The following is a 69,827-nucleotide window of genomic DNA, read 5'->3' as shown; positions in this document are numbered from 1 at the left end:
ATGTACAGAATTAACTAGTGTTTTTTTTAAAGATTTTATTTGTTTTTTAAAGATTTTATCTTGTTTGTTTATTTTTTAAAGATTTTATTTATTTGAGAGAGAGTGTCAGCGCCATTGTAAGCGGGGAGCGGCAGAGGGAGAGAGAGAATCTCAAGTGGACTCCAAACTAGTGCAGAGGCCTGAGCCGAAATCAAGAGTCAAACGCTTAACCCACTGAGCCACCCAGGCACCCCAGAATTAACTAGTTCTTCTCATAGATGTGCCTGCCAGTTATGCTATTGGGGGAAGAGTAAATTTAACTAGAGTCTAAAATACCAGATTGTAGTGTTTTAAAATACCTGTTGAGCTTCTGGTACTGCTATTCACATTGTGATAAACTGAAACTTTTATGGGACAGAGGAATTAATTTTTTAAATACCATCTTAGGCTTGTACATTTTAACAAATAATTATTTCTTGTCATAGTCTTAAAATGAAATATTAAAATAAATTACAAACCCAGAGGCTCTGCTCTTCTCCCGTTGTTCCCAGGGCCAGCACTTAGAAGATGCTCTCACTTGTTAACAGCACTAACTATGGGGGTACCTGGGTGGCTCAGTTGGCTAGGCATCTGCCTTTGGCTTTGGCCTGGGATCAGGGTCTTGGGATCGAGCCCTGCATCATGCTCCTTGCTCAGCGGGGAGCCTGCTTCTCCCTCTCCCTCTGCCTGCTGCTCTCCCTGCTTGTGCTCTCTCCTTCTCAAATAAATGAATAAAATCTTTAAAAAAAAAAACAAAACCCAACAACACTGACTATGAACTTTGCTTGAAAGATAACAGCCAAAATGTATTAAAGAGAACTATCTTTTTCCTCAAAAGTTTCTCAAATGTAAAACTGGTGATTACTTTATAAATGAATTTTAAGCAGTGATTATGTGAGAATTTATAGAAAATGAATACTGTTTTGTTTTGTTTTAGCCTTGTTTGCAGTCCCTAAAAATTACAAGCTTGTAGCTGCACCGTTGTTTGAATTGTATGACAATGCACCAGGATATGGACCCATCATTTCTAGTCTCCCTCAGCTTCTGAGCAGGTATGGAAAGTTGAACTTTTGTGGCTGATTCATCTAAATTGCTTGATTTAAAATATTCTGAGCTGCTTGAGAAGGGATAGTTATGAATTTTGGTCTTTAAGGAAACTAAGACTGTAGATCGATTCTTAGTTCATGTACAAGCCATAGATTAAATATGACTGACTAAAATTAGTATCCCCAGACTCCAAGTTGCAGCATGACATTCTGGTATTTGGGTGAGTGCTCTTCCCCACATCTGATATCTTTGTCACTAAGTCTGAAGTCTTTATTAAAAGAAGAGATGGTAAAATGGCAGTCAGCACTGTATAATAAAATTGAGGGGAATTATCTATATGAAAATGTGGAGAATTGAATCTCTTGGTGTAATATGTTCTCTTTCCTCTTTGAAATGTGTTATGTTTAGGTCTACTGTACATGGAGTTTGGTTTTTTGTTTTGTTTTTTGCAGATAGAGGTATAAGAAATGCATTTTTAAAAAAAGTTGACATACTGGTTGAGGTCCTTAGAGTCTTCTGTAGATAGGAGTCACAGAGCAATGTGGTGGCTAAGAATATAGATGCTATGGGTAGCGTTTGGATTTGAATTCCACCTTTAATAACTTCCTGGCAAGCGATTATACCTATTTGCTTATTTCTTCACCTGTGAATCAGGGTAGTAGTCCCCACTTCATAGAATTGTGAGGAGCAAGTAAAAAAATGCATGTAAACTGCTTAGGACAGTGCCAGGCACCTGGTAAATGCTTAAAAAATGTGAGTTCAAAAACCGTCCCAGTAGTGATTTTGGCCTTCTGTGAAAACTTGTTGAGTATGAAATTGATTCTTTCCATTTTGTTACACTAATCAAACTATCTTTTGCTCCTCTTCTTTGGTCTGCTGATGGGTTAAAAGTGGAAGTATGAGATTTGAAAAAGAGTCATAGAAAACATTTATTTGGACACCACTTATCAGGTATCAGGAACTATGCTGAGTGGCATAATACAATAAAGCATAAAAATTTTCCTTATCTCAAGGAACTTGTTAGTGGATAATTAATCAAATGTACAACTGATAAATTTTTTTAATTGTAAGTATTCAACAGGACTAGTATTTAATGTCTAAGACGAGACAGGTGAGAGAAAAGGATGTTTTGATGTAGAAAATGCCAAAAATGTCAAGGGAGGGTAGAAGTGTCCAAGTTTTCTCTATCATCTAAGATAAAAAAACTTTGTGAATAATGCTCTTTTTAATAAAGATATTGTTCTTTCTAAAATTCAGGTTCAATTTTATATACAACTGAATTCCTGCACAGTGGAGAAGTAAAAGAAGCCGTCTCTGTGAGCACAGCTATACACAGTGTAGAATAAACATGGTAGAAAAGTTGTTTTTTGTTTTTTATCTCTTTCCCAATCCCTAAATTGCTACCTACTTCTGTTGTTTGAATAGTAAAGTTACTATGAAGAACTAGATAGTGGCGTAAACAAATGTGATAATGTTTAATTTACTTTTTGGTTCTACGCATACTTTTTTGTACAACATTAAAGAATATGAACTTCTTTCTATTTGTATTTTTTTTTTTAATTTTCACATTAAACGTGTAAAATTCTTACAGGTGAGGACAGTTTTTTTTCCCCCTGCTCCTAGGCTGGTGATGTTAAGAGACAATGTCAGGTTTAGGTCAGTTGAGTATATGGGACCCTTGTTCCGATGCCGTTTTAGGGGATATACTCCAAGACTGTGTTCTAGATTTTTATGATGAGAAACTTCCATTACTTTTGGGAACTAGATTTGCTTGATGGAGTCCCAAGGTGCAACTCCTGAACCAAATAATACACTTGGAGTTGTACTACAGCAGAGCTCCCAGTATATTACTAACTGGTACATTTCATGCTGATACATTCAGACCTTTGTTCATAAGCAACAAACCTTAAACATACGGGAAGCCATTAAAATTGGCTGGATTAGGGAAACTCATGGGAATTGATATAAAAGAGACCTACTGAGAGCTGACTGAGACTTTTTTCCTTCATATAATGGGGTTATTATTTGTGTTGTGAAATTATGTGTTTTAGTTATTCTTAGGGCCATGGTAAAATGGCGATATGTGAAGGAAGTTTTTTAAAAGTGGGTCCGTTAGGTTTTGAACTCTTGTATTACAAAGTTAGTTTTTTCAGTTATATCCATAGAAATGAAAATTTGGTTTTAGCAAGTGACAAGCCTTTTCAAAAATATTTTGTAATAATTTGAATCAACTGAAATCTAAAGACAGGATAGGGGATAGATTTTGTCAGCCTATGGGAAAAATACCAAATTTTAAAGGTTCTTTAAAATAACACTGCTAAATTAGGATCAGGTTTTGGGGAATAAAAAATGATTCTTAGGGCAAAGGAGTGTGCTGGCTGTGTCATTGCTTAACGGTCCAAGTATGTTGTGCGTGCCTTTTAACACAGTGTGTTGACTGTAGGCTTGGATGAAAAGGAGATCTTGTAAAATGCAGCTACTTAAAGAAGAGAGATTGCTGTAGTTTTTAAGAGACAGACAGAAGTGAACTTTTGATTAGTTCCTACATCTTTATGATACCGATCACAGGCCTTGTCTCCTGAATATTGGTGAGTTGAAAGGCATATTGTGAATTCTTCTCTATTTAGTCTTGAGAAAATCAGACCAAAAACAACTGTATCAATAAAGGTTCAAGTTTATTTAGCTGAGGTCCCATCAAGCCTTTACAAGGTTGGGTCAAGTAGTGATTGTGATTGTGCTCATGCTTAGTAGGCGAGCAACAGGCTCTAGGACCAAAAATAATTCGTGATTTCCTTTGAAAAAGCCACTAATTCTATGGATAGTCCTCTTCCTTCAAGGGCTAATAGTCCCGCCCCTGTGATTTACATTAGCATATTTATAACTTACTATAATTTTACTGGTGAGTTCACTGATTAGTTGAGCCTTATCAGGATTGGGGAAGGCAGAAATGGAAACAGCTTGATCCAGCCCACCCTCTAGGGTTGCTTCTGGCATCCAAGTGAAAGGCTGTAGTAACCACATTTCATATGCACTAGCGCTTGCCACTTGGGGAGGGTGCAAAGAGGTGGACTTTTTCTTAGTGTTATTATAAAATGCTGTATAAGTTGAAGAGATCTGATTTGAAGCTACTCATGTCCTTTGTAACATAAGCTTTGACCTAGAAATTCTTTCTTGATCACTACTTTGCAGTATAAGTGCTTGAGTCAGTCATCTATATGTTGGGGCCTTGATTTAAGCTGGCTGGGTTATTAACCTTAGAATGTAAAAAGATCTGGTTTTGAATGTAGAATTGGCAACACACAAACACAGATTTTTTTAAACTGTCTTTGAACTGGTCAGCTACAGTTACATCTTAATACTCTCATGTTTTAGGTTTCCTGATGGAAATAGACCTAGGGAAATTTATATCTGATACATTCTTAAAACATTAGAAGAGGGTACAAGGGAATGTTTAACACTAAGCTCTTTTGATATAAATGCTTAACATACTAAAAGAACTAAGTCTTAAATTGTGCATTCTAATTCTCTACATATTAGAGAATAATTTTAAAATGAGCTCTGGGGACTGATTTGTATTTTTGAATGCCTCTTATGTTCCAGGTTTGTTTATAAATGAGAGTCCTCTTTTGCACTGTATAAGTATAATAAATGTCATGTTATTTTCCCTGAATAATCCAAGTAGTGCATAGGCTATATAAATCTAATTGGCAGTGGAAAATATTTAGTAGGTTGGGGGATAAAACAGTTTTACTCAAATATTTTCAGTCATATTTAGAATTGACATCCCTTGAAGAAAAGTGAAATTTGTTTTTTTTTTCCCTAAGTGATGAAGACTGTTAAAATTTCTTAATAAGTAGATAATACTTAAAATGGCATTATGATAATTCTGTTTATGAATATACTTTTAACAGCAGATCAGGGAGATTTCTTATTTTTTCTCATTGTCTTAGCTTATATGGTTCAGTTATTATTTTATTACGGGTTCCATTAAGTTAGCATTTATTGGCATATAAAACATAGCCAAATTAGCCAGTCTGTTTTCTTCCATGCTTAATTAAAGTGAGAGGTAGAGGTCCTCTAAATTCAACAGGCCAGCAAGCAAGCAACTTAGAATTTTTTTTCTTAAATGATGTGACTCTTAAGCTCTCAGGTTTTTAATGACTTTATTTTTTAAGTACTTGCTCAGTCACTTGAGTTGAAATGCTTGGAGTAGCTTTTCCACGTCAGAGTTTCTCAAACTTCATGTTTTTCCTGGTTCATAGTGTGGGGACAGTACGTGCCGCCCACTAAGGCTGCTTCAGAGGGTGTGCGGTTTTTTATGTTGCTTCGCCAGAGAAGCCTTAGTGGTTTTTGACTGTACTACGAGTCCGCTTCCGTAGCAGAGGTTTGATTTCCTATAATTATTCCACTTGTTCTGCATCACTTATTATTTGGGTTAAACTGGATTCATTTCAAGTAGTTTGCCTTTGTTGTTCAGATGTGATGAGAAACATAATACTGTAATTTGACTTGAGCCATAAAACACATTTTAATATTAGCTGGTATTTATCAAGCTTGTTTTTATGAAAAAAACTGACTGAAACCTAAGTGAGTCTTAATGAAGCCAGTTTAGGTGTAACTTGTATCTTAGTGATGGATTGTACCATAGGACTAGAGAACTGGGAAAATGTATTAAATGTTCTCTGTTGAGGGAAAGATCAGTGCATTTAAAAACTTAAAAGTTTGGTTACTGTGTTTACATCATAGCGTATTAGCATCATTTATGGTTTGGCTTTGAGAATTTTTATGGCATTACACTTCTAGAAAATGTATAAAAGAAACTGTTTGAAGTTTTGGTTATATTTTTATATTTGTAAAGTTTGATTAAAATGGTCACTGTTCTTTTTAAATTTTATTTTATTGTTCATTTCAATTAAAAAAATAAAACAGAATGACTCTGATTGTGTGTGGCTGCTAACCTTAGTGTGCCATTAGAAGTCCTGCACGGTTCTTTTTCAGTGTTGTTGGCCAGGGGCGATTAGGTAAGAGACAACTTGACAGAATAGCGAGGGTCTAAAGAACTGGGACATTGATGTTGCCCTCTCCTGGCACTTCCTCATTGTGTGTTAGCAGTGACCTTAGGCAGATCTACTTTCCTGCATTATGAAGCGGTCCCTGGATTTGGAACCCGAAGACTGGGATTTAGAAGTTGCCACACAATTTTGCTGTGTTGTATCATTGGGGGACTCAGTTTCCTCATCTATAAATCTATGTGTTGGTTCCTTTAGGTTTTTTTCCCTCAAACTTGCCTGGAAGTCATGATGTTCTGTGACACCGTGCTTGCTGCTTATGTAATACTGTGTAATGTAATTTCAGCATCTTAAATAGAAACAGTGTACCCAAAAGATGAGAACACCTGTGTCATAAGATCACAGCCTTGAGGTTTTTATATCTGAACAAAAGTTGAACAAAACCTGATAAAGTTATTGTAAAGTTTCTCTGAAAATTTTACTGCTTGTATATTGCATGTACCAAAAAGCTATGAAAAATTATGAAAGAAAAGCTAAAAATTGAAGTATATGCATTAACTTACTTTTTCCCCTACAACTTGAGTTGGTTATTGTTTCCTCCTCTGCTAGATTTAGTAGTGGAACGCACTGGTCCAGCCAGTGAAACATCAGAGTTCTGTGGGAGTACGCTTAAGGTTATTGGTTAGATAAGGTAGTTCAGTTTCTAGGATGTTGAGAACCTTCAACAACAACAAAACTACTCATACTCAGCCTTACTCAAAGAATGGTGAAAATCAAATGAAGTCATTAATATGAAAGGATTTCAGATATTTAAAAAGTGAATAGCAGTAAAGTATCTAGGTGTGACTCAATCTACACAAGCTGGTTTGTCGGAATTGATACTTTTAAAAAATTTACTTTAAATCAACCCAATTCAGAGCCACCATCCTATAAAGAAGGCAGAAAATTCAGTCTCTCGGTCATTATTGGGAGACTGTGGGGCCAACTCAAAGTCTCCAAGGAATCCAGAAAGCATAAATGGTACTCTGAAGTGAGGGTGGGAATGCAGAGAGCTCTAGCTTGTCGTGGACTCTCGGATACTTACTTTTCTTGTCTAAGCTGGACCAGCCCCTTAATGTCTTGTGTGTTGCCTTCCTGCCACACTTGGGCCTTAGAACTCCGCTGAGAAAGGTAGTCCCTATACCTATGTCCAGCCTTCCTGGGCACACCACGTATTCATTCCTCTGTGTCTTGCCTCCTCTCTGGGCCCTCTTATGGAGTAGGATACAGTGCAAAGAACCAGAAACACTAATTGATCTTAGAGGGTGGGTTCTGACATTGCTAAAAAAAAAAAAATCCTTCAGAGGGGCACCTGGGTGCCTCAGTCGGTTAAGCATCAACTCTTGATCTCAGCTCAGGCCTCAATCTCAGAGTTGTGAGTTCAAGCCCTTGTTGGGTTCCACGCTGGGTATAGAGCCTACTAAAAAAAGTGTGTGTGTAAGTAACCACATGTTCCTCCCTCACCACCAAGCCAAATTGTTTGTTCCATCACAGGCCATTAAATAGGATGTTTCTAAAAATTCCAAAGTGGATGGTAATAACTTTGAGAGATCTTTGTTTTCTAATTAATAAACTTTTAGAATATTAGGCATGAAAGAAACTCGAAAATGGTTTAGTCCTCTTGAAAATTTGTAAGAGTCAACAAATACTTAGCACCTACTCTGGAGCAGGCACAGTTCTAGGCCTTGGAGATACAATGAGGAATAAGACCCCCAGGCTCACACTTTTTTTTTTTTTTTTGGTAGCACTTTTTTTTTCTTTTGGTCACAGCTTTATTAAAGTGTACAGTGAAATGATTTTTAGTATATTCAGAGTTGTGGAGCCGACAGCACAATTTAAAAAAATAATCCATATTTTGCTTTTATCCCCCCGTTCCCTCATCCACCAAGCAACCATAATTTTGCTTTCTGGGTCTGTATATGTATTTGGCCATTCTGGATATTTCATATAAATGGAACCACAATGTGAGGCCTTTTGTGTCTGGCTGCTTTCACTCAGCATGTTCAAGTTTCCTCCATGTTGTAGCATGTGTCAGTACTTCATCTTCATGGCTCAGTAATAGTCCATTGTATGGGTTATACCTTATTTATCCATCACTTGAGGGACATTGGCTTGTTTCCACCCTTGGCTATTTATTATGAATAATAATTTTGTATAAAATTTGTACAAATTTTGTGTAGAGTTCTGTTTTCATTTTTCTTGGGTATATGCCTAGCTAGGGGTGGAATTGCTAGGTCAAATGGTCACCCGGTGTGCTGAACTTTTTGAAGAACTTTCCAAAGAAGCTGCACTATTTTATATGCCTACCTGGTGTATGAGGGAACACATTTTCATTTCCTGCCAAATCAGGTCCATTTTAGATTTTGCTCGAGGCTCTTAGTAAACAACAGAAACTCAAGATAACCGTACTGGCGAGAAATTAAAGACTTGATTAATATTCTTTGAGGGTCAAACCTTTTACTCCCTAAGCAGCATCTCTTTGGACCACAGGGGAAGCTGGTAGGCCCACAGGGGTGCTCAGGCGTAGTAACCAGCTTAAGCGGGAGCGGGGAGGGGGGCTTAAGGAAACCGGGGGCCGAGTGTCGGGGTCCCCGCGCCCTGCGGACCCGCCACGCTGCCTAGGCTCGACGCCCGCCGTCGGCCCCAAGTGACGCTTCTGCTCGACCGGCCGGGGGCCCTGTGCGTCCGCGGGCCCCGCCGAGTTGGGCTGTCGGCGAACGGTCATGCTGGGTGCGGGGCCCCAAAGCCTGCGAACCGGGCCTTCGCCCGCCAGGCGGCGGCGCGACTGCTGGGGGCGGGGGACGGAGGCCGCGCCCCCGCGCCCGTCCCGCCCGCGCCCCGCTGGGGGCAGCGGCCGCCCCGGAAGCCCGCCGATGCGCTCTTCCGCGCCGGCAGGGCAGCAGCGGGGAGCAGCGCGGGTGCGAGCGGCGCGAGCGGTTCGAGGCTGGCCCGGCCTCGCCTCGGCGCGGCGGCGGCGGCGGCGACGCCAGAGCCCGAGGGCGCCGTTCGCGAGGCCGCCGCGGGAGCCCGGCCACAGCGCGGGGAGGCCTGGGGCCTGGAGGCCGCCGCTGCCGCCATGCCGCTGCTCTTCCTGGAGCGCTTCCCCTGGCCCAGCCTCCGCACCTACACGGGCCTCAGCGGCCTGGCCCTGCTCGGCACCATCGTCAGCGCCTACCGCGCCCTCAGCCAGCCCGAGGCCGGGCCCGGGGAGCCGGAGTCGCCAACGGCCCCGGTGCAGACGGAGCCGGCCGTGCCCGCCCGGCCCAGCGCCGGCGGCCCCCGGGCCCGCGATGTGGCCCAGTACCTGCTCTCAGACAGCCTGTTCGTGTGGGTGAGAGAGGCTGCCCGGGCCGCCGCGGGGGAGCGGGCCGGGAGGCGGGGGCCGCCATGTCACCCATTATGTGCGGGGGGCGTGGCTGGGCCGGGGTCGCCTCCCCGGGGCCCCCGGGTGCGGGGCCTCGGGGGCGGGGTCCGCCCGCGAGCGCGCCGCCGGACGGGAGGCTGAGGGGCTGGGGTGGCCGGGGGGCGCCGAGAGAGCGGCGGGGCCGAGAGCGGCGGCGACTTGAGGAAGGGGCTCCGGGAGGCGCGGAGGGCGCGAGGGCATGCGGGGGGGTGTGGGGTGGGGGTGTCCGAGGGACCCCGGGAAGGAAACTCGAGGACCCCCGGGAGCCGGTTACTCCGGCGGTTCAGTGAATTGTGGAGGGAAGTTGAAGCTTTTCTGGCTCGGTCGGCACGGGAATGTTGTTAGCGGGCTGCCAGTGAGGAGGGGGGGCAGAGACGAATCCTGGGTTGGCTAGGGGAGAGTTTGACGCATCTGGGTGTGTTGGGACATTTCTGCGAGGAGCCTGGCTCTCTCCCATAACTTTCTTTCTTTCTCTCTTTCTCTCTTTCTTTCTTTCTTTCTTTCTTTCTTTCTTTCTTTCTTTCTTTCTTTTTCTCCTTTTTTTTTTCCGTTTAGTATATGATTGCCTGTTTCGGTCAAACACATACAAACCGTGCTTCCTTTCCTGTTGCCTTTACCTGGTGATTCATGACGGCTTCCTTTGATGTCTGAGGGCAGTAAAACATTCGGAGTCAAGACCTGGCTCATCGTTTTCACTCAAGATTTTCTCCTTTTAGTGATCCAATTTAAAACGACGTTTTCACTTTGTCTGCCAGTGCCAGATAAGCAGCACCTACAAGGCATAAGTGCTGGTTTCGCTTGTTAGGACAGATAATTTCAGGCTGGGCAGATCAACAGTATTTTGGCTAAAGAACTTTGCTTCCACCTTGGCCTTGAATGCCGTGCATGTACATGCACGCGCGCATGCACACACACACACGCACACACACGCGCACACACACAGAATGATCAGAAAAGTTGCTCCAGGATTTAGGTCTGTCATTTGGGTTTACTGTGGTGTCTTGGGGCTTGTCTTCTCCTACAGTTCCCATTTGGGGTTAAGAGTAGGCTGTAAATGACTAAGATTAATATTCCAAGGATAGAGAATGATATACAACTCATTTGTTATAATTAGTCCCACTGTGCTTCATCAGGAAGCTGTGCGATTTATGAACTCGGTGGGCTGTGGATTAAGTCTCCTGGTCCTTCTGATGAAGAGATTAGTAGAAGGCAGTGAAGGGTGAAGCTTTATTCTTTCACTGCTGTGTACTCGACCTTGGTACTGTGTAAACAGTAGGGAAGAAGGGAGAAGAGAAAGAACTCCGCTCACCTCTCTTTTGTCTTATCCCCGACCTATTTTTTCATTTGAGTTAGGAGGTAAACAAAGTGATGTGAAGTGGTTCTGCCAAATGTTAAGATTATAATGTATTCTTTGATACAAGACCTAAATAAGCCTTTGAGACAGAACCACTATAGGATACAACAGCTATTAGTACTTAGTGATCTTCCCCCCCCCAGGAGTTTTTTGTTTTTGTTTTTACCAAACTCATGTTCAAATTCCAAGGTTAACCCCTCTTCATAAAACACTTCACGAAGCCTGTTGATTTCCTACGAAAATTATTTCTTTTAAGAAAATTTCCATTTTCCCCCAGCTTTTTCATTAGAGGTCTTACCTAAAGCAGCTTTCTCATTTCTTCCCGATCTGTTGATGGTTTTCCTTTTTCAGTTGATCATCTTAACGGTTTTTCTAACATCTTTCCTCATGGTTTTCCCACTTCCATGCTGGCCTGCCTTGGTTTCTCAGACCCTCCACGTGTGCGCTGTAGGCTTCCCTCAGCACCCGCGGCATAGTTTCTGCTTCAGTAGCTGAGCAGGAGCCAGGGTCTCAAAAGCCTCCTTCCTTAGCCTGACAGCGTGATTGAGTGAGTATATGGTGGGGCCTTGGTCAAAATGGATCCCTTTGGCACCCTGCCCGAAGACATTCAGATTCAATTTTTTAAAAATCAAGCAAGACAAAACAGAAACTGATCTTTCTGCCAGTTTGCAAATCCTGCTAGCTGTTATTTGGCATATTGGAATCTCTAAAACTTATCTCTGTAGAGCACAATTTAAATTAATATGGGTCTGATAGAGTCTCAGGAGGTTTTGATTAACAAACTCAATTCAGAACCTTTCAGAGGTACCATTTGGGGCACTCTGGAGGGCATAGCTGTGAACCCTTTCCCCCACCCTTAAAGCAGTCCATATACAAATAAAGCAAAATTTGGTAAGTGATAATAGATACAAAAAAAAAAAATATGGCAGAGTCTGGAGGAAAGAGACAGTGATGCCTAGGGGAAGGATGCTTGGAAGATGGTATTTGAACCCAGCCTTGGGAGGTAAGAAGGATCTCAGCAATCAGCATGGTGTATTACAGAGAAAACAGCGTGTGAAGCTCGGATGGTGTATGGAAGGTAGTGCAGGGCCTGTGCAGAGCGGCCCGTAAACCGGACTCTTAAATTACACCTCTTCTGGGTCCCATGATTAAGAGTGAGTTTGGGAAGGTAAAGGGGAGGCCCAAGAATCACAGGAGGTGAGGGAAGTAACCAACCCCTATAAAGGTGTATTTCTCAAAATGGCAACCTAGTACTTGAAAAATGTATTTTCTTAGATTGTATCGGGGATCAATTCAAGGGGAAGGGCAGAGCCTTGGTATCTTCATTTCGATAAATGTCCCAGGTGGTTGAGAAATAGATTAGGGAGGATAGGAGGTGGGGTGAGGGTCAGATTATGTAAAGCTTGCCAGTCATTCTAAGGAGTATGGACATTATTTTGTGGGCCATAGGGTGTAAGTGGGAGTGGAGGAGAGGAGGGGTTGTCATGATAAGGTGGTTTTCTCAAGGGTGACCTGCGGGAGCAGTGGTGAGGATTTACGTAGGTCGGGAAGAGGCCAGGAGATGTTGTGAGTTAGACCTCCCCCAGGGAGGTCTCTTCAGGTGGCCCTCTGGGGTGGGTGTTGAGAACAGGTTCAAGGGGGTCTCACACTAGGAAATCCCCAGGTTCGATGTGATCACTTGTTTCTTCATGTCTTTCTAGAACTTTCATTCTAAAATTTCATTCAAGATTAGGTTTTGTTACTCATTTCTAGGCTTATTTTACACTTGTCGGGTGACCCTTCTGTTAAAGAACCTCTTGATCCGCTCCATATTGTTTTGAATTATACAGGTGTATTTGACTTTTCCACTTCTTAATTCGTATTATTTTCATTACTGTCTCCTTTCTGGTTTTTTATTTTCCTTTTTTACAGATTTGCTTCTAAAATTGTAAGAGCAGGACATGGTAAAATGGAGAAATGGGAATACAAAATAAGTGTTAAGGTTCTGACATAGTTATATGCAAATTAGGTAATTTAAATAGAAGTCTCTAGGGGGAAAAAATCACCAAAAACAAAAATTGTGAAAAGTGAACTGACCATTTAAAGCAGGGATGGGCAAACTGGTGGCCTGTTTGGCCTGGCCTGTTTTGTACAGTCTGTTTAGCTAACAATGGTTTTTATATTTTTCAAGTGTTTTTTTAAGGGGAAGGCTATGTGACAGCATGTGGCCTACTGAGCCTAAAATATTTATTATCTGCTAGCCCGTTAGAGAAAAAGTCACTGACTCGTGCTTTAAAGAGTCTATCTTAATATAATTACAAAACTTCAGGATTGAAAATAATTTACAGGTTTGAGTCTTTATGAGTTGAATATTCCAGTGAAGTTTAGAGAAAAATATTAGCTTTAGAAATGTTGGGGCAGCTAAAGAGAAAGTGTAAATTTACACTTCTAAATAATAGGATATAAGCCTAGATAAACAACTTAAAAACATAGGAAAGATACTCTGGGTGACGAGGAAAGAGACAATTGGATTGTTTGTTACGTGCATGCTGAGTGCTTTGTATACATAAACTCACTTATTTCCCCTGATACTGTGAAAAGAGGAACACTGTCATCCATGTGATAAGGGGGAGTATGCATCTTTGCATTTTATTTTGTTTTATTTTTTATTTTTTTAAGATTTACTCATTTATTTGAGAGAGAGAGAGAGCGAGGGAGCACAAGTTTGAGAGAGCAGGGTTGGGGGTGCAGAGGGAGAGTCTTTAGCCAATTCCACACTGAGCGTGGAGCCCAACTCGGGGCTCGATCTCGTGACCCTGAGATCATGACCTGAGCCGAAACCCAAGAGTTGGACACTGAACCAACTGCACCACCCAGGTGCCCCTTTACTGCATTTTATACTTGTCGCAGGGAGCCTGCAGAGAGAGAACACATTCCAATTGTTCGTACAGGGAAGAGACAGACAATGGTGTGTGGGGAGGAGGTGGTGGCTAGTGCTGGTGTTAAGTAGGAGACTGAGAAATAGCCATATCGATCCTGTTCTTGAGGCAGTTCCTGGTGCTTCCACCACATTTCATCACAGGCTCATAAATAACACATTGGTGGCCAGCGTTTTACAGGATCAAAAATACCTCCAGGGTTACACCGTGATAAATGTGGCTAAGATATTCAAGAGAGTTATCTGCTCTCTTCTGTTATCCTCTCAGGCCAAACTGTCTTATAATTTAGTTTTTATTGTTCTCAAGTAGCGCAGTAGAACCCTTCTGGGAGGGAAATTTTCTTATGGGGCCTTAGAGGGAATTACTTTAAGCCTGATTAAGTAGGCGTTCCTTGGGTCACTACTATCTGATGTTTTCTGTTATAGGCCGCTCAGGGACAAACAAAACTTTTTATTTTGTGTAGGCTAATGCAAAGGAAAGGTGTTTGGTGGGGTCTTAAAAAATATTATTTAAGGTTTTTACATTGCCATAGATATGAGAAACTTTTCTGAAGCCTTTTAATACAGTAGAAATACCATGTAACAGGATCACTCAGGCCACCCAGTTTGGGTTTGCTAGTTACCAGTCTCCCATCATGGTGAGAAAGATAAATGTGGAATTTCAGAACTGGTCAGAAAGTTTAATAGACTCTAAATATTAGAAAAATTAATTAAAAAATAAATAATGCGTGATCACAGTACGGAAGTCAAAAGGGACACAAGTGAAGTACTGTGAAAAGTAAATCTTCTGCCTCCCTTTTCCAGAAGTGGCCATCACCACTTTCTTTCTTTCTTTTTTTTTTTTTTTCTTAAAGATTTTATTTATTCATCTGAGGGACAGTGAGAGAGAGCGCATGAGCAGGGGCAGAGGGAGAGGGAGAAGCAGGCTCCCCTGCTGAGCAGGGGGCCACCTTGGGGCTCGATCCCAGAACTGTGGGATCATGATCTGAGCCGAAGGCAGACACTTAACTGGCTGAGCCACCCAGGCGCCGCCCCCATTACCATTTTCTTGTAATTATTGCTAGTGTGAAGTAGAAGACCAAGAAACAGCCAGGCTGATAAGTCCTCGACACTGTTCACATCTATGATTATACAAGTGTGTCTGTGTGTACATATGCATGTGCTGTCTCTTTTCCATACAGGGTAGCATGGTAATGGTGTTTCTACACCTTCCTTTTTTTTTTTAGTGAACAATTAACCTTGAAGGTTCCATACAACGCTGGTAAATAGAGAGCTGCTGAGTTAGTTTTCCTGGCTTCATTGTATTCCACTGAATGGCTGTTTGGCAGTTCATTGAATTTGTCTCCCTGACGGATGTTAAATTGTTTTCTGCTTTTCTGCTATTAGTGAACAGTGCTCCAGTGAACCATTATCTTTGCATTTAAGTCTGGATTCTGCCTGCAAGGAAAAACTAGCTAGTTGCATAGAACAGATAAAATGAAATTAGTGCTTCTAGCGTGGTCTGTGTGGATAAAGTGGTGGTTCAGGCCAGGCACACTGGAGGTGAGCCTTGTTTTGATTATTGGAGGTGAGAAGGTTTGTCCTGATTCTGTGAATTTACATCTGGGCTAAAGTGTTGCTTCTGTAAGAATATTACTGGTTGACCTAGTGGGATCTGATTTGGGATTTGCTTTAATGTATTCATTTATTTAGTTTTTTAGAACGAAACATTTTATTTCAGTTAGAAAACACCACTGATCTCATCCCCAGTAGAAAGAAATATCCATTTATTTATCTTCCTCTCCTATTCAGAGGCCCAGGAACAAATGATTTTATACAGTGTGAAATTTAGCAAATGTTCACACATAGAACCATGATAAAAAAAAATTTTTTTTAAAGATTTTATTTATTCATTTGACAGAGAGCACAAGCAGAGGGAGTGGCAGGCAGAGGGAGAGGGAGAAGCAGACTCCCCCACTGAGTAGGGAGCCCCATGTGGGACTCCATCCCAGGGCCCTGGGATCATGACCTGAGCCAAAGGCAGACGCTTAACTGACTGAGCCACCCAGGTGCCCCCCAGTTTTTTTTTTTCTGTACAGGTGTTTTTGTTTTTGTTATTTAATTGAAGTATAGTTGATGGGATTTGTTTTTAAGTGAGGAATGCTACAATTATGTTTCTTTCCATATTTGTAATTTTTCAAGGCTTTATCAGTTTTAAAGTTGAGAATTTATCATATATTAAGTCATTTTTCTATAAATAGACATAGAATAAGTAGTTATTAATAATCATTAAGGTGTTTTTAAAAACACTTTATTCATCATCTTAAAATAATTTTTAGTTGCTTCCAATTCTGTGTAGCTCTAGTTTTCATATAAAGTTCACAAAAGGTTAGCTCTTTCTTTTTACATAAATTCCCTTTTTAATATCAGTATATTTTCTCAAGCTTTTTTCCCCCTTCTTATCCTTGCTAATTTTTAAATCTTCTATTGAAATTAAAATAAGAAATGATTATCTATGAGTGATGGGATTATGACAGACTTTCACTTTTAAAAAAATACGAATTTTTTAAACTGTATATTTTAACTTTAAGAAATGTAACTGAGAAATAGTAAATAATACTTTACTTTTTGTTTTGTAACCCAAGATATATGAGAATGTGCTTTTGGATAGAGCAATGATTAAGCCACCCCAAATTTACTTTCTTCTCCTACATTGACTGCTCTCCCAGCAGCCTGCTCGGTATGTGGTTAGGTGCTTATCAAGTTCTGTGTCCAGTAGATTCTAAAAGCTCTTTGAATGCGGGATCTAGAGCTCCCTCATTTCTCTTAACCTCCCACATGCCTTGGACAAGTAGGTGCTTTATTTCTTTATTTCCTATGCCTACATGCAAAACCAGCAAGAATTCTTTTTTTAAATTGTGTTGTAATTAGGCTGGAGGATACTTGGCTGACTTAAAAAATTCTGTTCAGGGGCACCTGGCTGGCTCAGTCGATAGAAAATGCAACTCTTGATCTCAGGGTTGTGAGGTCCAGCCCCATGTTGGGGTTAGAGTTTACTTTAAAAAAAAAAAAAAAGAAAGAAAATCTGCTCAGCTAGGAGACGTGGCATGAAGGGTTGTGGTTGTGGTTTTGTCTGATGAAGTTTTTCTTGATTAACATGACTAAAGTTCCCATTGGCTGGTTTAGAACAGTGAGAATGAACGTTCTCCACATATTTCATCTCCTTAAAAATTAGTATTCTAAGCTAGTTTTTGGACCGTTTTGAATAGCGCTGTTCGACAGGGAGTCACAAGTTAAGGATATAGAATGTTTTGGATAACTAATTTGGGTTTTTTCCTGATTATTTGCAGGATTTAATTACCAGAGCAGTTTCAGCCGAACTATTTTTTTTTAATTCTTTAAAAATATATCACACATTGTCTTGTCCCATTAGGCAGAATACGACTAAACATAATTTAGTCTTTTTGTAATGAATCGGAGCTGCCATTATATATGTTCTCCCAAAGAGGTGGGTGCTGTGAAATACAAAGGGGGACCTGAAGAGATAGATCTTAAGGAGCTTGTTTTCTTGTCTTACTTCGTCTGTCATCTTTTTTTTTTTTTTTTTTCCCCCCGTCCACAATATCATTTGCTTCTTGTAAAAGTACAGGGAAGAATGACCCGGGAAGAAGAATATGGCCACCTTCCAGTCAAGTTAGTGAATCAAAGCTTGAGGCAGTCTTTACATTGAGTTGGGGTTCATTTCCATTTGCTCTGAATAAAAGTCATGTTTACTGTCTTTATCAAGGTCCTTTTGGCTTTTGGGGTCATGCAGAGTTTTAAAAATCATTCGTGGATCAGTGGTAAGATGTGCCCTACTAGCTTCTCGGTCAAGGGCAGTGCACTCTTTCATTCTGTGAGCGTTAAAATTTGTTGTTTAGGTGTCTGGATACCCATCTCATGATTATCTAAGAAAAGAGAAGATTTCCCACCTCCTGTTGAAGAAGGCCTTGGTTTTGCATTGGTGGCTCTAGGTTGCCCTCCAGTTCTCAGATACACCTGCCAGTTTGCTCAGTTCCATTCCCCTCTGATGCCCCAGAACCTTTACTTGAAGGCCAAGAATGAGCATGGAGAACATTTATCTTTTGTCTGGCAGATTGTCCCGTGTAGTACATATATGTATATACACATATCCCTATATATATTTAGGGGTTCTCCATTTTTTATGGGCTTGTGGCTTTTGACCATCAACCCTCTCCTCCTCACCTGTTTGTTTGGCGGAGCAGAGTAGGATATCTGGATGCTGGATTTTAGTTGGTGATAACTTCAACTTCTAGAAAAGTTTTCTTCAAGGCTATCAAAATCTTAATGTAGGAAATGATACACCTAAGAGATACCTACGGCTTACAAGGTGCACACAGTTTTGTACGTTCAGTGCAAAGTTTACGTACAGTTCAGTAAAGGCTGAAGGGGAAAGTGGCCTGCTGGATGGTACATATTGGGACGGGGCTCTGAACTAACTGGTAAGCTGGTGCCTCTCCTTCCCTCCTCATCTCTACTCCCACCACCCATAAAAGTGTGCCCCTTCAAATATTACTTATGTTGTATTGGTAGGGAACTGGAGAGGTTCAGCCCTTAGAAATGATTGTTGAATTCCTCATACAAAATTTTTAGAGCTGCTTTTATTTTTCAAGAGGAGGAAGTAAACTTACTTTCTTTGGTTTGCATACAGGTTCTGGTAAATACTGCATGCTGTGTTTTGATGTTGGTGGCTAAGCTAATCCAGTGTATCGTGTTTGGCCCTCTTCGAGTGAGCGAGAGGCAGGTAAGTCCGAACAGCAAGGATGGATTCTAGTGACCAGATTATTATTTTTTTTTCAACTTTGTGTTTCGTATAGTTTTAAACTTACAGAAAGGTTGCATGAATACTCTGGAGAGCTTCCATACACCGTTATCCAGTTCACAGTTGTCAACATTCTGTCATTTGTTTTCACATTTGCCTTTTATTTATATTATACATATGTTTTCTGATCCTTTTGAGAGTAAGTTGTGGACGTCATACCCCTGTACCTCCAAATACTTCAGTATGTCTTTCCCAAGAGCAAGGACATTTTCTTACGTAACCGTAGCACAGTGATCCAAATCAGGAAACTTAGCATTGATAAAATACTTTATGGAATCCACAGTCCATATTCAGTGTAGCCAAGTTGTCCCAATATGGTTCTTTATAGCTGTTTCCCCCATGACGTTCATGAATGTAGTTTTTAAAGAAGCATAGATTTGTTTTAGTTTGAATAATGATAAACATCACACTTTAAAATGTAGGTTCTTGTCCAAAGGAATTACCAATATAGATTCTTTTCCAAAGGACGTACCGAGATTTAAATTTCTCTCTTTGGACAAGTAAATTAAGATTCGTCATTCCACAAGCAGAAAATTAGGTGACTTGTTTTTGTTTCAGGTGGGAGAGTCTGACCTTGGAACATTACTCCCAGAAGGTACACCTGTCTGAGCAGGAGACACTTTTATTTTTTTATTTTTATTTTTTTAAAGATTTTATTTATTTATTTGACAGAGATAGAGACAGCCAGCGAGAGAGGGAACACAAGCAGGGGGAGTGGGAGAGGAAGAAACAGGCTCTCAGCAGAGGAGCCTGATGTGGGGCTCGATCCCAGATCGCCTGGATCACGCCCTGAGCCGAAGGCAGACGCTTAACCGCTGTGCCACCCAGGCGCCCCAAGGAGACACTTTTAATAAAGAATGTACCACAAGCATACTGTGCAGATGGACAGTCCCCCAAGGATTTTAGCGTAGAATGTAGAATGGTATGTTTAAAAATAAGAATTTAGAACTGGCCTTAAAACAACAACATACAAACAACTAGATTTCACTTTATCTTATCCCAGCGATGAGACACAGGGCCCTGCCCCCCTGAACTTACGTTGGCCTCACGCCTTACATACCTTTGCAACCCAAGCCCCCTGTTATCAGATCAGCTGAGGTCCTTGTTCAGAGCTAAACCGAGGTTACTGTGTGGCTGAGCCTTGGATGCTGTTATGAGCAGGACTGTTTATTCTCCCAGAGAGTTTTCATTAGTGAGTATTCGGTACTTTCTCCAAAATATCAACTCCAGAGGTCTCCCAGGTAGCATCTGTGGAAGGTCGTTTTGGGGTAGAAATCAAAAGCTCCTTTTGATCTTTCTTTCTTTGTGAAGAAAAACTTCTGGCTTGCAGGCCAGAAATTGATCAGGCCAGGCTAGCCATCTCCATGCTGGTGGATTGAGTGGGCACCAGTGGGCCTTAATCTACTGTTTTTGTTTTTCTGAAATGTTAAATATTGGCTCAAAATTTTCAGAAAACATCACCTTGGAACATTACAGAGATTTTTATGATACCCAGAGGTAACAGGCACATCTGTTATCCTACTTCGCATTTTTCAGTATAGATCACAGCTTTCATTTGTTTTATTTATTAATTTAAAACTTGTTATTCGAGTATAGTTGACACACAGTGTTAGATTAGTTTCAGCTACACGACACAATGATTCCAATCTCTATACATGTGCTGTGCTCACCACCGTGATGACTTTTTTTTGGCTAAGTGTCATCCAGTGGCATTTATCAAGCGCTAGTTTGAGTGAGAACTCTGCAGAGCTGACATGGGTTTGCTCTGTGGGTGATTCAAAGAAGTTCAAGAAATAAAGCCATGCTCTAGGCCAAGACATTGAATACTGAAAGTGGGATAAAAATGAAACTGTTCCATGGAGGTTTAGAGCAAGGAATTTTTTTTTTTAAAGTATATAATGCCTACTATGGCACATGTCCAGGCAGCATATGTATATTAGCTTAGGTAGTTTCTCCACCAGTCGTGGGAGTGGATACCAGGCTCCTAAGGCCCATCTTAGAGATGGCGAGACCAAAGCACAGGAACGTTAAGTGACTTGTCGCAAGTCGCACAGCAAATACATGGTGGGGTGAATATTCAAGACCCACAAGATGGCCCAAGATGTGCTGGGTTCACCTTGTACTTCACTTGTCCCAGATTTGGAAACAGGCCTCACCGAAGATTCCTAGTTCCATTTGTTCTTTGTGCAAATGGTGTATAGTCAGGACAGTGCGTAAAAGTTCTCAAAATAATAATCTTATCTTTTAGTAGTCCTTCATTTGTTACACATTTAGGCTCAGTTATTTCTGTTTCTATTTAGTTTTGCTTTTTTTTCTTTTAATTCTTTGAATTTGTGTAACATTATATGGTTCAGAACTATTTCTGAGAATATACTTAGGAGTCCTGTTTCATTCTTACCTCATTACTCAGTTCCCACCCCTCCCACAGATGGCTCGATCGGGTGTTTTAGGGCCTAGACTCCCCTCCTTGACCTTTTTTCTTCAGGGTAGTGAAGATTTTAAAAACTGGGTATCCTCCATGTAGGCAGAGCACTCTCGCACTGGCCCTGGGAGAGTGTTTATACAGCTTCTTTGCAAACCAGGTGAGTGGCACCTACTAGAAACCATAAACACGTTCGTAACGTTCGATTCAATAACGCTGGAGAAATAGAAACTTTGGCAGAGATATTCATTGCAACATTTTCCGAATGGAGACAAAAACAATTTCATTGTCCATCTGTAACCACATTAAAATGGTATATTCACGGACTATTCCCTGGTACTGGTAAGCTTCTCACAATATGAGAAGTGAAATAAAGCAGTGTACAAAAATTAAGGTTTTGCACATTAGAAAGAAGTCAAGAAAAACGCTAAGGCATCATTTTTGTTTTACTTTTCTTACCGATTATAGGCTGGTGAGTGAGCATGTGTTATTTTTTAGTCTGAAGGTTGTCTAAAAAAAAAAGCCTAATCTTTTCTGTTGTTTACGAATCCGAAGAGCAGAAGTACTAAAAATGATACTTGTAGCCATCACCATTTTTACAATTTTGTGTTGAAAGTATTTATATTATTCTTAATTACAAGGTACTGGACTAATATCACTCCCCTTTTGATGGCTAAAATTTTATAACTGACTGAAGGTTACAATCCAGAGTCTACACGTGGCTTTCTAGGTGCCTTACCTTTATTCTTTAGAGAGTTTATTTTTTTTCTTTACCTTCTAATGTCTTGCCGCCAAATGTTAGAAAGCTGAACGTAGAATATATTTTCTCCAGAGCAGCCGGTTTTTGTTGTGTTAACTTCTCTTAAATAGGTTAGATGTAATACTAACCTTTATAAATGTTTGTCTTTTCAGCACCTCAAAGACAAGTTCTGGAATTTTATTTTCTACAAGTTCATTTTCATTTTTGGTGTGCTGAATGTGCAGACGGTGGAAGAGGTGGTCATGTGGTGCCTCTGGTTTGCTGGACTTGTATTTCTACATCTGATGGTTCAGCTCTGCAAGGACCGATTTGAATACGTGAGTTTTTAGCCAAGCTCTCTGCTTGCTCAGTCACACGTTTGCAAGGTTTGAATCGTGTTAAGATGAAGGAGCCGTAACGGGCACGTCCTGGGTAGGTCTCCAGGGCAAGGCTCCTAGATCAGGTAGCCACCGCCCATTTCTTGAGGAACTTTCTGCAGCGGCCAAAGAAGGCAGGATCAGTGTCTGTGCCAGAGGTTCCCTCCCCTCCCCACTAGCAGATTGCGTTACAGCGCGCGTGGGGTCAGTTCACCTGCACAAACTGTTCTGATCACAGCGCGAGGAAAGCTTAATGTACACACTGAATAAAAGCGGCTGTCTTCCAGATATTTGCTGTTCTGGTCTCCTTCCGTTTTTTCCCTCTGATTCTTGGTGCCTTCTTTTGGACTAGTCTACACTGTTTCCACCCCTGGGCAAGGACTGAATTAACCCTCTTGTCTCCCTGGGTCCTGAGAGAAGTGAATCCTTCTCTGTCTGGGTACAGGGTCTGCCTCTTGGCTTCAGGTCAGAGCTGTGGGGGGAGCCCTCACTCTTTAGTGCCCCCGGACGAATGTCATGGGTCCTGGGGAAATGCGCACCTACAGTTCTGCCCCTCGGTTACACCGCTCCGGGGCCTTGTGTGCTCCTCGTTTCACCTGGTGCTTGGGGACAGGTGGTTCCTGCACCTCCGTGTGAGTTCATCTCGGTCGGAAAGCTGTTGAGGGTCAAGAGCAGGAGTGCCCAACCTCCCCTGCTCAGACTCCCAGCCCCAGGCCTCTGTCACCCACTGCCGCCTCTCCTTGTATACTGTTAACGTAGCTTTGTGATAGGGACACTCCACACCTGGATGACATTTCCGTTGTCCCAGCCCTCAACACTGTAGGAATGTTCTCCAAGTGAATTTTCAGGAGGAGAGAGAGGGAGAGCAAGATGGAGAAAGAAACACAGCAGAACATGGTGGGGTCCGGATTGCTGTTGAACGTTGAAGGAGAGAGTTACATGGCTTTGGAAAATTGCTTGGAGAGAGGCTTAGCATCCCCCCGGTGGTAGGGCATCCTTGAGAATTTGAGTTGAAAATATGATGGATGTTGTTAATATTCCGTAAATTAAGTGATAAAAATCTCTAAATATCCGCTCGCGCTCATAGGCTGGTTGGAGAATTTTGACCATCTGGCGATGGGGTGCATTTCTGTGCTTGGCCTTTGGCGGTGTTGCTAAGCCCGGATTCCTGAGCAAAGGCACCAAGACTAACCTTGAGCTTCTCAGGGAAGCTGAACACTGCCGTGAAGAGGAATGAGCTTCCTTCTCCTGTTTTGTGTGTTTCAGCTTTCCTTTTCTCCCACCACACCCATGAGTAGCCACGGGCGAGTTCTGTCCCTGCTGGTGGCAATGCTGCTTTCTTGCTGTGGATTAGCGGTCGTCTGTTGTGTCACAGGCTACACCCATGGGGTGCACACGCTGGCTTTCATGGCAGCGGAGGTAAGACGTGCGCGCGGCTCTTGGTTCTGATCACACTCCTGTATATTTCCAAGTCACCCATGCAGTGACAGAGGGATGTTAGGTCTTTTGTTTTAACAAGCACATTTTGAATTCCTTGCTTTTGTGTTGGGTACTGGTATTGAAGGGAAAAATGTATGATTTCCTGTAATCCTTGCTACAACATAATAAAAGGTAATTCTTTTTGCCAGCATTTATATAGTGCTTACTGTATGCTGAGGATTGCTCTAAATACCTGATATATATTGACTCATTTTATTATTCATGTTTATAAATGGGGACTGGTGTAGAGGGTGCGGTGAATTATTTAAGCTTTCAGAGCGAGCAGTGGCACAATCCAAAAACTGGGTTTTCTATTTAGATAGGGTGTAAATTAAGATTTTATAGAAAAATATAAATATGTAAGCCATATTCTTTATTTTGGAAGACTAATCTGAGATATTCTTGTATATTTTAAGTTTACTTTTTGAACCTTTCTGAAAATACCAATTTTGGTTCAATAGAAATAAACATTTTTTTGTATGTCCTTATTTTCAGTTGCTATCTTTGCTGTTATCCTCAGGCCAAAGGCAAAATATTTTTATCTTTACAATAATTGCTACTATTAAGGAAAAAAATGAAATAATCATTAAAGTTAATTAACTGATATCAAAACACTAAGTTTGAACTACTATTTGGGAATTTGTTAGAATTGGGTTAAAATGTATTGGGGTGCCTGGCTGGGTCAGTCAGTAGAGTGTGTGACTTCTGATCTGGGGGTTGTGAATTCGAGCCCCACGTTGAGGGTAAGGGTTTATTTTAAAAAATTTAAAAAATTTTTTAAAATTTTGCTTAATAGCATTGATTTCAGAATATGTTGCAGTAGTGTAAGTAAAATTAGGAAAGGAACGTTTAAGTATTTAGTAAAACATTCGCAGTTCTAAATGAATCCTGTCTGTGTATATTTCTCTTGAAAAAATCTGTAAAAATTTTTTTGCACTGATTTGTTAGTTTGCTTTAGATATGTTTTATAATAAATCCCCATTTGCACGATAGTCTCGTTTTTCTGCTTTTTACTTTTAATTAATATTAAGCCAAACTTTGGAAAAGGTATATCTAAAAATAAAGATATTTAAATTAGGCCTACTGGATCATACCATAGTACATATTTTCATTTTAGCTCATTACTGTTTTTTAAGATAATAATGTTACAGATTTTATATTTTGAACTTAATCATATTTTTATATTTATAATGTTTCTCTAAGTAAAATATTTTCCATTTATAAATTGGGATTTCCAAATCTCAATGTAAGAGATCTATTCGTAGTTTAAGAGGAGATTTTTAAAATATCAATTTCTATAATGTAAAATACTATGAAGGGCTTAGTTTATTCTTTGTTTCCTTCATTCTTTTTGGTTTTGTGTACAAGGGGAGTGTACAAAGCGTCACGCAGAAAGCAGGTACTCGTCTTGGTTGGGGGTACCTGAACTATACTTTGAGTGTAGGATGACCAAGTATTCAAACACCCTTTGAGGTAATCAGTGGTGGTGACTTCCTGCCGTACAGAACAGAAGGGATTGTCAGAAGACTAGAATGAACGTCAGCATTGTAGAAGGCAGCCCCGGGAGATGGCCAGGGGTAATCAGTTGTCACCTATTAACAGAAAAAGAAAGTTGTTTTCTAGGTCACGAAAATATTCTGTGGAAATTTGAAGCAGATAAAACATAGTTGGCGAGCTTAAACAACCTGCTTTTTTTCCTTTCAGTTTTGTTGTGATGTAATTGACTACAGCCTAGCATAAGTTTAAGGTGCACAGCCTAATGATGAACTGACGTAGATTGTGAAGTGATTATCACAGTACGTTTCCTTAACGCCCATCATCTCATTACAGATACAGAAAAAGGAAGAAGAGGGTTTTTTCCCTGTGATGAGAACTTTTAGGGTCTACCCTCTCTGCAACTTTCAGATATCAGCCATGTTAACTACGGTCATTAGTTGGACGTGACATCCCCAGTCCTTATTTATCTTGTAACTGGGAGTTCGTACCTTCCGACCACATTCATCCCATTCCCCCGCCACACCCCCCCCTTGAATAACCTGTGTTTTAATTGAACTGAGAAATGCTTGCCTCTTATCTTTTTGTAAAAGTAAGTTTGGCCTGCGTAATTCCAAATTTTACTAAAGAAAAAATACATCTTTCTTTATAGTCTCTTCTTGTGACAGTGAGGACTGCTCATGTGATTTTACGGTGAGTAGAAATTTGGGAGGGAGGCGATTGAGGTCTACTCACTCCTACAGTTGATTTTAAGATGTCACGTGTATAAAATCTATAAACACGTGACTATACGGCATCATGTTGAAGCCCAAGTAAACTGCAACAGTAAGTTACTAAAATGACATTTTCTGTGTTCACTGCAGATACGTAATTCACCTCTGGGACCTCAACCACGAAGGGACGTGGGAAGGAAAAGGAACCTATGTCTATTACACAGATTTTGTCATGGAGCTCACTCTCTTGTCCCTGGACCTCATGCACCATATTCACATGTTGGTAAGCTTCCTCAGAAGGAGCTGTAACAGAGAGCTAAGTGTTTTAGAATCAGGAACCCTGGTTAGTCCATAAGAAGTGAAACATTTGTAGATAAACCTCTGGGTATAGAATAATGGCGTGCACTTCGGCTGGAGCCCAGCTCAAGGAGGAATTTACTGTTCTCCTAGGACAGTCCGTGAACTCCACTGACCAAGTCACTGGTCATTCTTCTACCATGAAATTAAAGGGATTCCGTATGCTCCCCCAAGTTTCCATGGCTTCTGATACGTAGCAGTTACTTTGTAGGGGGTAACGGGAACTCTTGCAGTGTTAGCTACTTCGTGAATTCATAAATTTCCTGCTTTATAATTAAAGAGAAGGCATTCGTACTTAAATCTCCTACTTCATTGTTCACATTTTACTTTGCTGTGCAAGAAATTACAATGTTGAAAATCTGCTTCCATGGTTAGCACTTCAGTGATCTAGTAATGGTGAGAATCAACATATTTGGTGGGCTGCTGATTTATACTATAAGCCTATTAAAGATGCATTTAAAAATTTCTGGGTTAGGGGTGCCTGGGAGGCGCAGTCAGTTAAGTGTCTGACTCTTGGTTTTGGCTCAGGTAGTGAGATCGAGCCCCAAGTCAGGTTTCACACTCTGCATGGAGTCTGCTTAAAACTCCCTTTCCCTCTCCCTGTGCCCTTCCCCCCCCCAAATAAATAAACTTTATTTTTACTTATTTATGTATTTGTTTACATAAATAAATCTTTAAAAAAAGGACTGGTTTAGACACAGGACATTTCTAAGTCTGCTTTTTGAAAATAACTTTGAAAACATATTTAAAAAGAACACGTATAGCTTTTGTTTAAAGCTCCCCCAAATGCCCAGGGATAACTGTTAATGTTTGTATTTATTGCTGCTTTTTATATTCAAATACATACAGTCATAAATCGAGATTGTATTTTGGACATACAGTTTAGTTTTGCTTTTTTTTTTGGCTAATGTATTACCTGTATTGTCCTATGCCAGCCACAGTTCTTCTGAACCATCGTAATGCCTTCAGGATAGGAACTCCGTCATATAGATGTATGATGATGTAATAACCAACCCTCAGAATGGGTATTTCGATTGTATTCAGTTGTTTGCTATTTTCACATCTTTAATTTTTTTATCACATTAGTTTTTCAAGATAGTTTTATCTGGCTTTTTTCACTTAAATATTTTCTCAGGTAATTAATCTTTAAAAATGTTATACATAAATGTAGTATATATTAATATATACCTTTATTTTATAATAAGTATAATTAATGATTATATACGATTACATTATATGAACTTACAACCTAACTATTTCCCTCCTGGGCATTTTGCTCATATCCTGGTTTTCTTTTTTATAATTGCATGGATGGATGTCTTTGGGCACAAAGCGTCTCAATTTCTGACTAGTCCCTGAGAAAAGATAGCCGGTGATGGAATGACTAGGCCAAGGAGTGTGTACTGTTTATGGCAGCGAGATGAATACGTGCGTTTGCTCGGTGAAAGATCTTCACCTTTACCACCGATAAGAGCTTCCGTTGCACACCTCAGCCTTGTCACTAGCAAGTTCACATTCGTTCTCACCGTGTGTTTTGCTCTCTCCTTCCTGCGAAGTTGTTTGGCAACATCTGGCTGTCCATGGCCAGCCTGGTCATCTTCATGCAGCTGCGCTACCTGTTCCATGAAGTGCAGCGTCGCATCCGCCGGCACAAGAACTACTTGCGCGTGGTGGGCAACATGGAGGCCCGGTGAGTGAGCGCACGCCCGTGAGGCCCTGCTGGCCTCGGCGTAGATCTTTCATAACAGAGCCCTGGTGATACGAGAACCGCTTTCGTTAGCTGTTAACAGAAGGGCGAAGAGAGTAGGTGGAGGCTCTGGAGGACTGCCGGGTGTGAATCCTCACCTGTGTGAGGATTTGCTGTGTCGTTTGGGGGGCACCTTAATTAAATCTCTGTGCCCCAGTTGCTTGGGCTCTAGGGGTGATAGCAGAGCCTTCGTCCTGGCACTGTTGGGAGGAGTCAGTGGGGTCATGCAGGTAACATGCCTAGAACAGTATGGGTATGTAATGGCTGCTCAAGAAATACTGGGTGGTTCTTAGTATGCCATTATTTTTATCATCATCATCATCATCATTAAGCGGAAGCTTCCTTGGGCTTCTGTGCTCTGTTTTGTGAAGTGGGTCTCACTTATTCCTTCCACATGCGTGTTTACACACATACGCGCTCTTAACCTCACTGAAGGAGGGACTGACTCACTTGCCACCCTGCAGGTGTGAGATCAGTGGGTATCCTTTTAGTGTCCTGGGGAACAGTTTAGCTCTCTAGGGGTGGGTCTTAACTCCTCTTGTTTGCCCAGAAATGTTCCCTCGAGTCTTTTTTAGCTAATGTGTTATGTTGAAGGAACTAACAGCTGTTGTTGAGACAGAGTTCGTTTCTTGTATACGTTTCTTGCTCTTTGATGGGCTATGAAGAGAAGGCAGGTGTAATGTTTTTGATGGTTGGGATGTTTAACTGAACCAGAGTCCAGTGTAACTGCTGTCGGAGGGGGAAGTTTATGACGTGGCACGCAGCGTACGTGTGTGGGATTGACAGAGGTGGCTGCCGGCTGCGTTCATGTCTTACAGGTTTGCGGTTGCAACGCCAGAGGAGCTGGCTGTCAACAACGACGACTGTGCCATCTGCTGGGACTCCATGCAGGCCGCGAGGAAACTGCCCTGCGGACATCTTTTCCACAAGTAGGGACTGGTGTTCTGTCCAGGGCATGGGGGTGCTTTTCGTGCCGGGGCTCCAGACCAGTCCTAGCAGGGGAGTGGGGACCTTACCTCAGACTGGCCGTGGAGCTGGTAGTGAGTGCTGTGGGAAGCTTTGGGCGGTCCTCCTCCATTCCTCAGCCTCTTCTCTATACGGAGGACCGGAGGACCATTCCCCACTCGCAGCCTGCCATCTTACCTTCTTGCTCTGCTGTCTTCATAATCCTTGCCGGTGTCAGCCCCGAAGTAGAACAGATATGCCTGTAAGATTTAAAAGAAGGGAATGGGGGGAATCCTTGCTTTCAAACGGCTTATGCGCTCATTGGGACAAGAGACTATAATTTTCCATTTTGCACATGTGCAAAAGCAGCAGAGAAACAACATGCCAGGAAGGTGGGGACTGCCCCAGGACCACTGAACAGTACAGAAAAACTGTGGCTATGTTGTCAAGGGGAACAAAGCAGCATTTTCAGAAAATCTTTTTTTTTTAAGATTTTATTTTTTTATTAGAGCACACACGTGCGCACACGAGTGGGGGGAAGGGACAGTGGGAGAGGGAGAAGTAGACTCTGAGCAGAGAGCCCAATGCAGGACTCGATCCCAGGACCTGGGGATCATGACCTGAGCTGAAGGCAGACGCTTCACTGACTGAGCCACCAGGGTGCCCTGGATTGGATGTTTTTTTGATGTTGAGGTTATCACTGCGGTTATCTTTGGCCTTTTGCATCTGTGATCATTTTTGCACATTGAGAAAGTTTTCATTTTTATATCTTTAATCTTCCTTTTCTCATTTTGTATTTCCAAATTGCTTTTCTTTTCCTTTTCTTAATATTAGAAGGGCTTTGAAGCTTGAGCATTAGTGGTTAAACACATATATTTTATGTAATTTGAATTTTTTTTCATTTAAACACTTTTTTAAAAATTTAAATTTTAGTTAACATCCAGTGCAATATTAGTTCCGGGAGTAGAATTCAGTGATTCGTCACTTACATACAACACCCAGTGTCATCCCAAGTGCCCTCCTTAAGGCCCATCCCCCACCTCCCTCCATCAGCCCTCAGTTTGTTCTCTAATCAATAAGAGTTTCTTATGGTTCGTTTCCCTCTCTTTTTTTCTTTTCCTCCTTCCCATATGTTCATGTTTTCTTTCTTAAATTCCACATGAGTGAGATCATATGGTATTTCTCTGACTGACTTATTTCACTTAGCATAATAGCTCCATCCACGTCGTTGCAAATGGCAAGATTTCATTTTTTTGATGGCTGAGTAATATTCCATTGTATATATACACCACATCTTCTTTATCCATTCATCAGTGGATGGACATTTGGGTTCTGTCCATAGTTTGGCTATTGTCGATAATGCTGCTGTAAACTTTGAGGTGCGTGTACCCCTTCAAATCTGTATTTTTGTATCCTTTGGGTAGTAATTCAGTTGCTGGATCGTACAGTAGTTCTATTTTTAACTTTTTGAGGAACCTCCAAACTGTTCTCCAGGGTGGCTGCACCAGTTTGCATTCCCACGAACAGTTCCCCTTTCTCCGCATCTTCGCCAACATCTGTTGTTTCTTGTATTGTTAATTTTGGCCATTCTTACAGGTTATGAGGTGGTATCCCATGGGGGTTTTGATCTGCATTTCCCTGACGCTAAGTGAGGTTGAGCATCTTTTCATGTGTCTGTCAGCCATCTGGATGTCTTCTTTGGAAAACTGTCTATTCATGTCTTCTGCCCATTTCTTAACTGGGTTATTTCTTTTTGGGGTGTTGAGTTTGATAAGTTCTTCATAGATTTTGGATACTAACCCTTTATCAGATATGTCGTTTAAAAATATCTTCTTCCATTCCGTAGGCTGCCTTTTGGTTTTGTGATTGTTTCCTTCACTGTGCAGAAGCTTTTTATCTTGATGAAGTCCCAGCAGTTCACTTTTGCTTTTGTTTCCCTTGCCTTCGGTGATGTGTCTAGGAAGAAGTTACTATGGCCAAGGTCAAAGAGGTTGCTGTCTGTGTTCTTTAGGATTTTCATGGTTTCCTGTCTCACATTTAGGTCTCTCATCTATTTTGAATTCATTTTTGTCCAGTTTCATTCTTTTGCATGTTGCTGTCCGGTTTTCCCAACACCATTTGTTGAAAAGGCTGTCTTTTTTTCCATTTGATATTCTTTTTTTTTTTTTTTTAAAGATTTTATTTACTTATGTGACAGAGAGACAGCCAGCGAGAGAGGGAACACAGCAGGGGAGTGGGAGAGGAAGAAGCAGGCTCCCAGCGGAGGAGCCCGATGTGGGACTCGATCCCGGAACGCCGGGACCACGCCCTGAGCCGAAGGCAGACGCTTAACGACTGCGCTACCCGGGCGCCCCTCCATTTGATATTCTTTCCTGCTTTGTTGAAGATTGGTTGGCCGTATAGTCGTGGGTCCATTTATGGAGAACACATATTGATAGAATTTTTTATGTGCTGGATGTTCTTTTGGGGTCTGGAGATAAAACAGAAACCACAGATATGGTCTTTGCTTTCATGCAGCTTGTGGCTTAATGGAGGAGATGAACATAAATTAGCCGTCACATTTCTGAATGTATAAATATAAATTGAGCTAAGTACTCTAAAGGAAAGGAACGTAGTCCTTGAGAACTTGTAGCAAAGGAATCTGACTCAAGCCTGGAGGAAGTGACTCTTGGTGATGAGTGGGAGTTGAGTCAGCAAAAGCAGAGTGATCCTGTAGCAGGAGGGAATGGGGTGTGTGGAAGGAACTGGAAGAGAACTAGTCTGACTAGGACTTAGAGCATAAGAGGGGAGTGGTGTTTGCTGAGGCAGGAGAAGCAGGCAGGAGCTAGACCCTGCAGGGGCTTGAGGGCCAGTGGAAAATGTGAGAAGTCACTGAAGGGTTTTAGGAGGGGTTGGGGATCAGATTGGCAACTTGAGAAGGTCAGGAGGACTAGTTAGTAAGGGCTGCAGTGACTCAGGCGTGGATTGAGAGTAGCCTGGGCTACGGTGGTGGAAGGGGTGGGGACAAATGCACAGATCAGAGGATTTGGAGGTGTGTGGTGTTGCACTGGCTGTGAGAATGAGGTCTAGGAGAGGAATCAGGGATTCTGCTGGTTTTGTGGCTGGGTAACTGCACGTATAGTGCTGCTGTTAGTTGAGGTTGGAAGACCAGAGAATCCGTACACATTTCTCCAAAGGAACTGGGAGACAGTTGGGAAGACTAACTCCAAGAGCGTACTTTAGTCTAGAAGAAATCTAAAGCACACGATTAGATTAAGTTTATGCTTTCCTTTTTTGATGAAGGCAAAATTCACAGAACATACAATTAACCATCTTAAAGTGTACAGTTCAGTGGCATGTAGTGCATTCAGTGTTGTGTAGCTGCCACTTCTTTGTAGTTTCAAAACTGTTTTCATCATCACAGCGTAACACCCCATACTCGTTAAAGTAATGAGTCCCCATTTCTCCCTCCTCCATCACCGGGCAACCACGAATCTGCTTCTGTCTATGGATTTGCCTCTTCTGGACAGTTCACGTGAAAGGAATCCTACCTTTCGTGACTGGCTTCTTTCACTCAGCAGAATGTTTTCAAATCCAAGTTGTAGCAAATATCAGCACTTCGTTCCTTTTTATGGCTGAATTTAAATAATTTTATAATAATTAAGTAATATATTTACCCATTCATCTGTTGACAGGCATTTGGGTTATTGCTACCAATTGGCTATTGCAAATAATGCTATGATCAAATCTGTGAACGAGTGTCTGAGTACCTGTTTCTAATTCTTTGGGGTACATACCTACGAGTGGAGTTCTTGGGTCATATGTAATCCTATGTTTAACTTCTTGAGGAACCACCAAACTGTTTTCCAGCAGCCACACCATTTTACATCCCACCAACAATGTATGAAGGTTCTAATTTCTTCACACTTTATACTCGCGTTTATTATTTTTTCTGTTTTTCTTAAAGCTGTGCTAGTGGGAAGTGGTATCTCACTGGGATTTTGATTTGCATTTCCTTAATGATCATTGATGCTGAATATTGTGCTTGCTGGCTGTTTGTATGTCTTCTTTGGAAAATGTATAGACATTTTGACTTGACTTGAATAGTCAAGTCCTTGGCCCATTTTTAAATTGGCTTGTCTTTTTGTTAATAAGTTCTAAAAGTTCCTTTATGTATTTTGGATACTAAACTTTTATTAGATGTATGATTTGCAAATATCTTCTCTCATTCTCTAGCTGTTCTTTTCATTTTCTTGACAATATCCTTTGATGCATATTAAGTTTTCATTATTATGAAGTCCAGTGTACCTATTTTTTCTTTGGTTGCTAATACTTTGGTTGCTGCAAAATCCGAGGTCATGAAGATTTACCCCTGTGTTTTCTTCTAGTAGTTTTATGGTGTTAACTCTTATATTTAGGTCATTGGTCCATTTTGAGTTAATAATTTTACATGAAGTGAGGGAGGAGTCTAACTTCATTCTTTTTACACGTGGTTGTCCAGTTATCTCAACATTATTTGTTGAAGAATCTATTCTTTCCCCATTGAATGGTCTTGGGACCCTTGTTGATATCAGTTGGCCGTAGATGTTGGGTTTATTTCTGGATTCTCAATTCTATTCCAGTGGTCTATATGCCTATCTTTATTCCAGTACTGTGCTGTTTCGAGTATGTTTGTAGTAAGTTTTGAAACTGGGAAATGGTGAGTCCTCCAACTTTCTCTTTTTCAATATTGTTTTGACTGTTTGGGGCCCCTTACAATTCTGTATGAATTTGAGGATCCACTTTTCCATTTCTGCAAAAAAGGCCATTGGAATTTAAGAGAGATTGCGTTGCATCTGTAGATCGCTTTGGTGAATATTCCCGTCGTTTAACAATATTACGTGTTCTAAGCCATGAACATGGGATGTCTTTCCTGTTAGTTAGGTCTTCTTTAATTTCTTCCAGCAATCTTTCGTGGTTTTCAGTATCAGGTCTTTCAACTCTTTGGTTAAATGTATTTCTGGGTATTTTATTCTTTTGAGTATTACTACAGATGGAGTAGCTTTCTGAATTCCCTGTCTGGGTTAGAAACATCATTGGTTTTATGTGTTGCTGGTACTGTGCGGCTTTTCTGGATTCATTGCTCAGTTCTCTAGGAGCTGTTTTGTGTGCATGTTTGGGATTTTCTCTCCGGATCACATCTGCGAGTTGAGTTGGCTTTACTTCCTTTTTTACAATTTGGAAGCCTTTCTTTCTTTTTCTTGCCTTACTGCTCTGGCTAGGTCTTGCCGTACAGTGTTGTATAGCGGCGGTGAAAACAAGCATCCTTTTCTTGTTCCTGAGCTTAGAGGAAAAGCTTTCAGTCCTTTCCAATTGAGTGTGATATTACCTGTGCGTTTTTCATGAATGTCCTTTAAGGACATTCCCTTCTGTTCCTAGTTTGCTGAGTATTTTTATCACAAAAGAGTGTTCAATTTTGTAAAGTGATTTTTCTGCCTCTATTGAGATGATCATATTTTTTTTTCCTTTGGTCTAATGTGGTGTGTTACACGGATTCATTTTCTTAAGTTCAACCACACGTGCCTTTCTAGGATAAGTAAATCTCTTTTGTTTGGGGTGTGTGTCGTGTTTTTAATGTGCTGTTGGGTTTGGTTCACTGGTATTTTTTTGAGGGTTTTTGCATCTATATTCATAAGAGATACTGGTCAGCAGTTGTCTTTTCTTGTGGCATCTGTGTTTGGTTTGGTATCAGGGTAATGCTGGCCTCAGAGTATGTGTTAGGAAGTCTGCTCTCCAGTATTTTGGAAGAGCTGCGATTGTTGTTCATTCTTGGCATTTTTGGTAGAGTTCACCAGCGAAACCGTCTGGTCCTGGGCTTTTCCTTTCTGGGAGATGTTTTGTCTGAGTCAGTCTCTTTACTTGTATAAATCGGTTGCGGTTTTCTATTTCTTCTTTCTTTTCTTAAGGATTTTATTTATTTAAGTGAGAGAGAGAGGGAGAGAGTCCATAGAGAGAGGGAGAAGCAGGCTCCTGACACAGGGCTCAATCCCACATGACCCGAGCCAAAGGCAGACGCTTAACTGACTGAGTTACCCAGGCGCCCCTTTCTGTTTCTTCTTGAGTCAATTTAGGTAATTTCAGTGTTGGTAGAAATTTACCCATTTTCTCTATATTCTCTAATTTGTTGGATTACAGTTATTTCTAGCAGTCTGTTACAATGCTTACCATTTCTGTAAAGTTGGTAGTAATGTTCATACTTTCATTTCTTTTTTTTCTGTACTTTTATTTCTGCTTTTTATTTTTATGTGTATTTTTTTCTAAGTCTAGCTAAAAATTGTCACTTTTGTTGATTTTTTTTTTTTAAGAACCAGCTTTTGAGGACACTGGGTGGCTCAGTTGGTTAAGCGTCTGCCTTTGGCTCAGGTCATGATCTCGGGGTCCTGGGATTGAGCCCCACATTGGGCTCCTTGCTCAGCAGGAAGCCTGCTTCTCCCTCTGCCTGTCGCTCCCCCTGCTTGTGTGCGCGTGTGATCTCTCTCTTTCTCTCTGGCAAATAAATAAAATATTAAAAAAAAAAAGAACCGGCTTTTGGTTTCATTGGTTACGCTGTTATTTTTCTGTTCTGTATTTAATTACCTCTGCTCTGATCTTTATTATTTCCTTCCTTCTTCTGGCTTTGGGTTTCTTTGCTCTTCCTCTGGTTCCATAAGATACAGAGTTGGGCTGTCGATTTGAAATCTTTTTTCTTTTCATGCATTTTTAGTTATAAAATTTGCCTCTGAGCATTGCTTCCGCTGTATCCCATAAGTTTTGCTATGTTGTGTTTTTGTTTTCATTTGTCTCAGAGTATTTACTAATCGCTCAAGTGTTTAGTGTTTAGAACACTCACCTGCCTTGGGTTGAGTAAGCAGACATTAATAGGACCTCTTGGTTTGCCTTACACTGTAGCTTTGGTTAATAGAATGGGAACAGGATTGTGGGATGATAGTTGTTTTGTGCTGGTTTCAGCTTCTCGATAATCAGTATTGGGGCTGCACTGGCCCTTGTGGTTCATATTAGGACTGCAAGACACTGTTAGCAATAACCATCAGAAAACTTTGGAGAAAAAGGGTTTATACTCACAGGTCTTGGAAAGTACATGGAACGCCTGGGGCCACACAGTGAGGTTGTCAGTAGGATGAAAGCGTGGGCCTAGGGTTCTGCTTTTATTAGGGTGGAGGGTGGAAGCCCAGGGTTTTGTGTACTCATCATTGGTGAATTTAAAACATAAGAATAGAGGGGCGCCTGGGAGGCTTGGTCGGTTAAGCATCCGACTGTTGATGTACATGGCTCAGGTCATGATCTCAGGGTCCGATCTCCGTGCTCAGCAGGGAGTCTGCTTCTCTCCCTCTCCGTCTGCCCTTCCCCCCACTTGCCCATTTCCTCTCTCGAAAATAAATAAATCTGTAAAAAATGTTTAAAATGTAAGAATAGGAGTTTAAAGCACAGGAAGAGAAAATAAAACCTACCTTACTTGGTCAGTTATCAAAATCCAGGATCTCTCAAACCAGTTGGGGGGTTGCTGGCTCCTTCATTTAGTCTTGTGGCTGGCAGGATGTTTATTTGAGTTGTCTGGGAGGTGAGTGCCTCGGCCGACAAAGCTTAAAGTAGGCACTTGCACTGCAAAAAGAAAATCCCGCTCTCAGGGCTTAACACTACAGTAATCAAGGGCAAATGCATTTTAATTTGTGATAAAACGAAGTGTCTAGATTCCAGCAGATTGTATAGCTAGATAATTTGTTTTCATAGATGTCTTTATAAGATTTCAGAGTCTGATGACTATTTCATTACACTGAAGTATCATACTTAGAAGGGGGAGAAATACTCTTTCGATAGGGTATTGATATCGTCATAGAGAAAAATACCTGTTTTCTCTGAGGTTTGGTTTCTTTAGCTGGGGAACTCTAGCATTTTATTTTTAAGGCCACTGTATCTGATTGTTCTCACCTTGGAGTTGGCAGGCTATTATATTTGATGTGGGAGGTTTTTGCAGAATACAAAACAAAATTAGGCTTGCTGATGAAAAGTGTGGCACAGTGTAGCATTATCGGAAGGTGCCCAGGATCTTACCATACTTCTGTAGTCCCACACAAGGCTAATTTTACTGGTGGTGTGATTTAAGGGTGTTCATGAGGGAAACGGACTTTAATTAATTAATTAACTATCTACTTATTATAAGAAAGGGAAGCCAACTTTTAAGAAATGTAATCATTTATTTGATTGGAATGATCACAAACCAGGTACTTTATAAATAGGTGACGTATATTTCAAATGTGATAGAATTGGCTTTAGACACTCATCTTTTTGTCACATTACTGTCATAAACCCTTCTGGGGCATGGATAGTAAGAAGGAGCTCCATCCTGGCCTCAGGACAATACTTAAGTACTGATGGGTTGCCAGAGGTTCTGGGGATTGGGGTGAGGCTCTCCTTCATAACATGATATGTGCCCATGTCCTCAGATACTAAAAATGACACAGAAGAAGTGAGTACTTTTTATTCAGTCCCTCCTCGAACTGTTAGAGGAAAGATAGCATGTTATGGGATGGGAAGGCTTCTTGAGATCGTAGAAGAAAGGTAATGTATCATTACAAAATAGGAAGGAACCTTAGAAATCATTTCATCCAACCTTCTTGGTTTTGTTAGTTCACTTCCCGTTAATGGACAGCACAAGTAGTTATTGCATCTGGCATAATCAGGCATTGTCATTTCCTGAGAGAGAGGGTGAAAGAAGCTGCCAGCCTCGTTGGGAAAGCAGAGGACAAAGAGTAGAAGGTTGGAGAAGCTGAGGTGGTGGGCGTAAGGGAGTGGTTGTAAGTAAGTGAGATAAAGAGGAGTCTGAGGACATGAGGGGTTGTGATGCTTGATGCGAAAGTGGTATCATCGTGGATGGGTGCTCTTAGCAAATTAGGGCCTCAGGGTGAGCTGGAAGGAGAGGAGCTTTAGTTAGAGTGAGATCTTCGAAGTCAAGAGTTTGAAGAGAAAGCCAGGGTTATGACCATGGTAGTGGGTGGCTGAAGTAGAGTGAGAGAACAGATCGCTGGAGTAGAAGACTCAAATTCACGGGAGGCCAGGTGTTGGGTATTCGGCCACAGGGATTTTGATGTAGTCCAGTGGAGTTGGAAAGGAAGATGGCAGGCCATGTGATGGAGTCTTACTTGAGAGGGGTCATGACCAGGAGCTCACTAGGTGACCGTGTATGTTGAAGAATTAATGTTCACAGCAGAACGCACTAGAAGTATATGAGTGAAAAGGTAATGTCGGCAAACGTTTCTCAATATTTAAATCTCACTATTGGTAAATAGAAGCTAAAATTGCAACACATTTGCAACATTCAGAGTGCTTCTGGTGAATTCTCACAGAATATGCTAAGGATATCTTATCTTTGGACTTTTTGGTAGCTCCTGCCTTCGTTCCTGGCTAGAACAAGACACCTCCTGCCCAACATGCAGAATGTCTCTTAATATTGCCGACAATAACCGGGTCCGGGAGGACCAGCAAGGGGACAACTTGGATGAGAATTTGGTGCCGGTAGCAGCCGCTGAAGGCCGACCTCGCCTAAACCAACACAATCACTTCTTCCACTTTGATGGTTAGTTTCACGCTCTAAAACCGTACCCGAGGGGCTTTCTCCCCTAAGAGGATGCTGTTTTAATTATAAATTGCCTTGTGTAGGCCAATTGTAAATTGGTGTAGGGCAATTTAATAGAAATCTTTCCCTCTTAATTGAAAGTGTTCAGCAGGGGGAGTTACTCTGTGCCAGGCATTTGCTGGATTCTGTGAATATGGGGGTGGAGGGTGGAGGAGGTGGTCCGCGTATTGACTCAACCACGCCTATGGGGAGCACACTTCATCAGTCTGATAGTAACCGTCGCTCATAATTTATTGCCTCCATGGAGTACTTCAGCATATAATGCGGGATCGTGGGGCAGCCTTTCCAGTGAGTGTCAGAAGCAGAATCCGAGCCGGAACCTTTTCCTTGTCCATAAAATATGAATGTTCTGCCTCTTGGCAGGGTGGAAAGGAGTTGTAGTAAAAACTACACTTAAAATTCTGAAGCCGTGGCCCCACATCAGGGGCTGGCTGACCATCTTTCCTTATTCACGTTGCGATAAGCTGTTGTGGATGGTCAATTTTGAAACCACTGAGTTCTGTGAGTTCCTCTTGGTTACCGTAAAACACGTGTTCCTGGAATTTTATCAGGAGGTGTGCTGTTCAGAGCTGGGATTTGAGTTTCCGAGGGTGGAGCATGGTGGGAGCCGTGGCGTGTGGGTGAGACCCCCGGATGGGGGGATCAGGGACAGGGGAGTCCAGCCCCGAGAGCAGGAGGTGAGGCTGCTTGGCTGGCGGGGCCATGGCCGCTGCAGGGCTTAGAGGCGGCTGCTTTGATGGCTGTCAGTTAAGGCCTCTACACGCCAGCAGATCTTGCACATGGGGCCCAGCTGTGTAATCTGTTACTTTATGAGTTATTACTAAAAACTTAGTCAAAATAGAGAAGTCAGCTTTGTTTCTCCCTGGTAAGTACATGAAATAAGCATCCAGTTTTGTTTTTTTTTTTTTTTTTTTAAAGATTTTATTTATTTATTTGACAGAGATAGAGACAGCCAGCGAGAGAGGGAACACAGCCGGGGGAGTGGGAGAGGAAGAAGCAGGCTCATAGCGGAGGAGCCTGATGTGGGGCTCGATCCCACAAAGCTGGGATCACGCCCTGAGCCGAAGGCAGACGCTTAACCGCTGTGCCACCCAGGCGCCCCAGCATCCAGTTTTTTAACAGGCACATTTTGTTGGGCAAGACCTTGAGACAGCCATTTCGCCTGTTTCTATATTCCATGCCTCAGTGCGTCTTTGTGAAGGAGAGAAAAATAACCCCTAAACGTGCAGCTTGATAGCAAGTTGTTTCATGGCCAATACTTGTTTTTGTTGCTTTTTAGAGATTTTATTTATTTGAAAGTGAGAGAGCGAGGGAGCAGGGGGAGGGAGAGGGAGAGAATCTCAAGCAGACTCGGTGCTAAGCATAGAGCCCGACTCAGGGCTCGATCTCACGACCCTGAGATCATGACCTGAGCTGAAACCAAGAGTCAGATGCCTAACCAGCTGAGCCCCCAAGCGCCCCTGGTGGTGTTTTATCTTAGGGTCCCCTTTTCTTAGGGAAATGGCAGAAGCAGCAGACTTCTTGGTGCCTTTTGTCCAGAAGCCTGTGGCATGGGATTCTGAAAAGAATTTTGAATCAAATTAGAAAATCAGGGTCTTCAAATCAGATGATTAAACAGAAAATATTTCTTGAATGTAATTGTAAAGTGATGTGTCCGCATGACTAGTAATCGTGTGTAGTGAGAAGGAGAGGGGCACAAACCCCTCCGTTGTAGCAGCCGTAGAACCTTGAAAACCGCCCTACTTGCCAGGCTGCGAGCGGATTGACCTGTGGGTCCAGGGCCACGGGAAAGGAGAGCCTGGTAGTGAAGTGTTCTGGAACCTGACTGTCTGGTTTCAAATCCTGACCCCCATAATTAAATTGTATGATCTTGGGCAAGTTACCTAACTTCTGGGTGCCGTGGGGACAGAATACTAAGGGAACCGAGGCATCTCTCAGACGGGTAAAATGGGGATCAAAATAGATGGTATCACGTGAGGTTTTAGACCTGCTGAAGTGAGCTAATCCGTGCGAAACACCCGTACAAAAGGCCTGGCCTGTAGCAGGCCTCAGTGGGACCAGCTGGCGTCCTGGCGTGGCGGACGCCAGAGTGGACAACACGGGGAAGGGGATCTCTAATTTGTGCTGGGTTCTCGCTTGTCTTAGGGTCCCGGATCGCCAGCTGGCTGCCGAGTTTTTCAGTCGAAGTGATGCATACCACCAACATTCTCGGCATTGCGCAGGCCAGCAACTCGCAGCTGAACGCCATGGTAAGGAGCGCGGCCGCCCCCGGGTGGCTGCGAGTCGGAGGGGCTGGACGGCGTGCGCGGTGCGCGGTGCGGGTGCTCCGCTCCGGCCGAAGAGCACGATCTTCCGGGGCGTTGTCCGTACTCCCTGGGGCCCCTTAAATTCCTGTGTTTTAAAACTTGAAACTGCTTTGGAAACCAGCTTTCATTTTCACGTGTGGCAGAGAATGAATTTATCCTTTTCTGAGCCTTGCCCCGCCCACTCTGTCGTGAGCTAGGCCGATCTCGGGGCTCTCCTTGATTGTAGCCAGAAGTATTTGAAGAAGCCCGTCTATTAAAGTTGTATTAGGCCTAGTAAGTGTGTTTTCCTGCCCCCCGCCCCCCCAGGAGGTGTCGATTCTTGCTGGGGAGACTGATTGTACACAAGCGAGTGGGCTCATCGCTGATGCAGGGAGTGCTCTGAAGGGAGTGGGGCCTGCCATGAGGCAGGGCGTGGGGGGAAGGGCTGTTAGGGGAGGCGTCTGAGGCGTTCAATCCCAGGGGGTGATACTTCAGCTGAGACCTGCAGGAGGAGAAGGAGGCCGTTGGGGGAAACAGGCAGTGGAAACCGTAGGCGCAGAGGCCATGAGGTGAGAAAGCACCGAAGACAGGTCACTGCGGTTGGAGTGAGTCACCTAGCAAGTCGGGGACCAAGACTGTGACGTGAACTGAGCTTGCAGAGCCAGGCCACGCAGGGGTTAGTAGGTCACAGTCCAGTTTAGATTTGGGTTTTCTTTTCGAGATTTTATTTATTTACTAGAGAGAGAGGGCACAAGCGGTGGGAAGGGGCCAAGGGAGAAGCAGACTCCCCACTGAGCAGGGAGCCGGATGCGGGGCTCAGTCCCAGGACCCTGGGATCGTGACCTGAGCCAAAGGCAGACGCTTCACCGACTGAGCCACCCAGGCACCCCTCCAGTTTAGATTTTATCGTGGAAGTATCGGAAGGTTGTTCGGGGTCTTTTTCCTCCCCCGGGGGATGGACAGAACATGAACAGAATGATTTGCTTCTGGGGGACTGGATTATCGGGGGGCAGAGATGGAGGCAGTGAGCCCAGTTAGGAGGCTGCAGTCGTGCGGGTGAGGAAGATGGTGGTTGGACCAGGGCGTTGGTAGTGAAGGTGAAAAGAAGGGGCAGCGTGAAGACACTCAACAGCCGATGAGCTGACGGGACGTGGGACGCGCCAACACTGTGCTTTGGGTGGTGGGGTAGGGGTGAGGGAAGCAGAGAGCGGAAGCCGATGCGGTGGGTTTCAGTGACACCGTGGAGTGGGCGGAGGGCCTGCATACCAAATCGGGCGGGAGGAGCAGGACTGAGGACAGGGCCTCAGCAAGGGTCCAGCGGGATGTGAGCCGTCCAAGCGGAGATGCTACGTCGGCGTCTGGACCTCACTGAGTGGATCTAGCTGCAGAAGGACGCTTGGGAACTCTGGGTGTGTAGGTGCTCCTGGAGGTGGGGACCCAGTCTCTTCCAGGAGACGACACAGCTCACGAGGAGGAGAGGACTCAATTCTTAGAGGGTGAAGTCGAAGGAGGACACGTTGGATTCGGCAGAATGGAGGCGGTGGGTTTGCCGCAGAGGAGCAAGCGGTTCCGTGGCCTGTGGGATTGGATTCTCGAGTAGATTGGGAATGAGTGGGAGCTGGAGAAACTGTATTGTAAAAGGGGCAGAGGAATAGAGGTGGTGGCTGGCGAGGGTTATGGTATCAAGGGAGTTTCTGTTTTTTTGAGTTTTTTTTTTTTTAAGGTTTTTGAACAGGCCGTTTATGTATACATAAGTTTCAGAGCTATGCAGAAGGATCCAGTAAATCACGCGCCCATCCTTTGCTCCATGCACCCAGGCCCCTGTCCCAGGAACAGCTGTGGGATCGCCGTGTTTGTCTTTTCTTGGCTGGCTTATTTCACTTACATGGTTCATCCACGTTGTAGCAGGGGCAGAATTTCCTTCGTTTTTAAGGCTCACTAATACTGCGTTGTCCGGGTAGGTCATGTTTCCCTTATCCATTCGTCCACTGATGGGCACTCGGGTGTCCTTTCAGCCCTTGTGAATAATGCTGCGATGGACATGAGAGTACGAATAGCTCTGAGACTCTGCTTTCAAGTCTCTTGAGTCTTTGTTAAAGATCGATTCGAAAGCATGCTTGGGGTGTGAATGAGAGCACTGGGTCGGGAGAGCTCGACGGTGCAGCACGAACAGGAAGGTAAACATGGAAGAACGAAGACCTGAGCTGGCTGGCGGGGCTGGGAGCGGAGCAGGAGGGAGGCGTCTGCTTTTGTTAGGAGGAGGAAAGCCATTGAGATAATGGTTTAAATAGAAGGCCCGGCTCGTGGCTCGTCGTAACCAAGAGGTGGCCTGAATGTCCGTCAGAGGGAACAGATTCTGAAAGTGTGGAGTATTAGTCAGCCTTTAAAAAAGCAGGCTATCGTACCATGTGCTACAACACATGGACACGGATGACCCTTGGGACATTATACTAAATGAGATAAGACAGTCACAAAGAGACGCTGTATGATTGCACTTAGACACTCTGAGAACAGAAAGTAGAATGGTGGTTGCTTGGGGCTCTGGGAGAGGGTGCTGGGGGGGTGCTGTTCAGTGGTTCAGTTTTTTGTTTTTTGTTTTTTTTAAGATTTTATTTATTTATTTGACAGAGATAGAGACAGCCAGCGAGAGAGGGAACATGAGCAGGGGGAGTGGGAGAGGAAGAAGCAGGCTCCCAGCGGAGGAGCCTGATGTGGGGCTCGATCCCAGAAGGCCGGGATCACGCCCTGAGCTGAAGGCAGACGCTTAACCGCTGTGCCACCCAGGCGCCCCCAGTGGTTCAGTTTTGCAACATGGGAAAGTTCTAGAGATCTGTGGCACAATAATAAGCATATGGTTCGCACTACTGTACGTTTAGACATGGTTCAGATGGTTTTATGTTTTTGACAATAATAATAATAATTATTATTATGATAATAATAAAAGGCCTGGGTTCCTGCTGGCTCCTGCTTCCTTGGGGAAGCGTTCAGCCACATCAGCGGTTGTGAGTGACGTCATAGTGGGCATAGATGGATGGCAGTGTGGCATCCCGATGCGGCCACCCCCTGGCTCGTGCCGGGTACCACGTGTGGACTTTGGGCTGCGGCGGCCGTTGAGCTCTGCAGGTGGAGAGCTCCCTGCTCCCTATGAACGTCAGCCTCCCGGGCACGTGAACCTCTAGGACTAAGTTGGGGTGTTTAGGGTTCTCGGATAGGCTCTGGCTCTTCTTCCTTCAGCTCCGTGACGGATTGGAATAGCCTATTTTTAGCACGACGAATGTACTGGACCCATACATTTTTTATAAAGATCCAATATTGAACTCAGTGGATTTTCTGGAAGAAAAGCTTTGGTCTAGTCAAATGAATCTCGGGCATGTTTTTATTTGGGAACTGAAGGGGAAGCTGTTTAACAGTAGAGAAAAATGGACTCTTCTCCACTTAGCTTTGATTTGACCTGTAGGAAAAAATGCTCCATTCCATTCCTATAAACCGCGAGGGGTCCCAGGTGTTGGGGGCTGTGGGTCCTGCGGCTGGACTCTGCTTGTCTTGCTCTCCCACCCCAGTGAGACGCTAGCAAAGCTTTGCTCATGTTCGCCCCTGATCTTGGCTCCCAAGACCCTGATGTTGGATGCCGTCCCCTCCCACGGCTGTAAGGCTGTGCTGCGGTGGAGCTCGTGCCCAGGAGTAACTTCTTGGTGCCTCAGAAGCAGTCCCGTTTCTCCTGCTCTTTTTTTCTTTTGATTGTTGGGGCTTTTCCACAAATAAAACCATGAATATTAGCATTGTAAAACCAATATACATACATGAAAAACAAAACCTGGGCCCCTTTGATGTGAGTATGGGGGGCGGTGTGCGGAGACCTGTGCCGTCTTCCCCTACATCCCCAGCTGCCGCTCGGAGCCCGACGTGGACTCGCCGATGTTTCGAGTGCGGTTTGAAACCTAAACAGCTCTAGTGTTCTGAGTTTACATTCTTACTCTTTTTTTCCTGGGTGGGGTGTAATTGACATACGGTAGTTTCACCCTTTGTAGTATCCGATTCTGTGCATCTTGTCAAACTCCTACAGTTGTGTGCCCATCGCTATCCTCAAGATCTAGAACAGTTCCATCTCCCCTCCCCCTAATGACATTGTGTCCCTTTGTCATCACTTCGTCTCCCCGCCCCCAGCCTCTGGCAACCATCTGCCCGTCTTCTGTCCCTTTGATTTTGCCTATTCTAGAATGCTGTAGAAATGGAATTCTGTAGTACATAGCTTTTTGAGTCAGGCTCTTTCACTTAACCTAGTGCACTTGAATTTCATCCACGTGGCTATGTATCAGACGTTTGTTCCTTTTCGTCATTGTTCTTTAAGGAGGACACTTTTTTTTTTTTTTTACCCGAGTTACACCAACCTTTAAAATGAACACTTTTTAAAACTGGAATATTCTAGTTGAGCCTGTTTTGGGGTCCAGCTTGATTTCTATGCTCTTTTTATTTTGAAATCGATGCTGTCCCAAGTTACCTGTTTGGCATCCTGGAAAAATGCCAGAAGGAGTGAGGTTTGACGGGGACCCGCAGAATAGAGGGGCCCCTTGCCCGTGTTTTCAAGGCCGAAGGCCAGGTTCAGTGCCCGGAGCTTGCCGCGCACCACGGCCCCGAGCAGTGACTGTTGAGAGCAAACATCTCCATGACCTCCAGTTTTGTATTCCTACAGGCTCATCAGATTCAAGAAATGTTTCCCCAGGTTCCATACCACCTCGTGCTGCAGGACCTCCAGCTGACACGCTCGGTAGAAATAACAACAGACAACATTTTAGAAGGACGGATTCAAGTACCTTTTCCCACACAGGTAAGTTGGGGTTTGATGTATGAAAAATGGATTCTGTCTTTACAAAGACTTAATCCTGTAGGTTAACTTTTTAGTTCCTCAATTGAATGTCATTCATGATTTGATGAAAGGTTTCTATGAATTTCCTAAATTTCCAAATTTTAACTGAGGACAGATCCACCCCAGGGGCTCAGACTAAGGTAAAGACAAATGTGTTGGGGAAATTTTCTGTACAGATCGACACCGCAGATCTGCCTGCTTCGCCTGGCTATCCCAGGAGGCCATGGCATCGGTTCCTCTCGGACAAGGATTGGCAACCTTCTTCTGTAAAAGGCAGACAAAGAATATTTTAGGCTTCGTGAGTCACGGGGTCCCTGTTCCGCCGTCTCCGCTCTGCCGTTGTGGCGCTGACACCGCCGTGCGCGGTGTGTGAGTGTGGGCGCCGATGTTCTAAGAAGCATTGATTTACTGAAATAGGTGGAGGATGAATTTGGCCTGCAGGCTACTGTTTGCTGACGCCTGGCTCTAGGAGGCAATGCCCTCTGTCCCTGGTTGGCTTTGCGCATTGGCGTGATTTTCCATTAGGGGTAGTAACTGTGTGATGCTGGTATTCCTGACTGTTTTAACAAGGTCAGATCTCCTGGCCCATTATATAACCTCGTTGAGAACAGGGAGTAGTAACATTTTATTTATTCATTTACTTTATATATTTTTTAAGATTTTTATTTATTTATTAGAGAGACAGAGATAGTGAGAGGGAGCACAAGCAGAGAGGAGAGGGAGAAGCAGACTTCCTGCTCAGCAGGGAGCCTGACATGGAGTTCGATCCCAGGACCCCGGGATCATGACCTGACCCGAAGGCAGACGCTTACCCGACTGAGGCACCCAGGTGCCCCCATTTACTGTAAATTTTATTATCAAAGGGTAGTTGACGCACAATGTTATTGTATTAGTTTCAGATGTATGACATAGTGATCTGACCGAAGTATTAGCATTTTGAAGCAGGCAAACTTTCTGGCAGGCCTAAGGGCTCAGTACATAACCAGAGAGTCAGTTAACAAGAAATTATTCAACTTCATGTATAAGAACGTATGGAAATCTGTTAATAAAATCCTAAAACTGGAGAATCTTTTCAAGAGAGAACGAGCCTGGAGTTTGGAGTCAAACGCGCTGACGTTAGACGTGGCCCCTCTGTCCTTCCCCGTTTGACCTGGCTGTTGACTTTGGATTACCCAGCAGCAGACCCTGGGACAGGGATTCCAGTGCCAGTGGGTCATTTGGGAAGGTTCCAGGACACACGGGCAGCAGGTGGGGCTGGGAGGTGGGGGAGGGAAGGCGGCCAGTAAGGGCTTCTGAGAGCAGCTTCGTGTCGTGGGTGACTAGAGTTTGATGCCACGGGGGCCTCCGGAGGGGCGGCGAGCAGGGGGGTTTGGATGCCACTTCGCATCGGCTGCCGGTTGAGGGCCACTTGAGGGGGTGGGGTGCACAGTGACCCTGTGCAGCTAGAGCACGTGGCCTTTCGGGGAGATGGGCAGGGCTCCAGAGCGTCTGTGGCCTTGGCCAAGACCTCAGACTGGCGACAAATGAGAAGAACAACAGTAGCTGCTTCACAGGGTGTCAGGATCAAGGAGACGGGCATGTCGGCTTTCTGCAAGCGCTCATCACTGTTCCCGAGGAGAAACCGAATGGGAGCCAGTTGACAACTCAAGCTCAGGCCTCGGGCTTCCTTGTCTTCTCTTCGATCTTAGTAGCAGTTTCATTTCTTTGCTGCCGTAGACTTCGTCAAAGCCCACACAGCGTTGGGGCCCCGAGCTCCCTCTGTACCCAGGGTTTCCCTGGCCCTGTTCCCTGAGCCCTGAGCAGCTCCGTACTGTCTGTGGTGCTGTTTCTCTTGCAGCGCTCAGATGGCATCAGGCCCGCACTGAACAGTCCCATGGAAAGGCCAAACGGAGACCAGGAGGAGGGAGAAGCTTCCGTGCAGGTAAGGTCTGCACCCTGGGGAGAGAGTGTGAGTCCCTGGGAGCAGTCGTGTAGTGCCTGTCAGTGGTCTTCAGCCCTGCCTCTGATGTTCCTGAGGCCTAGGGCAGGGGTGGCAGAGAGGGCCCTGTGCCACATCGTCCCAGGACTTCAGGTTAACACATCAAGCTGTGCCCACAGCATGGCCTGCATTTCTACCTGGGGCCTGTGGCCTGCTCCCTGGGCATTACCCTCGGGACCTGGAGGAGAACAGAGTCACGCTGTCCCCAGGCCGGCTCTGTATCTTGAGCTCGAGTGCTAGGAGGGGTGGAGGGATTCTGGGCATGGGCAGGACTCAGGGTGATTGGACATCTGAACCCAGATGGAGACTGACTGGGGCTCGGGTCTCTCGAGTTGAAACCGTTGAGGTCTTCTCCCCCACACCTCACTTGCCCAACTCAGCATTTCCAGATCCTTCCATGCACGTCACACAAATGAGACCCTCTGAGTGGTGTGGAGGTGGGGAGGAACGTGGTTATCCTGGGAGCCAGCTGTGCCTAGGTACGCACTTGGGTGACTCGGGTGGCCGCCCCTTCCACAGGCAGCTCCTCTGTCTGGTTTCCAGGGCTGAGGCGCTCCCCTCCGCATGCTCTTAGCCCCCCAACCTGGGGGCTCCGATTCACACCCCTCATCTCTAATTCCCATTTGCTTAATCAATGACCACACTTTCCAGAAACTTTCTTAAGAGACTGGAAAAACCCCAGATCACCCTGTCCTTGTGTGTCTATGTTTGTGACGTGGGGCGTCCCACCCACGGGGCTGGGGTCCGACACTGGCGCTGCCTTATCCGCCAGTGTCTCTCGGGGCGCTCCTTGAAGCAGCTGCTCTAATGGCTGAGTGACATGGAAGCTGCTGCTACCTTGGGTGCTTTTCCCTACAAATAGGAAACCCTAAGATTAGGAGTTTTTCAAATCCATTGCTGAGTTAAAAATTTAAATTTTTCTTACCCAAATCCATATTTGGATTGGGCAGCATTTTACAAATGCTTTTGTAGAAGGGATTCAGTTTTGCATTCCTGGGTTTTTGGATAGCCGGTCCATGCTAGGTTTGAACGCTGGGCTGGTTGGGGGTCCCTGGGGGGAGAGCACGTTCAGTTTCTGTCCCGATTCCCCAACTCCATTTTTACAGTTAACGTGAAGAGTTCTGAATGTTTTCTAGCACAGTGAAGGGAAATTACTTATTTCACAAGGAACATGCCGTATAGTGTTTTCAGTCTTTCTCAAGAAGTAAGAAGTCCTTGGCTCACAGTCTGTGTGCCGAGACCTCAGTGCAGCCCAAGCGTCGCATTAACTGTGCCGGGACTGAACGTGGAGTCTGTCCTCTGCCCGAGCTCAGGCTGGCTTGGAAGCCGGCAGGGCTGGGGTGGGCGTTCGTTTCCTTCCTTCATCTCCTCCTCTTCACCAGCTGCTCTTTCTGCTTCCTCCAGAGTCAGGCTCAGGAAGAGGGCGGGTGAGGTGAGGCCATGTGACCCCAGTGCGTGCGCGTGTGTGTGCGTGTGTGTGTGTGCCCCGTCTAGCACGGAAACCCCAACGTGGGCTGGCTATTTACGACCACCCCTACCTTTTTGGAGGCCTCATTACCCTCCCAGCGGTCCTTGGGGCAAAGTCTGTTTCAACAGCCTCGGGCTTCAGGACCCGCATCCACCCCCCAGGACACGCAGCAGGGCCTTAGCGTCGGCGCCAGTTGAACTCGCTCCCCTTGAAGCCTTCTTTTATCTGCCACAAGCAGGTTTCCTTGTCTTGAGATTCCTCAGGTGTGTTAGTCACCCCCAGTTCCCAGGGCCCCCAGACTCCAGGGAATATTAGTCTGGACACATGGCTCTCTTCAAGTGTCCTCGCTCGCTAGGCTGAAGACGGGGAAGTGTGATGGTGCGTGACAGGCGAGCGCCACGCACAGGAGATCTTACGGGTAGGCCGGTCTCTCAGCCTCTCCACCTCAACTCTCTCGTCACCTAGAGGTGGGTGCTGGGCTGACGCTGGCCAGCGTGGGTCCGCCCAGTAGCCGGAGCCTAGAGGGTCAGGCCTAATGAAGCGTGTGGGGTGCCTGGGCATTGTCTCAGTGTTCAGAGCTTCAGCCGAAACTGAGTCCCATTTTAATATCCTGTTACACAAGGAATCATGTTATTTATAGCTGTTTAAAAAAAGATCCTTAGAATTTATCCCTTTTAATCTGCCTACCTCTGTTTTCAGAGTCAAGCGAAGGTGTAAAATTTGTGCAGTAAATGCGATAAGACTTGTTGAAATGTTAGGGCAATTAGTAGAGTTGAACAAAAACTTCCCAGAGTGCAAACTTGGAATTAACTCTATTATTTTCTGAGAGCACAGTTTCAAGGTGCCTATGTTTTTCATCCCGGTAATCCTGTGCAATAAATCTCACGAATCCTGAACATCCGGCTGAGTCAGCTGCTGTTCCTAGCGGCGCACAGGCCTGGTGCCGCAGCCTGCCCGTCAGGAGCCCGCGTCGGCCACGACGCTTGTGCTGCTGGCTCCCCGGCCTGGCAGCGTGCCTCCCCATGGCTCCAGAAGAACATTGTTCGGGGCGCTTGGGTTGGGTGGGGAATCTGCTCGGGAGGGTGGCCTGTGGTCACAGCGGCCCCTCGCTTCCTCTGTGCGCAGACCGAGCGTGTGCCGCTAGACCTCAGTCCTCGGCTGGAGGAGGCCTTGGATCTCAGCGAGGCGGAGGTGGAGGCCGGTGAGGGGGAGGACTTCGAGGCCCGGGGCAGCCGCTTCTCCAAGTCTGCGGACGAGAGGCAGCGCATGCTGGTGCAGCGGAAGGACGACCTCCTGCAGCAGGCTCGCAAGTAAGCTGGGGCTCCGGCCCTCGCCCTGGAAGTCTCAGTCCCGCCCGGCGGCCCAGAGGCCCTCGTCATGCCGGGCCCACTTCGTGCCTTTCTGAACAGGAGGCCAGCACTGAAAAGCCATTAGATGCATTCAGATTCCAGACCTCTCTGGGAAAGCCAAAGGCTCTGGCCTAGCTGGTGACCTGTAGCCGGCTGGTCGGCTCCCGCGGACGGCTTCGGCCGCACTTGCTCGGGGCACCTGGGTGCTGGTGTGACCCAAGCCCTTTGTCGTAAGGAGTCGGGTTCTCTGACCCCTCAGAGGGAGCACTGTCACTGCATTCACGCGCCAGACGTAGAGCTGAGAAAACCGGCCCTCCCTCCCGGCCACCGTGCCTGCATCCAGGGCTCGGGGTGTCCCTGCGGCACAGAGCTGCTGCTCCTGTCCGGGACAGGTGTCTTCTTCACGGGCTGCTGCCGAGAGCGCCGCACGGTGGTGCCTGGGGGGCGGGGGCGTGGCAGCTGAAGCCCCGGCCCGCGGGTGTCTGCAGGTCCGTGTCCCAGAGCTTCACGTGCCTCACGCACGTCCTGTGGTTTTTGCAGGCGTTTCCTGAACAGAAGTTCTGAAGTCGACGCCGCCTCCGAGAGCTGCCCCTTGTCGGAAGGCACGACCTCTGACCCCGTGACCCTGCGTCGCAGGATGCTGGCCGCGGCCGCCGAACGGAGGCTCCAGAAGCAGCAGCTCTCCTAGCGCTCGCCGTCCTCCACCGCCGCGTCCAGCAGCGCTGCCGCCCAGGCCCGGCCCGGCCGCTGTCAGAGGAGGGGCCCCGCCGCTGTATAAAGCATGTGGTCTTAATAGTGTTTGGACAGCTGACAAACTTAATCCTTTTTTGTAATACTTTCTATGTGACATTTCTCTTCCCTTTAGAAACACTGCACATTTTAATTCGAGGCATGATCTCTTCTGGCGTTGACTGGACTTCGTAGGGGTGGGGTGACCGAGAGGAAGAGGGCAGCCAGGGTCCCCGAAGCCCGCAGCTCTGCCGCTGGGAGAGGTGTCCTTACTCGGGCTCGGGCTCGGGCAGGCAGGGCGGGGGCGGCCTCCCAAAGAGCCGCGTGGAGTGTGCGGCCCGGCCAGACTCCACCGCGGGGTGCCTTCGCTTGGCAGACCGCTGCTCTTGGTGGCGAGGCCAGAGCCCCAGGCTGCTGGAGCCCCGGGCCGGCAGGGCATCTTGGAAAAGTGACTCTTGGTTTGCTAGGTGGGGCAGAGGAGGGGAAAGGCCAGGGCTGTAGAGTGGGAGGAGGTGGCCTGCGTGTCCCAGTCCATCTGGGCCTGCCCGCCGAGCCCCGACCCGAAGCTGGCTTGCTTTCCGGTGATGCCGGTGCTCCGGCCGCTCACGAGCACCCTGCATGTCTGTCCCCTGCTCTGGAGTTCACGGTCCCCCACCCCAGACATGGGGGCTGGGCAGCAGGCTTTGGCTTATGGTTTGAATTCCTTGGGCAAGTAAATGAGGCGATGCGGAAGCCTGTGGGTTTGGTCCTTAGAGAAAAGGAGAACCTTACAAACTGGGCCAGTCACTGTTAGAGGGCTTTCTCGGAGAGAGAAGGATCTCTTGTGTCTGCCCTGGAGCTCTGCCTTTTCATCACTTTGCTCCTGTTGGTTTAATGGGACGTAGAAAGGCAGGGTGCTGACCCCTCCTGCCTCGGAGCAGACCCAGGTCCTGAACCTGTTCTTCAAAGTCTTCACACGTTTAACTTTCAGGATTTGGAAACACGCAATCACAGGCTACATAGTTCGGTTTTATGTCCTCTTGGATTAAGGTTTATTTTTTTTTTTTAATGTTTTAAAGCATAGTTTTATGGTAGTCCTTTGGGGAAGAATCCAGTATTATCTAAAATTATTGGCAAAGTTAAATGTATTTTACATAACTGAAAGTTTTTGGAATGTTGACAAGTAATTGAAAAGAGTGATGAGTAAACGTTTAGGCCAAGATAATTTATTTGAATAAATCTTTCAAAAGCCTTACCCTGAAATGCTGTTAGTAGATTTCTGTGATTTTTTTAAAAATTGGTTTTGTTTTGCTGAGAGCATAGCTATTTGTTTTTATTGTAAAACAATAATAATAATAAAAGGCAAACTCTTCTAGCGTGTTGTGTGTGGCTGGAAGCTACGGCAGTTCCCTCCAGAGGGGCAAGTCGGATCCCGCTTCGGTTTCCGTTGGAGGGTTTTGCCCGTCCGTACGCCCTGCATGTTGCACACATTAAAGATGACCCTAATTCCGTGTGTTCTTAGGGTTCAAATGTGTGAAAAGAGGGAATGGCTTGGAGACCGTTTTGGGGGGTCTTGAGACATTGGAGTAAAGCAATCTGACCGTGATCAGAGCAGAGACCTGCCTTCCGTAGCTTAAATGACCCAAGAAGAGAAGTCCGAAATGCGCCCTTAGCTTTGGCACCTGGAGGGTAAAGGATCCTGGGCACTATACGGTCTCTTGGCCTTTGACACTCCTTGGGGGCATCTGGGACCGAGGCTCAGGGCGGTGGCGGGAGGCCAGGCCAGGGTCTTCCACGTTGGGGGGCCCCCATCCCACGCTGTCTCCCGTGCGCTGGCTGTCTCCGGGCTGCGGGCTCCGTGGCCAGCTGCGAACGGGCCGTGGTGAGTGGCGGGGTGGAGTGGCTCTTGCCCTCTCTGCGCTGTTAGAAGTGGCCGTGTTACTCCCTCCATTTTCTTGTGGGCCCTGTTTTGTTGTCATCTCAGGATCTTCTCAGTCCCACACCCCCCGCCCCCAAATTTTGAGGCTTTTATGAACCACAGAACGGTGGTCCTCGTGGCTGTCTTACTTGTGCTGGTAGAGCTCCTCGGTGTCCAGGTGGCCCCACGGACCCGATTTCCCACTGGCCCGTGCAGACCATGTGCTCTCTTATCCTCAGCCAGCAGACGCGGGCCTCTGGGGTGCGGAAGGCAAACCGACGCTCGGCTGCGAGGGCCCAGCACGCGCAGGGAGCCACGGCCTTGTGACCAGCTTGCCGAGCAGTGACCTCTGCCCGCCCGCCCTGACGCCCTTCATCACCTAGAAGCCTCCATCTCTCATCTCATCGCCGCTACTCGTGTTAGGTGAGAAGTGGTTCCAACCCAACTGCACGTTAGTCACTCGTGGAGCTTCTAGAAACTGTGATGCAGAGGTTCTGCCCCCTGCTCCTTGTTCTACTTGACTTGTCTTTCCCTGCTCTCTTTCCCCCAAAATGCTTCCTGACTTCCATTTTAAGGAAGATAAGGCAAAGAGACTTGTTTGTTTTACCTACAAAACTCATTTGAAAGGTAGGGAAGAACATCGCTAGAATATGGCTCCTTTTTAGGGAACTTGAGGTAGACAAAGTCTCCTTTGACCTGCCGGCGTCCTGGTTTGCCCTCTAGACCAGTGTCACGTCGTCCAGTTGTGCGCCATGAGTCGACTTTGCTGTCACCAGAGATGGTGGGGGGCCTCCCCCTGCAGGCAGGTCAGGGTGAGGGTTGCTGGTGGGAAAAGCACGGCAAGGGGAGGCACAGCCTGGCGGAGGAAGGCCAAGGGTGCCCCATCAGTTCTTTAAAACAGGGAGGCCTCTGGTTATTCCTAGCTCTGTGCCACAGTGTGGGCCTCTACCGCCACCCCCACTCAACTCAAAAGACCCTTGGGGTTGCTAGTGGGGGCGCCTCCTGGGCTGGTAACTCCCAACTGTTGGTGTGTGGAGAAGAGTCCAACCAACTGACCTCTTCGTGGTCCTCCCACCTCCCTAGATGGCTGTCGCGCTGACCGCTTGGCTAAGAAGTTATCCGTGGGTATGATACAAGGACTTTGCTGGGCTGGGTCCCCTCCAGGTCCCAGTCTCACGCGGTTTGCTGGTTATTACAGCACAAACCTGGCGAGCTAGGGGGAAGGGGGTCAGGCCTGCAGTGTGGAGGAGTGGAGAGTCCAGGCTGAGCTGACCTGTTATCCTGTGTGTTCAGCCTGGTGGGCTTCCTGGCAGCCAGGCACAGTAGGGGAGGCTTTTAAAGATGTCCAGGTGGATGGATGGATGTGACCCTTTAGGCGCAGAGGGCCCAGGCAACTTGGCCTTATTCATTAGGACCGACCACCCGCCTTCCCACTTCAGTGGGAATACTGGTACAGAAGAAATAGGACTCTATCTTACCAGAAAGTTCGGAATTACCTGCTTTGCCCACCCCCCATTTTTTTTCCCCATTCCAGTCCTCAATTCCACCCTCCCTTCAAACCAGCTGAATGAGGAGAGGTGGGGGGCCGGGAGAAAGAAGGCATCCGCAGGTGGGGGATGGCCAGCCCATTCCTAGGCCCTCCTTGCTCCCAGGTGCTGGGCTCAGCAGGCTTCCCCTTGGTGGCAGCACTCAGTGGGGGCGTGTGGATGTGGAGAAGGTCTGGGGTGGTGGGGGGAAAAGATCCTTATCTGGCACCTGCAGCCCTACCTGCCAGCCTCCCAGTGACTGTGGCCCAGTCAAATCCCTCCTTCCCTCCTGTCAGAATGAAGCCCGAGGGTGAGAGACTCCGGTATACAGACAAACATTCTCTTTATTGAGCTACACATGAATTTTCCATTAGTCAGAGAAGTAGACTGGCAGTGTGTAAGATATCACAGAAACCTCACCGATTGGGAATAGAAAGGCTTAGAAAGACCCGTGGGCTTTTTTTTTTCTTTTTTCCTTTTTTTCAAGTTTTTTTTTCTGTATTTTTAATTTTTTTGTGTGTTTTGTCTTTTCGCCTCCTCTTTATCTGAAATGGCCGTGACTGGTCTTCTTCAGCAAATAGTAAGTCTTAAAAGTGACACGGTGAAGAGGTTGGGGGTTTGGATACTAGTCAAAGTAGAAATGACAAAGGACTGATCATGGAAACTGGCTTTCGTGTAAACACTACATTCCATCTGTTTTTAAAATTTTTTTTTGTTTTTTTCCATCATGTGGTATTTAAAAATTTTTTTTTGTTCTTTTTATCTGCAGCACAAACATCCCCACGTGAGAAGGAGCGAACACAGGTCACTGAAACAAAGGAGAAGGCGGAGAGGGGCGCACACACACAAAGGGGGCATCCATCTGAGAGACTGAGAAGCAAAAATGTCAAAGGAAAAAACTCCACAACCCCGTTTCCCAAAGACTATGAGAGCCGGTCTGGTAGGTGGTACAGAGTGCTCATCGGGACAAAAACAAAAACAAAAACGAAAACGAAAACAAACAAAAAAATCATAAAGGGAATCTATAGAAAGGAGGTTGGCGGGAAAATTGTTTTCTGTAGGGTTCTATTTATAGGTTTGATCGGTACTCTTTTTGGCAGCTACTGGCCAGTGAGAGCTGTGCTTTTCTAGGTGATCCTGGAATGAGCCTGGGGCGGGCTGGCACACGGGGTGGGGGTGGGGGTGGGGCACTCTGGGAAGCACAGCCCGAGCATGCTCCCCAGGACCCGAGCCCCCAGGAGGGGCAGGCAGACAGGTGGCACCTCTGTAGGTGCACTGGGGGCCCCTCTGCACTGGGGATGGGTGGGGGTGCGGGTGCAGATGTGTATGCTGCTTTATTTCCAAAAAAAAAAAAAACAAATATGGATGAAATGGTGCGTTGTTTTTTTTTTAAGCTACAAAGCATATGAGAAATGTTCTTTTTTTTTCCTTTCAAATTCTAAATGTAAAGACTCAACTAAAACCAGATTCTACAGCATTCTACAGAAATACACAGCCGTCAGTCACTCTGGGGTCGTAGGTTGGACAGGGGCTTGATACAGAAAGGCTGTGTGTCTTACAAAGGCCAAAAGGTCATGCTACCAGGAGATCAACGTCAACAGCAAAGAGTCCGTGAAGCAGTCTGTAGAGAGAGAGATAAGGGGGTCCAGTCTGACCATTTTCTTTGATTTTAAAAACCAACCAACCAACCAAAAAAAAAAAAAAAAAAAACAACAACAACAACCACCACCCTAGAATGTTTTTAATAATGTTGGGGTAGGGCGAGATGGGGTGGCATCACAGGAGGGATTAAGAGCTCCAGGGGAGCCCAGCCCAGGCCCCCTGGGAGGCCTCACCCCACAGGACCCTGACTCTGGTCAGGCCTACATTAATCCGGCCCTCCCCTGGCCACCGCTGTCCTTCTCACCTCCCCCCTCCCTGCTCCCTCCGGGCCCTTCTCTTCTCCAGGGGGCTGGCTTCAACTCTGCAGGTGAATTGCAGCCATGGTTTCAATGTCCCCTCCCCTCAGCTGCTTCTAGAAAGCAGGCCAAGTCTCCCTTTCCTCCGACTCTCGCCTTTGAATAAAGAAAACTCAGGAGACGGTGGATTGGTCGGAGCAACGATTCTTCTAAGTTCTTGAAATTAACAACCACCGCCACCCAAAAGAGAAGCATCCTTAGTTTTCCTGTTATTGGGAGTAGAGGGTAGGGAGAGGTTTAGGGTGTTGGCCGTTGTTTGAAGGGCTTTGGAATTTACACGAGCGCAGGACAGAACTGAGACCACACAGCCTCGGGGGTGGAGCAGAGAGGCCAGACTCGTGCCAGGCCTTTCTCTGCCCTCCGTCCGCTCACAGAAACGGGTCTCAGGGTAAAGTCGCGTGGCTGTTCTTAAAAGGACGGATTCCCAAATCAGGCCCCCCATCACGACGTGTGTGTGTGTGTGCGCGTGCATGCGTGTGTGCACGAGTACAGATGCACACCCATGTGCTGTCCCGGAAAACCCTGATGATCCATGGGATGGTGGTCAGTTCTGTCCGAAGCTCTTTCTAATACAAACTAAAAAGAATTTTTTTCATATATATTCGTATATATATATAAGGTCTTGTTATACCTTTTTAAAGTTTATTTACCAACTTGCATTTGTTAGTGGTGTGTGTGTGTGTGTGTGTGTGCGCGCAAGCTTTTCTGTGAGTGCTGGAGTCATTACCAAATAGGTTGCTAAACAGGACAAGAGGTCAGTACAAGCCGCAGCCCCGCAGGTTGTTGGCAATGATTATGTCGGTGACGGCGTCGAACACCACCTGGATATTATTCGTGTCTGTGGCACAAGTCATGTGACAATAAATTTCTTTGTTGGGTGAGCGGTTTTTGCTTTCGAATTGTGCTTGGATGTAGGCGGCTGCGTCCTCGTAGGTATTGGGGCCTGCAACAAGACAGAGCAGGGGAGAGGCCCCGGTGAGAGCGCGGTGGCAGCGGGGTGGGGGGGCTGGGAACCCCCCTCCCATCGGAGGCGCTGGCTGCCGGGTTCCGGGCGCGGTGGCATCTTTCACGGAAGACCACGCCAGCTTAGCTTCTACCTGGCTCTTGCCTTCGTAAGGCCTTCGACTCTTTCCACACTGGATCTGCCCAGGAGCCCCGGGAGGGCAAGGGCCACAGATCGCCCCTTTTGCTTTCTAGGTGAGCACACCGAGGCTGGGGCCCGGGGCTGCTGGTCCCCACACTCACCCATGATCTAGACCAGGACAGAGAAGTCTGATGGAAGAGCTCTGGGGAAGGGGTGCCCCGGGACTCGTGGTGTCCCAGGCTGCGGCAGGTGACGAGCTGTACCCACGCTTCTTTCTCAAGGGCTTCCTCTCCCGAGAAGCCCCTCGGCAGGGCTGGGGTGTGGGAGCAGTGGTCTCCCCTGGGTGGGAAGTTTAAGGGGCTTGCTCTGTGTAACTGGCCCGGCTGCCCTCCACAGTCCCTCCGTTGTCCCCTAGGATCCTGGCCGGGGCCTGGGGCGGGGGGGATTTCTATGCATGGTGTAAGGACAGTTTTCCAACCAGCTACAATCCAAACCTTTGTGGCTGTGCCCTGTAGACAGCTTTCAGTGACCATGGAAGGTGGACTAACAGAATTGCCTAAAGGCCCCATCGAAGGAAGATACATCCCATTTTCACAAGTGCAGCTAGGATCTGGCCAGCATGGAAGTGATCCCATCTTTCTCCCCCTGTCCTGGCTCACCCGGGCCCACTCTCCAGCTGGAAGTTGTGAGCCAGGGGGCAGACTGGGGCTCGGGTGTTCTGTAGCCAGATTAGCGAAGAGGTCAAAGGTAAGGGGGTGGGGAGGTCTCCGAGGTGGGGGGGCAGGGCAGAGGCCTCTCCTCAACCCCACTCTTGGAGTGGGGGGGGCACCAAAAGCAGAAGTGCCCGGAGTGGCAAGTGTGGCGAAGACATCAAGTCAGTGGCAGCTCGAAGACTAGACTCAGCACCAGGGGGACCCCATCAAGGATCTTCCCTTCCAGACAGGGCCAAGACAGGGTGCTGATGGCCATGAGAAGCCCGCGGGGGCACCGCATCCAGACGGCGGGGGTGCCCAGCTGTGGCTTCTTAGCATTTGCGGAGTCAGTACGCCGACACCGTCCAGCCATCCCTTCCAGCTCGCCGTGCACACCCAGCCGCCCCTGCCCCTGCCCTGTAGCTTGTTTTGTGTCCCACAGGCCTTGGTGCCCCATGATGCCTCTGGGTGTCAGTGACCTTTTGTCATCCATCGTGGGGCTATTTGAACTCAAGCTGGATTCCTCTGGAGGCCCTGGAAAATTCTGTTTCTCAAATTCAGACTGACTTTCTCTGGGGGAGCCCAGAGCACTATACTCCCCAGCACCAAGACTGACCAGTCTTTGGACCAGGTCCCAGATCGGGCTGCCGTGGGGCAGGACCCTGGGGACAAGGAAGAGCCTTAGGGCCGAGCCCGCCCCGCAAGGGTAGCACTGGCCTCGGGCCTGCTGGGGTCGGTGGCTTCCAAGCCCCTCTCTGATCACCACCACTTTCTAAGGACCTGAATTGGCCCTGAAGGGCCTCAGCTGAGGCTGAGGGACGTCAGGAGTGTCTGGTGGGAGCGGACTGCAGCTGGGCCGCCCACAGGCAGGGCCCCTCTCGGACTCCCTCCGGCCTCCAAGGCCTTCCCCTTTCCTTGGTTTTCATCCTCTGAATAACACTAGGACAGTGACAGCCGCGGTAAGGAGGCTTAGCGCCTGGCTCTGTTCCTTCCATTTATCCACATGGCCACCCTGGGCGGTGGGCGTTATCGTGGGCTGCCACGGTGCCCGGATGAAAGGGGAGGCCCAGGTGACTGATTCGCACACCGCTGCGGCCGCTCTGGCTCCAGAGGCTGCGTGCGCCTGCCCGCCTCCCCGAGCCTGTGCCCATCCTCCCTGCGGCCCGGGATGGGCAGGCACCCCGCAGATTCCGCCAGCAGTGAGGGGACAGGCTGACAGGCCCTCCTCCCCACCCAAGGGTGAGAGGGCCGACTCTTCCTCATAGTAGAGGGGTTGGAGGGCGTGGCCCCTATTTCTTCTGGAAGCTGGCTGGGTTTGGGGACCTGTGTAGCCCTGGCAGCTGAGTCCAGGCCCTTCTCTCTCTCTCTCTGGGGTTGTCAGTGTGTGGGTTCCTGGCGGAGCCAACTTGTGACACAACCTCCTCTACTGCGGCCCCAAGGGCCACTAGAAGCTTCCCAGTCTCCAGAGGGATGAAGGCTGGGCTCTGGTGTCCCATCAACGCTGCTCCAGCCTTTGGCAGCCACCCAGAGCCGGGCCATCCCACAGCAGCCGCCCTCTGTCCGCTGCTAGACACGGCCTGACACCTCACCCACCCCTTCTGAAAGAGCTGCTTTGTGGGGGTCTGCGAGGCATCCTCCCGGGAGCCCGGTGAGAGAGAGGGTGCCCCTACTGCCAGGGAAGGCCGGAGAGAGGTAGGCGGGATGGAGGGGGCTTGCAGAGAGCTGGAGTGGTTAGATTTGAGGAAAAAGGGGTCAGGGGCATAGGAAGAGGGGGGACAGCAGGGATGGTGGGGTTGATGGAGGGGTGGGGGGAGGGCAGCAGTGTGGTGGGGGAAGAGTGGAAGGCCCTGGCCCGCAGGCGGGAGTGCTGCACACCACGTGCCCAAGCAGGCTGGGGCTGAAAAGCCGCCCAGACCACCTCCCAGGCCACGTGTCCACGCTTGCGGCTTCATGCCCAAGTGCTGTGTGGCCCAGCAGCCTGCCGGCGCAGGGGTCAGGGGAGGCCGCTGGCGAGCCTGGGGGAGGCAGGAGAGTTTTTCTAGAGGGTGAAGATGAAAGGGGAAGCCTGTGGTCTCGAGTCACGCAACCACAACACCAATGGATCGGGAGGGTCCATGTCCCACCATGCCCGGGCCTGTGTCCTGGGAAGGGCCAAACCGGGTCACCCCCTACTGTGCCTCTGCACCCCTGTCGGACTGGGGCAGAGGCCGGGCAGCCGGGCTCTGGCTCGGGGCTCTGGAAGAGACCTGGTCCCGGGCTGAGGCGGGGCCTCCCTGACACCCACCTGTGTATTCAGGAAAGCAGATGGTCAAAGGTGACTTCTTGATCTTCTCACCAAAGAGATCTTTCTTGTTGAGGAAGAGAATGATGGAGGTGTCGATGAAGAACTTGTTGTTACAGATGGAGTCGAAGAGCATGAGAGACTCGTGCATGCGGTTCTGCAGCCCCAGGTGGGGGAAAGAGAGCCGGACAGACAGCGGGAGGGACAGACATGGAGACAGGAAAAGAGAAGAAGAGAATTAGGTTTGAGAGGGAGGAACGGGGCTGCTCGGCAGCTCAGGCGGGGGCTCCTGGGCCCCCAGGACTCCTCCGAAGGTGACAGTCCAGCATTTGGGGCGGTCTACACTGTTGTCCCAGGGCGAATGGCAGAGACTGGCCTGGGCTGTGCTTATGGCTCCCTGGGTGAGACTGAGACCAGGGTGACGTGGGTTCTCCCTGGGGCAGAGTCCCCAGCCATGGCATGGTCTTCCTGCACGGGCGCCGGTGTGTGGGGGTGGGGGAGGTGGTGCTGGACGGGAGCCCTGGAGCTGGGCTGTGGCACTTCCCATTCAGGTCTTTCCTCTAGGGCTCAATCTGTGGGTGGAAATGTCCTCTGGGAGTGTAGAGGGACAGGGGATGCCAGGCTCCTGCCAGCATCCTCGAGGGGCCACGACTGCGGGGCGGTAGTCCTGCCCAGGCTGCCTCCAGGTTGGGGGCGCTGGCCAGACTCCCTCTGGCTGGGTGCTGTCCTGCCCACAGAAGTCTGTTTAGCGAAGGAGTGACTGCGATGGGCACTCCCAATAGAGCAGAACCTGAGGGGGGTAGCCCTTTGCCCTGGGCAAGGACTGGTTCATTCTACGGGGGGTGGGGGGAGAAGCAGCACATAAACTTGGGTAATGTTTCTTGGCAATGCAGGGGAGCACATCTTTCTGTGAGTGAAGCCATTTCTGCATGGAAGGTGGTACCTCCATGGAATGTACCTTCCCGGGGAAAGGGTCAGCCACTCATTTTCCCCAAGGACCCTGTCCTCGCCCTGGGAACTTATCCATTCCAAACCCAGCACCATGGGTAACTCCAGGCCACGCTGTCCCCCTTTGGTAAGAAGATAGAGACAAATCATTGCAGAGAGGTGGCGTGGGCACACGGGGCCTCAGCTCGTTCCCTGGGGCCCAGCAAGCAGTGGGAGCTGAGGACATTGCTGGGTGAATTGTGGCTACCTTCCTCCATCTGAGTGGAGGGCGGGTGAGGAAGACGGTGGGGCGGCCACCACCGGTCACCTGGCCCTGCTGTGCCGAAGTACCAAGCCCAGCACTTCACCCGCCTCACGTGATTTAGCCTCATCAACCCTTAGGGACTATGGAGAGGCGACAGAGCTGGGGCCCAGAACAGCAGACACGGGGACCCGGCTCTGGGCCAGATCCAGAGCTTATGACACCAAATGGGTTTGTCCAGCCAAGATGAGGAGCCTGCAGCCTTCAGAGGAATAAGTAATAAGAGGGTCACGCCCCGTTCTGCGCACCTTCAGCCCCTCTTCCATGACTGCATTATTACCCAGTGACCTGTACGGGTCTCCCAGCCCCAACCCTGTTTTATGGCTCAGGCCTGCTGGAACTAGGGCTCAGCTGCCCCTGGGGACCCCGCACACAACCGGCGTGGTTCTCAGCCACTCTGGGAGCTGCCGGAAACGGCCTCGTCCTGCTCTGTAACCAGCTCGGTCAACACCTATGATCTTGTTACCCTCCTGGCCTCAACCGGCGCACTCCGTTCTCAGCCCCTGAAGTCGGCCTGTCGTCTGCACAGTTGCCGGAACACTCAGGCTCACGGTGCCACCTCTGAGGGCGGAGGACGGACGCTCGGCCACCAGAGGACTTGCTAGGGCCTCCCACCACACAGAGACTGGGCCTGCAGCTGCTCAACCAGGGGTTGGAAGCCCACGGCCAGGGCCAACTCCCAAGTCCACTGCACCACTGTCCCGAGCACCGTTTTGGTGTTCGGACACTGGGGGAGGCGGCGGGGACACAGGCTGGATTGCTCCCAGGACCAGAAGGGATCACCAGGGTGACCTGAGCCGAGTGGGGACTGCGTCCCTTTGGCACACGGGCTGGCCTGAGGGCTTGCAGGGAAGTGGGGGCCAGCCGCTCGGGCCCCACAGGTCCACTCTGCTAGGGCTCAGCCCCTGCACGGCCTCCGCCCAGGGCTGCAGAGCACGCACGCACACGCACACCTGCTCTGCCCAGCAGCGCCAACTGGATTTGCGTGCAGGGGCCTCTGCTGGGCTGCTGGGCGGCTGTGGGAACGACCAGCTCAAGTCCTGCTCTCTGAGAGCTCACAGTCTAGTTGGGGGACAGTGCCCACACAGAAAAGGTCTTCGGTCGGGAGAGGCACTCTGCATAGTTGGACCTGGTTTTGTGCGGAAGGTCTTGGAGGACGGCTGATCCTGGAGGCTCCGGGTGAACAGTGGGGAGGGGAGGCGCCGGCACTGAGCCCCCTCCACACCCGCAGGCCTGACCGCCCTCCCTCTGCACACGGACCGGAACCCACCACCTGTGAGCCCTGCTTGTCCTTACGAGCTTTCCCGGAGGAAACAGACGCAGGAGTATTGGCCAGATGGAGGCAGCAGCACTTGAGAAAAGAGAAAGAAGCCAGAGATCACGGATGGGCGATGGCCACCCCCTCCTGGCCACTGTCGCCTTCCTGTCTCCCCCCACGGCCAGCAGCCGCAGGAGAGCGCCATCTGCCGTCCCCTGGCCGCTGCGTCCCCCAGGGCAGTGGTGTGGCCGCACCAAGCACACGCTAGGACAGGACGGTGGGCTCGTGACCATCCCAAGGGGTCAGCAGGGTCAGGCCGGCCGCCCCAGGAAGCGTGTGCCCATCTGCCAGGTGGCCCACAGTGCTGGCCCTGGGACCGGCCGGGTGCCGAGCACGGGGACCCGTGTCATGTGGGAGCTGACGCAACGCATCACGCTGGCACTAGAGAAAGCTGGCACTCTTTTATTAACGGCAGGTCACTAATAAATACATTACGGCAGCCAATAAATTATTACAATAACTAGAGATTTATTAAACCAACAAGTCACTCTTCTTACAAAATTACAGTTAATGTGGGGTGGGCGGCGGCGGCGGGGCTGGGACGTGGGGCCGCTGCACCTCGGGGAGGCTTGCTAAGGAAGGAGAGCAGCGCCGGGCTCCCCTCTGCCTGGGACAGGGGTGGGAGCATGGGGAGGAGGCCTGGGGTGGGGGGTGGGGATGAGCCAGGAGAAGAGCAGGGGCAGGAGGATGCGGGTGGGGAGGCGAGGAGAGAACGGGTCACAGCAGTGCTGAGAAAGGGGTGTGGGCTCCCGCTGGTGGTCTTGGAGCACTGGGCCTGGGGCTGAGCGCTTCCCCTCCAGAGGGACACCCTTCTCTGACGTGAGGGCCCAGGACTTTGGACTTGAAGTTCTCTTTCTGCTTCTGTCCCAGCCTGGCCCTCCCTTGACAGGGCTGTGTGTCTGGCTGGGGCGGGGTCTGTCTGGAGCGCCGGAGCCCCTGCGCTCTCTGGGCGGGGTGGCTCAGGACTAGCCTCGCTGCGGGGTGGGTAGTCGGAGGGGGCAGTGCCCACCCTGGCCCTATTCCCTGGTCTGTGTGTTGTGCCCCGTCCCACCGCCCTGGGCCGCTGGGATCCTTCGCTCCATAGGCTTGGGTGTGGTCACAGGGGAACTGGCTGTGGGTGTTCACCACTGGCACCCCAGATTGAATCCACGGTGGCCACAGAGCCAGACCCTTGGGCCTCCGTGCCTGAGAGTGGCCAGGTGCCCCTAATCACTTCCAGAAGGCTCGGAGAAGAACAGACGCAGCCAGAAGGGGCTTTGTGTGCCTGGCTTCTCAAAGGGGGCTGGACAGACCCCACCTGGTCTGGAGCAGGGGCTGAGTCAGGACTGTGGCGGGTTTACTTCCCAAGAGGGCTGAAGAGCTCTCTGAGTGAGGCCAGGTGGAAAGAGGGAGGGTCAAGAAGGGAGGCAGGGGCAGGAAAAACTTGCGAATCGGCCCCGGGGGGGGGGATAACTGTAAGTACTCCTGGGGCAGCCCCTCCTAGCAGGGCTCATCCCGGCAGAAGGGAAGGGCCTCGGTGACAGGACTCCCGGGCCTTCCCTGTTGGGGGTTTACAGATAGCCTGCTTACGAGGGGTCTCGTGGGGGGGGGGCCTGTGGGAGACTCGCCGTTGCTCAGTATGGTCGCGGAGGGCCTGGTGTCTCCAGTTCCCGCAGTGGGGTGTGGAGCTGGCTGGGGGGAGAGGGGGGTGGTGGCCTCCTGCCTGGGCTCTGCCACCACTCCTGGGTAGGAGCACATGGCTATAGGCCCGCAGGCTCCATCGGGGCCAGAGACGGGAGAGAGGAAGGGGCCAAGGCCCCGGGCATCTAAGGCCTCCATGGAAGATGGCCGAGGACCCCAGAATGTCACAGCCGTCGGCCAGGGACCCAGAGCTGTGCTTTCTGCTCAGGGCTGGCGCAGAGCTCACACCCGCCTCAGGCCAGAGTGCACAGGTTCAAAGGAGCCCCTACTGGGCCTCAGGCACCGCTCCCCCCAGTCAGGCCGGAGAGCGCTGGGGACCGCTCAGTTCTCGGTAGGAAGGCCAAGACTGGGCTTTTGTGAGGGCAAGCAGTGCGGGGCACAGAACTTGCCCACAGGCATCTAGACGGCAAGCACAATTGTCATGGGTTTGGCAAAAGCGCTCCTCCGAGAAATCCAGTTTCTCCTTAACCCCCTAAATTAGAGCCATTCACAGACTTTAAGCATGGTCCTTTTGGGGACACGCACGGGGCCACCGTGGACAAGAGACGCACCCGTCTGGTCTCTCGCACTCTCAATCTCTTCCTCTCACACCCACACCCGCGACGGAGCCAAAACTCATCTGTCACCCTCCGTCATCCCTCCCCACGGTGATGCCGCTGGGAACGACGTGGATGGGAGACGCAGTGGACAGGGAGGGACATTCGTCCCGGATACCTTCTCTCTGTGGGCTCCTACTAGACAGCCAGGACTCCTGTGGCAGGCGGGGTGGAACGGCGGGAGCTCTGAGCAGCAGGGCGGCCCGGGGCACAGGAGAGCAGAAAGGCCCCAGCGACCTGCCCCTCCCGCCTCCTCCTGCTACAGATGAGAGGGCCATGGGCCCCGGGGTGGCCAGGGGCTCCCACCTCCAGGACGACGGCCTCAGAGGTGGGGCTGGCCAAGCACCCCGTCCCTCCTCTGGGCAGCTACTTTTGAGTCTGGGCTCACGGGGCCGAGTTAGGGGCGCAGCTGGTCATACCCAGAGCGGTAATGCTGGGAAATAACTGCTATGTCTTCACTGTTGGGCAGAACGGCTGCACTGGCCCTGGCCGTCACGGCAGGACATGGAGACTGCTGGCTCTCAGGGCCTGTCCTCTGCCGCGCCCCAGCACCTGGTACAAGGTGCTTCACACACAACAAGGCAAGCAACATTGAGGTGCACTTGGGCTGGAGGGGCGGTTCCTGCAGCCCGTCCACCTAGTGATTCCACAGGAGGCCAGGGGCAGAAGTAAGAGCCAGACCGGGGGAGGGGGGGCTTACTGGTGGCACCCCTCCCTGTAGGCATTTGGCACTAAGGGGTATGCCCTGGGCCCCCATGCACCAGCCAGAGCGCCATCCCTGCTGGAACCAAGAAGCCCAGAGCTGTCGGCACGGGGCTCTTCCCGGCTCTGGGGCAGTCCAGGGGGCTGCACTCGGAGTCCAGGACCAGAGCCCAGAGTGGAGGCTAGGAGAGCAGAGGGCTGGAGGAAGGAGCCAGAGGCCTCTCCAGGGGCACATCTGATTCCCCAGGCAGAGCCTGCCGTACAAGCACACGGGGCCCGCCTGGGGCGTTGGCTGGTGGCATTGGCCCGCTGGAAGCTCCTGGGTGTGAGAGAGAGGTGTGCTGATTGCCCAAGGCCAGCCGAGGCCTGGGTTAGCAAGCCACCCCGCTCCTTTCTGCTTAGGAACCTCTGTAGCAAAGCCCCTCTAAGGCATCCTAGGACTCTCTTTCCAAAAAAAGGGGGGCTGGGTATGTGTCCGAGCCAGCATGGGCCCCCCTCACAGCGTACATTCCAGCCTGGTAGTCCCATCTGCCCATCCTCCTCTGCTCCTGAGGCCTGGCGGGACACCACCAGCTTTGGACAAACCCTGGTTTCTCCACCAAGACAGAGGAACCCGGGGCCTTGGCTGCAGGGGCCACATCAACCCCTCCCCTGGGCCTCCCCAACCTCGGAACGCGGTGCCTGAAGGGCCGTGCCTGCCCTTGCTGAGCTGGATTCACTGCGAACTCGGGACAGAAAAGCCTGTCTACTCACATTCTGGAGCAGGTGATGGGAGAAAGTGAACGGGTCACCCTGGAGCCCGCAAGCCCTGGGCGTGAGGCCCTACTCCAGACAACACCAGAGCAACTTCCCCTCCGCCTCCCCTCCTCCGCCGCCTCCCACCTCTTCCTGGACCTCCGTCCAGGCGCGGGACTTGACCCCTCCACCCTCAACCACGTGCCTTTGCAATGCGTCAGTCTCAGAAGCATCTCCAGACCTATGAGGAGTCAGGGCTGGGGGTCCCCAGGAAGGCCACGGCAACCCCCAGGGGCGTGCAAGGAAGGATGGTCCAGATAAGAAAGGGCTTGTGCCTGGGGGCTGAGATCCAGGCGGAAGGCGGGAGGCACTCGCCAAGGTCGAGCCCTGGGACCCACACGCGCTTGGGTTGGTCCCACCCTGGCTTTTGGTGACGGAGCTGCCCTCAACCAGACAGACCCCAGAAAAAGCTGAGCAGTGGCTCCCGCTGGCCCCACCCCGTCCAGCACCGTGCCCCCCAGAGCCACCCCACACAGGAGGAGACCGTGCGGCTTTGAATGTGAGTCAGCGAGTGTAGTGCATGCCCGCTCTGGGCCAAACGGCGGCCACCCGCCTCCCCGGGACAAAACACTCAGCGATGAAGCGGAGGCCAGCGGCGCGGGCACTCAGCCCCCCGGCCCGGCCCCCGGGTTACCACGTGTTCTGATGTCTGGGGGACGGCGGCCCCTGGCGGCTGTGCCCTCCTCCCTCCTCGTCGCCGGCTGCAGGTGCTTCGCTGTCAAGTGCAGAGTGGTGTGAGCGGTGGCGGTGCTCTGGTTCCAGGGCAGGGGTGGGGCAGCAGCCAGGCGGGGAGGTGGGCAGCCGGTGGGTGAGGCGGGCGCTCAGTAGAGGCCGCAGCCCCGCAGGTTTTTGGCGATGATGACGTCCGTCACGGCGTCAAAGACAAACTGGATGTTGTTGGTGTCGGTGGCGCAGGTGACGTGGGTGTAGATCTCCTTGTGGGCGGACTTGTTCTTGCTCTCGTACTGGGCCTGGATGTAAGCCACGGCTTCTGTGAAGGCACTGGGGCCTGCAGGAGAGACCAGGAGCGGGCCGGTGAGGTGAGGCCGTGCCGCCCCAGGCCTGGGCCTCCCCACGACAACCCTGAGGGCAAAGCCCGATGGCGGGGGGAGCGTGCTGGCCCAGCTAAGCCGACAGGGGGCCATGGAATCAAGTCGGCAGTCGCGTCCAGCTTGAAAATAACGAAGCAAACTATCAAAGCTCACGGTGCCTCATCTGTATTAAGGGTGAGTCCTGGTTCATGAACCTCCTGTTTCCTTTCGAATCTGCACCCACTGACTCCTGCTGCATGTGTTCCTTCATACCGTGGGCCCTGCTCCGAGACGGCGGCCTGCAGGCTGGTCCGCCCTGGGTCACCTCCCTTGGCAGTTGCTGGGTGGCCGTGAGCCACCTTGGCCTCCCCGCCTCCTTCTCACCCCGGGCCTTTCTTCTGTTAGCTACCAGGTATTAACAGCTGCCCGGCTCTGCTGCGGGCCTGGGGAGTGCCACACTGCCCCGTTCCCAGGACAGCCCAGGGACAGGTGTTTCGGGAGAGCAGCTGCTGTCCGGGGAGAAGCAGAACAGGACTCCCAGCTTTGCACTGAAGCCCTCAGGGGCTCCAGGAGTTGGGGCGGAGCCATGGTAGGGCTGCCACCACCCACAGGGCAGGCAGGGAGTGGAGCTGGATCTTAGAGCCGGGCTGGGGTGGAAAAGCCTGGGAGGGGCCCATCTGGAAGGGGTTCCGGGTCCCTCAGGCACATGGGCACATGGGCCAGGCCTTGAGGGTCGACCAGACCACAGCTGCTTCTGAAATCAGGGCTGGAGGTGAGGGAGGGTGTCCCTGGGACCTACAGGCCATCGCTTAGATCTCCTCAGCCCCAAACCAGCCGTGGTGACTGCCCCATCCCGCCTGCTTCTGCTATGCCACAGGCCACAGCCCAGGTCCCTTAGGGCGGGATCCACAAACCCCCACATCGTGGCTAAGTGGTGGGCATGAGGGCCTTGTCCGTCTCTGGTTGCATACTACTGGGGGCCTGGCCTCTGGGGTAGTCAGCCTGGCCTTAAGGGAGGGGGAGACAATACTGCTTGTCTGGCCCCAAGCCGTGACCCCCACATCTTCAGCCTGGGGGCTCCCCTGACGGGCCCGCCTCGTTGGGACTCTGCCCCTGCCCTGTGCTTTCCAGGCCGGGGGCTGGTCAGGCTGGGGAGGCCCACTTCTCCACCCACTCACTCCTCTGGCCAGGCTCTGGCCATCTGGAAAAGCCAATGGGTCACCTTTCTGGCCACCTTTGCTGGTGCATGGGGTCCTGGTCAGGCTGTCCTCCCTGGCTGCCCGTACCTCCCACAGCTGGGTAAACCATGACAACATTAACAGAGGCGGCTCTGATCTCCTTAGCCCCTCTGCAGGGAACCCAGCGTCTCTACTACTTGAGAAGCCCTGTCATGGCCAATGGCCACTCGCCGCATGTAAGAGCCCGTATGGGACTCAGCACTCAGGACAGGGTGCTGCTATGGTGCTTGTTAGTCACGACAGCACGATGACAGTCCCAGCAAATGTTCAGTGAGCACCTACCACGTGCCAGCTGCCATGCTAAGCTCTCCATGCTCATTAGCTCACTTTGTCCTCACAGCAAGTCCTGAGGGAGGGCGGCAGAATCCCAGCGATTACGTAACCTGCTATGAGTGGCAGAGCTGGGCATGACCCTCTGGCTGCCGGACTCGAAGCCCTGCTTTTAAGCCCCTTATCGCCCTGGTGCTGTCACCTCACTGGTAATCTGTGTTTACAGATGACCAAGCTGAGGCTCCAAGAGGTCGCTGAGCTCCCATA

At 48.2% G+C, this 69,827-nt stretch overlaps 3 protein-coding genes across 4 annotated transcripts in view; 2 read left to right on the top strand and 1 right to left on the bottom strand.

Annotated features, from left to right (window-relative positions):
• The window catches only part of NUDT21 (nudix hydrolase 21), a 16,881-nt gene extending 14,281 nt beyond the window's left edge, over positions 1-2,600 (top strand). Inside the window, exons 6-7 of the mRNA XM_008702621.2 lie at positions 956-1,070; positions 2,323-2,600. Coding sequence (XP_008700843.1) covers positions 956-1,070; positions 2,323-2,344 — 137 coding nt within the window. The 3' untranslated portion in view covers positions 2,345-2,600. The remainder of the gene's footprint in view (positions 1-955; positions 1,071-2,322) is intronic.
• A 6,555-nt stretch (positions 2,601-9,155) lies between these two features.
• On the top strand, positions 9,156-52,593 carry AMFR (autocrine motility factor receptor). Its single transcript, XM_040633317.1, has 14 exons — positions 9,156-9,444; positions 18,478-18,570; positions 21,983-22,147; positions 23,453-23,605; positions 25,812-25,852; positions 26,023-26,155; positions 27,786-27,919; positions 28,795-28,905; positions 38,320-38,510; positions 40,716-40,819; positions 45,546-45,680; positions 47,557-47,640; positions 50,291-50,475; positions 51,055-52,593. Exons 1-14 carry the CDS (start codon positions 9,190-9,192, stop codon positions 51,200-51,202), a joined length of 1,932 nt encoding a protein of 643 aa, XP_040489251.1. The 5' UTR covers positions 9,156-9,189; the 3' UTR covers positions 51,203-52,593.
• Positions 52,594-54,992: 2,399 nt separating this feature from the next.
• The window catches only part of GNAO1 (G protein subunit alpha o1), a 165,375-nt gene continuing 150,540 nt past the window's right edge, over positions 54,993-69,827 (bottom strand). Inside the window, exons 7-9 of one of the 2 annotated variants that reach the window (XM_040633319.1) lie at positions 60,685-60,838; positions 57,352-57,567; positions 54,993-56,287 (exon numbers count right to left, since the gene is read on the bottom strand). In XM_040633319.1, coding sequence (XP_040489253.1) covers positions 57,380-57,567; positions 60,685-60,838 — 342 coding nt within the window. In that variant the 3' untranslated portion in view covers positions 54,993-56,287; positions 57,352-57,379. Of the gene's footprint in view, positions 56,288-57,351; positions 57,568-60,684; positions 60,839-67,613; positions 68,031-69,827 lie in introns of those variants that run through there. The other variant, XM_040633318.1, reaches the window with a different exon arrangement.

This window comes from Ursus maritimus, unplaced genomic scaffold (assembly GCF_017311325.1).
Source record: "Ursus maritimus isolate PB19 unplaced genomic scaffold, ASM1731132v1 scaffold_19, whole genome shotgun sequence".
NCBI classification, from domain to species: Eukaryota; Metazoa; Chordata; class Mammalia; order Carnivora; family Ursidae; genus Ursus; species Ursus maritimus.
The sequence above is the reverse complement of the archived record's forward strand: the minus strand, read 5'-3'. Positions and strand labels throughout refer to the sequence as shown.

What these genes read in the sequence shown, in the direction of transcription:
- AMFR (XM_040633317.1), top strand. Translation starts at nt 9,190, where the DNA reads ATGCCGCTGCTCTTCCTGGAGCGCTTCCCCTGGCCCAGCCTCCGCACC. An exon ending in GTGGGCAACATGGAGGCCCG is followed by an intron (nt 27,920 to 28,794) that starts GTGAGTGAGCGC and finishes CATGTCTTACAG; the next exon opens with GTTTGCGGTTGCAACGCCAG. An exon ending in AAGTACCTTTTCCCACACAG is followed by an intron (nt 45,681 to 47,556) that starts GTAAGTTGGGGT and finishes TTTCTCTTGCAG; the next exon opens with CGCTCAGATGGCATCAGGCC.